At 45.6% G+C, this 71,859-nt stretch overlaps 1 protein-coding gene and 1 long non-coding RNA gene across 4 annotated transcripts; both read left to right on the top strand.

Moving 5' to 3' along the window:
* Positions 1 to 14,471: 14,471 nt before the first annotated feature.
* SOX3 (SRY-box transcription factor 3) lies at positions 14,472 to 16,859 on the top strand. Its single transcript, XM_067548089.1, has one exon. The coding sequence runs from the start codon at positions 14,561 to 14,563 to the stop codon at positions 15,542 to 15,544; it is 984 nt and encodes a 327-aa protein (XP_067404190.1). The 5' UTR covers positions 14,472 to 14,560; the 3' UTR covers positions 15,545 to 16,859.
* A 3,410-nt stretch (positions 16,860 to 20,269) lies between these two features.
* LOC137153887 (uncharacterized) lies at positions 20,270 to 53,741 on the top strand. 3 transcript variants are annotated; one of them, XR_010919923.1, is made up of 5 exons: positions 20,270 to 20,370; positions 33,651 to 33,712; positions 39,992 to 40,087; positions 44,579 to 44,670; positions 53,580 to 53,741. It is a non-coding gene; the product is annotated as an uncharacterized lncRNA (long non-coding RNA). The 3 variants fall into 3 exon arrangements; XR_010919924.1 differs by lacking the exons at positions 44,579 to 44,670; positions 53,580 to 53,741 and adding an exon at positions 40,633 to 41,092; XR_010919925.1 differs by lacking the exons at positions 20,270 to 20,370; positions 33,651 to 33,712 and adding an exon at positions 39,299 to 39,345.
* The last annotated feature ends 18,118 nt before the right edge of the window (positions 53,742 to 71,859 follow it).

Here is a 71,859-nt window from a genome sequence, read left to right as displayed (position 1 = left end):
ACTTTGCTCTCTTTGTTGCTCTAAGCTTTATAGTGCATATGTTAAAAAAAAAAAAATTCAACCTGTGTGGTTTTCTGAATCTGTAAATCATGCACATTCTGAAACTGCGATGGGCATGACACACAAAGAGTTAAACACCACTGGTGAAAGGAGCAGTCTGTGCAATCAGAGTCTGTATCTCACAGTTTTGTGACAAGGCTCTATAATTGTCTAATAACAATTAAGGCCTGTTGAAATGTGTAAGCTGTAATTATGATGTTAGTAAAACATTTTACTGTGCAAATATGCGAAACTTGGCCTGATGCACAGAAAGCAATACGAGGCAGGAGGGACAAAAAAAAACAAACCCTATTTTCACAGGATCATAGTTGGTATAAAGATATTCTTGCATTTCTTACCGTTAACCCTTTCAGTGCCATCCTAGACAGCAATTCCAAGGTCAGGCTTTGTTGTAATTTGCTTCTGAAGCAGTAGCTTTTGATGTTGTTTGGTTTTTACTGGTGACAGCATTTATTCATCCAAAGAGATGGGATGTATAGATAGAGAGCCTATAATGGGCAGCAATGTCAGTAGTTGATAAATGACTGTGAAAAGGGATCATTGCTTTTCAAATGTAAGAACAATTTTTCAGATTCGTGTCGTGACACAGGAACCACTGCTTTTTGTGTCCTTTATATATGTCTTGTGTGTAGACTGTGAGATGCTTGATTGACAGCGTTTCAAATTGAATACCTCTATTTATCCAGCAAATGGAACAGTATAAACTGTAGCAATCTGAACTTACCCTCCCTGTCCTGCCAACATGCCTCTATCTTGATTTGGCAGGGGGGCCTTCATATATAAGACTGCCATTCGGTCTTCATGGTCCATTCAGTCCTTGATGGCTCAGCTTTAACTCACAGTTGGTGGAGGTTTATGTCGAGGGCCCTACCAATTTCACGGCCGTGAAAAACACGTCACGGGCAGTGATGAAATTGGCCTTTCCCCGTGTAATCTGATTTCCTCTGCACCACTGGGAGCAACCCAACAGGGGCTCCTTAGCTGCTCGTCCTGGCCAGGCTGGGACATGCTCAGCAGCATGGGAGAGATCGGACCCACCTCCGGCAACATCCCCCGCTGCAGGAAGCTCATCCAGCCCCGGAGGTTCCTGCAGCTGGAGCAGGCTTCTGACCCCCACCATGAAATTTCAGATGAAAACATCTGAAACTGTGAAATTTTCAAATCCTATTGCCATTGCCTATTGCAATTGACTAGAATGGACCGTGAATTTGGTAGTGCCCTGTTTATGATGCAAAAGCCTGTTTATGGGAGGAGGATGGAGAATGTCCAATTGCCTTTAAAGTGGGCAGAGAATGTCCACCATCAGAGGGTAACAATGTTCATCCATAACCCACCTAGCCTGGATATGAACCAGTGATCTAGAGGTGAAAGGCTTTTTTGCCCATTTCATGTCCCAGGAGCCATCTAGTCTCCTTTGGAAAGATGCTTTAATGCATATCAGTTAACAGTGGTGATTTCATTTGCTGTAAATAGCAGATCAGTAACTGGATATGAGCCGCTCCTACAACTGTAGATTTAGAAACTCCCATTAATCCCATGTCAGCCTACAGAAACTACTAATGAGTAGGGTTTTCCCAGCACATTGCAGTAAACCCTAAGATTTTGTATGAGAGGCAGGATTAGGATCTTACTTGATTGACCCACAGTTGTGATGCAACAGTTTCCAATGGGGAGATGTTTAGCCAGAGTTGTTGCGTAATGTTTTAATTCTGACTGTGCATTTTCATTCTGTACAACATGCAATACAACTTGCTCTGCAAGTGTCACTTCCTCAGACAATTAGCTTAGGGTTGAGAAAACCAAAAGGAATAATGACACTCTAACTTTAAATATTTTCTTCCTATTACTAGTGATGAATTTTGAAATGGAAAGAAAATGAATGTTTCACTTAAATGACAATAATCGTATCCTATAACTATACATACTGTGGCTGGGCTTCAGATGCATCTTAACACTGTCAATAACACAGAGTGCCCTCTTCTGGAATTGCACAGTAATTTGTTATAGACACAAGGTGGATGAGGTAATATTTTGTTATTGGCCCGACATCTGTTGGTGACAGAGACCCAGCGTTAGGACTACACAGAGCTCTTCTTGTCTCTCTAATATCCTGGGACCAACATAGCTACAACAACACTGCATACAGCTGTTATTTATTGTTAACCAAGCAGCAGACAAACAATATGATCTTGAGCAAACTTCTTTAAGGAGGACAAGTTATGAATATTGTTCCTTGTTGCAGAGATTGACAACAGTGTGGGATCTTCATGTTTTCAGAGACGTTCTAGCTGTGAGCTTTCACAATCTGTTCTGTTTGTGTCTTAGTTTATGACTACACTATAGAGCTTGCAGCTGCGCCACTGTAGCGCTGCTAGTGCAGATGCTCTAAATCAATGGGAGAGAGCTCTCCAGTTGATTTAATTACTCCAGTCCCCGCAAGCTGCGGTAGCTATGTCGGCAGAAGAAGCTTTGCTGACAACATAGTGCTGTCCACACCCGTTCTTAGGTCAGTGTAATTTACGTTGCTCAGAGGCATGGCTTATTCCCAACCCTGAGCAACATAATTTATACTGACTTAAACTGTAGTGTGTTCGGTTTTTTGTGTAAAGATTGAGTAAAGATTCTGTCTTCTACATTTGCAAATCCTCGTTTTCTTCTTTTCTTGCACTAAATACTGCAATAGGATATTCCCCAGCCACTTAATTTTGTTCAAGCAGTTCTCCAAATCATTTCCAAAAGAAAATGCTGGTTCTACTCCTATTGAAAGAAATGACAGAACTTCCACTGAGACAGACAAGGTAGGTGAGGTAATATCTTTTAATTGAACCGACTTCTGCTGGCGGAAGATACAAGCTTTTGAGCTACACAAAGCTCTTCTTCAGGTCTGGGGAAGCTCTCTGTAACTCAAAATTTGTACCTTCCACTCACAGAAATTGATCCAATAAAAGCCATTACCTCACCTACCTTGTCTCTCTCATGTAACATTGCCAAAAACTTCCATTGACTTCAGCGGAAGCAGGATTGGGTCATGTCATGTGTTGTCTTGGTAAATTACAAGAATGTGTAATTACAGATGGGGCTGATCAGAACTTGTCTATGTTCTGCATTGTTCCATCCTAGGTTTTGGTTTGGGCCATTGCAGAGATAGCTGTGAAGAGTGCATCTTGATCTTAACTTCCCCACAGTCCTCCTTTACTTTTAACAGTTCTGGGTACGAAGGATGGTTTAGCAATGGATAAGGCTGTGGCCTGGAACTCAGGAGATCTGGTTGGAGCAGGGAGCATATTTTGTTCTGTGTTTGTACAGCACCAAGTACAATGGGGTCTTGATCCATGACTGGGTCTCCTAGGTGCTACAGTAATACAAATAATAATGTCTCATCCACAGACTTCCTGTGTCAATTTGGGCAAATCACTTAATCTGTCAGCACCTCAGCTGCACATCTGTGAAATGGGGATAATACCTCCCTCCTTCACAGGAGTGCCACTAAGGTTTGTTTGTTTCTTTCTTTGTTTTTAAGAATAACCCAGTGAGATCTTGGTGTATATTAGTAGCTTGGAAGGTGCCCATGGGCCAGTCCTAAAAATGAAACAAAAACCGAAGCAAACTTCACCTTCAATCTTGCCCCAACCCCTCCCACTCTAGCCCACCCCACATCACACTGGTCCCACTGTCGGAGGCCACGAACACAGGAGGAGTGGCTCTAGTCGGGCATTCATTTGTTACCTCTCTTAGCATGCGCAACACATCGGACTGTGATTTTGGGGAAATGCACATGTCCAGCATGCAGCCAGCAGGATGCTCTTGCAGTACTAGCACCCTTCCTTCACCAGCTTCCCTTCCTATAACAAACCCTCTCAGAAATATAGGCCTTGATTTGCAAATCCAGATGAGCTGCACTTGACATCCAAGGTGACCAAATCTGGGGACAGGTGGGGACTGGTATGGCTACCAGCATAGATTATAGCAGCCTTTGGGCCGCACTAGCTTCTGTTCAGCTGTTCACAACTCTAAGGTACCCTTCCAGCAGCTGGGAATCACCAGAGCATAGAGATGCCCACCCACGCTCCCTTTTCACCAGCCATACTCTCCAGGCTGCTTCTTGAGAGGGGATTGGCTTCGAGCCAGAAGGTCAGACTAAGAAGATGCATGTTCATGTTCTGCTTTTAAGTGTTTTCAACAACTTACTATTTGAAAACACTGCAAGGAATGATTAGAATCACTGAGCTCTCTGCTGCAAGGTGCCTCCATCTGGGAGTGGAGAGCATTCATCAGATCCTGGGAGACACCAGCAGCATCAAGCACTTCGCTTGGTCCACTGTAGAAAGGGGGGCTCAGGCTCAGCACTGAATGCTGCTCTGCATTCCAGTTCTGACCCCTTTTCCCCCACACACACAGTTCAAGGACATTTGGATCCAGTGATATGGTCTGGGCCCATCTCTAATCTCCTCTGGTCTTTAGAGGGTTCCTGTTCACAGTAAACTCTTTTAAAGGTTGGACAAAAAGTGGGTAAGTCAGCAATACAGATGCATCCTTCTAGGCAGTGCAGGGAATTAAGATTGAAGAAGCATTTCTATTCTAAAGGGATATATACAGCTACTTTGAATGTTTTCACTTTTTACCTTCCAGTATGAAATTTGACTAAGATTTGTTCCCCAGTGTCTAGTAACACAAGACAAGCACTGTAACTCATCAAGCCCACGTAGCTCACAAACACACTTTTTTGTTGTAGAAAATCGTATGTATTAGAATTTGTCCTATCATGAATTCCCATATTTGTTATTTCATACCTCTGTGTATTTGCTATCTGTGTATGACATTATCTAGGCTTTACTCTTAATTGTGGGCAATATGCTGCCCTCATCTACCAATGTAAGTGGATCTAGAACTGTGTTTTATGACAAAACTTTGCTGTCAGATTGGTACAGTGGATCTGGACTCCGATATTCCACTTTCCAACTCCTGTTGATCTTCCCAGTGCAGCAGATCTTGGCCCAAGTATTCTGCCATTCGTATCAGTGCAGAAGTCTTCCTGACATCCAGTGTGCTGATGTGAAATCAGAATATACCCTTATTAATGAATATACCAACCACCTGTCTGCCCGCTGGGATGGCTTTCCTACTGAGTGCTACTGCTAACTTTTCTCTGATATACTCATTTTGAAAGTGACACAGAGATTTGAGTTTTGTAAGATGTTACTTAAAACAGAAGTTTTTGCCCAGGTAAAAAGCAAAGCAGGCTTAATTATCTAAAACCTACACACCACTTGTATAAGCAGAATACACAAAAGAAAGGAGTATATTCTTAGAAATATTTTCACTCACTAAAGATGACTTTGCATGCGCTAACCAGTGGCTTCAATCTGTACCACCATTTGTCATTTCTGAGGTCCTCATTCCTGCCCCTGGAATTAGTTCTGATCCTACACTTCTGAATGTCAGGTTGCCCTAGATGGGGGACATTATTTTCATTTTATCCTCAAGAATTTTCTACATTAAAGACAAATGTTATTTTTATTCTGTGTATAGAAAGAAAATTATAGTTGAAAATTTGATCTGAGGAGGGAAAAATATAATAAACACCTTATCAGAGTAAAAATTATATAATCTCAATACAAAAATATTTGCTTGTCCAGTTGATTAGCTCTTCAGAGTTATTTCAAAATAGATAAATTGGTAAGCAATGTTCTACAGACAAAGAAAGAGAGATATTTTCAGCAATATGGATATACTTTTTGATGTGTAAGATCCAGCTCCAAAGCCCAATGAAGTCAATGGATAACAGAACTCATACTTATGTATGTATAAAATTTGGTGGCTATTAATGTGTTCATATCACCACAGCAAGGTTATATTAATCCATGTAAATTGCATGGACAACAACAAATCACCCTTTATATGCATCGTACTTAACCTAACAACTTTTAATATTCTTTTTTACAGTTTTGTTTTAGAGGGATAGCAAAACATTTATTTGCTTTGTCTGCAGGAGAAATAATTTACAGAAAGAAAAATGGGATTCTAAAAAAAACTATCTGAAACAAAATCAGACTAAAAATGCAAAAGCAATCGATTAATCAATTAATTAACATTTCAAAAGGAAACTAAAAGCATGGCTGTTAAATAACCAAAAGTTGTAAATATTTAAAAGCAAGTTAAAAGAATCCAGGAAACTGGATTTAAAAATAATCTCTCAGCCTCCTGCACGATGAAAGGACATTCATTTAAATTCTTACTAATCTCTGATTTAACTAAAATGTAACTGAATGCGACTCAATAATTCCCTTTCCTATTTTTCTTCACCTTTGTTTTGATTTCTCTGAGAAATACACATAAGAATGTGATACACTTTCAACATGATATTCTTTGATGTGTAATGGAAACATCCAACCACACAAGTTTAAGATTCTCTCTCATTGTTAGTTCTTTTACTGTATGTGATCCATCCTGAGAGCTTGATTGGTCCTGCAAAAGCTATGCTTAGAAATCACAGTCATTTAAAAATACATAATATTAGTTAATTGATAGTAATAAAAAACAAAAGGAAATGGGAAGGCTGCCTGCCTGCTCTATGCAAGGCTTTATGGTCCAACAGAGTTTACATTAGCCCTGTGTTTTTCCACTTTCCTTATATGAAATGAACAGCTGTAACTGAAAAGCAAGAAGCTCCATGGTTTATAGAAATAGGTGTTGTTAAGAGCCTTAGCCATCTAATTTTCTTCCTATTGCAGGGCAGGCTTCTATTGTCTGTTCTTTAGAGCTAATTTCTTTTCTGATCAAAAGGCCTACATCATTGAAAAGGTAGTAATGACTATTCATTTGGTTGAAACCTCCATTCTGCAGCCTGTAAAGCTTTATTTAGAAACTATTTCTTTCTAAAAAGGAAAAGCTCATTTATGTCCTCTATAATGTCAATTAAAGTAGAATATATTTTAATTATTTATCCTGTAGAGAAACCTTTCAGGATCTCAATTTGCCATGCCTCTGATATAGGCTCTAGTATACAACAATATGGGACTGCAGAATGATATCTCAGAGTGTCGGACTAACATGTGTTTTCATTTTTATTTACCACTAATGAATAGTTTATTTGCAACTAATTAGCAAGTTAGATCGGTACAATTAGTGTCTGATTTCTCTAATAATATAATTTAGAAAAAGGAGAGAGCTGTCATTACTAGCAAATCAGACGGGTTGTCCTGTAAAGAAAACATTCTACAATAGGTTCTTTTACATTTAAATGGGTAATACAGACATCCTTTGAATTGTTTACAAAAAATGAAAGCAGCCTTGTCTGTTATCATAATCAGGAGGCAAAACAATCATTAGTCCATATTGCAACAATCATAGTAAGTAAACATTACCCAATGGAAAGTCGTTTAAAAAGCAGTTTTCTAGGATGACAGGTTGCCTTGCATTATATTAATAACCTCGTACAAATTAAAGCAAACTGAGTCAGAAGTTGTGCAGGCTAAGTATGAAACATTTCCGGACGACAAAAGGAATGAAACAAACCAATGTAGAATGATCTAGTTTACCAGGACCATTTTCATTGACTTGGACATGTAGCGGTAAATCGTTTTTATCCTAAGGCGGGTGTTTAATGTGAACCTAGTTTTGTAAGTTATGACTTGTCTCCCTTCAGAAAGAACTGTGTGTGTCTTAATTACCTGCTGACCTCTACTTTATCTTGTATAGCTTTTCCTGGAGTTATCCACGTTCCCACTTACAAGTTGAGTGACAAAGGCATGGTTCTGAGCGATCCATACACATATACAAAAGTAGGACCTATCTGGGTCAGACACATAAATAGATAGATCTGTCAAGCAAGAAGGTTTTGTTATCACCTATGTTTTTTTTATCTATATAGCTGCGTTTCAAAGCTACGGGCTACTCTTCCGTGTAGTCAGGGTTGGGTTGAGTGAGTCGATTCAAATCAAAGGTGTATGTGCCAGGGATCATTGTCTGACTCCTGCACGGCTGCTTTCCTCCTTTTTGGCTCATGTATTTGTCCCATCGCCTTTCAAAGAGGTTGTTCACCTGAGCTCGCTAAACGTTAACGAAGAAATCCCGCCGGGGCCAGTTACACGTTTTGCAAGCTGCGTGGCAGGAGCCCCCGCTGCCTGTGCAGAGCATCTGACCCGGCCAGGGGCACTGGTGAACACAAACTGCCGTGTACCCGACGGGCAACTCCGTGTAACGCTCTGTGCCCGCAGTGCAAACCTGGCCACTTACTACCCCATCTCCTGGGACTCCGGAGCGTGAGACAGACCGGAGGGGTTCGCCCCCCCTTGGGAACAGGCGCTCGCTTTGTATGGGGCGGGGGGGGTAATCACAGGAGCTGCACACAATCAATGCATTGGCCAGCGTGTCTGCGGTGTTTGGAAAGGCGGCGGGCGAAGAGGCTACGCCGGGGACGGCGGAAAAGCCTGCAAACGTTATTTCAGCCTTACAATGGCTGGGGGCAGCCGCAGTGTGTTCGCCTCAGTTTCCCTCTTCAGACAAGTCCCAGCAGGCTGCATTTTCTCATGCCTCAGTGGCGGATTTTGCTCTGCTGGCTGAGTGTAGCGGCTGCTGCTAGAGCCACTCTCCGGGGAGGTGCGGGCTGCAAAGCGCCTCCCGTGCCTAGGATTCGCAGCGCTCGGCCCGGCGGCCCGGCCGCTGCTGGTGGTCCCGTTGCAACTCTGGTCATTAGTAACTTGGGGGCGAACCCTCCTTAGCCAGCCCCCAGCCCCCACCCCGCCCCTCCCGCCGAAGTCAGCCCCGCCATGGAGCGAGGAGCGGTTTGTCCAAGGCTAACACACTCATTCCTGGCGAGCACCTGAAGGGGCCAGGATCGGGAACAAGCCAATTAAGAAATGTGGCTACTGGCTGGCGGGGGGGGGGGGGGTTGTGACGGTGGAAACAAGCGGCTGCAGAAAAGGAGCTATTCAGCCCGCGCTCCGAGAGGTCTGTGTGCAGCCAGTCGTTGTTGTCAGAGGCGAAATAAAAGTTCAGCTGGGGGGGGGGGGTGATTTAAAAACGCCCCCCCCCCCCCCAGTGCCTCTCGGAATATACGATGCAGCGGGCATTTAATATCTTTGCAGCCAGACGATGCCCTTTTTTTATTTTCCCTGCAGCAATTTTTAAAGGGAAATGCAAGTTCCCAGACGGTTACTAAACTGACTATTGAGTTTCCTGGAAATCAGGGCAACCCCGTGGCAATATTAATGGCTAATAGAGCATCTGCATGCCGGTGCCACTAACAGAGCTGTGGGCAAGCCGGCAGAGTAAGGACGTTTACAGTGGTTTGTCGGAGTTAGTCACCTGGGGGTGCCAGAAAAGACCGGATCCGTTTTAAAGATAATCCGGAGTTGGTCTAACACGTCATATGGAAACCTGCAAACCTATTTATTTCATAGCTAAATATAGATGGCGGATAGTTTTGTTCATCGTCTAATGTATCTATAGATTGATATACGGGGGGGGGGGGGGGGGGAAGAGATCCATAGGATTTATAACAAAGAAAAACCATGCTGAGATTTTAATTTTCGAAAGCATGATGAATATTTCGCCTTCGAAACTTCTGGGGGAAGTAACAAATATCTTTGCTCTCCAAATACCACCCAGCGATAATTAGATTACTTTTAATACTGGGCGATCTTAACACCTTTCATGCTGCCCCATTGTTGTGTATCCGAAGATCACATCAAACTTCATTACTTTATAAGGTGAATGGAAGTTAAAATCGCATCAGGAAAGTGATCTCTGTGGGCCCGGCTTCTTCGGGACAGAGGCTCCGTTGATTTCAGCGGGGAGTTTGTGCTTCAAACCCGGGCGGGACTACGTGGGCAATGCTTTGTAACATTATTTCTTACAAAATAATAACAATCCTTCCTTGACCGTCCCAGGATTCGGCAAACCTCGGCTGGAGCTGTCATTTCAGGACGGCACGAATTACTGCTGGAGAGTGAAGGCGGGCGAGGTCATATCCGTGGACCGGATTCTCTGGGTGAGAGAGACACGTCTGGGGATTTCCAGAGCGAGTCTTCCAATGGTGTGCAAACGCCAAACCTCGTCTCTCTGGCCAGCAGAAGTTGCTCGGGTACAAGATATTCCCTCGCCCACCTTAGCTCGCTGACACAGCGACACCCACCCCGCATGTGCTGACTCTTGGCTGGGTGCTGACCGCGCTACACGGCGCTTTCCCCACATGGGGTGTGTGTTTCTCGTTAATAGTTCGGCTTGGAGATCCAGGAGTGATCCCTCCCCCGCTCCTGCAAGCACCGTGCGCCCTTCTGCTTTCTGACAATCGGGTTTACACGAGTCTGCTTCTGTTCCACTGGATCCGGTTCCCACATTGCACCATGTGGTCAATCAGCGCCATCCCTGCGGCAGCGCTGGCGAATTACAGGGCGCTCTGTTCAACGCCGTGTCTGGTCACAGGGCTGCCGGATCTCCCGAGTTCCCTGCTCAAATCGAAGTGGTTTTTTTTTTTAAATGGCTGAGAGCGATTCGGCTCAGCTCCCTCCCTCCTACACCCACTGGGCGATGCTCTCCATCGCTGTAATTTATATGCCTCTGTCTTGTTCAAGTACACAGAAACTTGGGGGGCAACTCGTGCCTAGGAGCCCTTCGTGCCCGAGCCCAGCTGGGGCACCAAGGAGCTGGTTGGATCCCAGGGCAAACCAAAGCGACGCGAGGAACAGGGAGAAGAGAAATAAAGCAGGCAAATAAACCGGTTGTGGAGTGCTGAGCAGTGGGGACTGAAGCCGGGCCAGAGCAGACTAGCTATGCGCAGGTCCCGGCGGGCTATCTTTTAGCGGAACGCCCCCTTTTCCTTTTCGGGGAGGGCAGGGTTTGGGGTCTTTTAAAGCGCTCCGAAGAACGATTTAAAAAGCAGCATCGATCCGGTTCTATAGTCCTTGTCACATTCTCCCCGCTCCCGCACCGATTCCTCTAGAAACGGCTCCAGTTTAAAGCCTTTTCTCTCTGTTGCTCTGGATTAGCCCCAGCAACGCCCCTCCCTCGCCCCCTGTGACACTGGCCAGGAGGCTGTTTCCAAACGCTAGTCCCGATCCCGCGAAGCCGTAAGCACGTGCTTCCACGCCTGGAGTCCCGCCGCAGGCTGTGGGACGTCTTTCAGAATCGGGGCCGTTCTGCGGATTCGGTTCTACCTGGAAAGATGAGCGGTGGAGGGAGGGGTCCTCTCCCCTTGTCTGAACTGAGGCGGGGTGGGGCTGGGGGAAGCGAAGTACCCAGCCTGTGTGGCCGGTTGAGGCCAATAAGGGGCGACACTGGGGGAGGGAGGGAGGGAGGCAGCCAGCTCCGTTTTCCCCTGGTACAGCGCAACTCCCAGCCGGGATCGGAGTACTCCGCTAATCTCACAGCGCATTGATCGGGTCGCCCGCCCAGCGCCAGCCCGAGAGGCCCAGCGCTCCCCCGCCACGGGCCATGCCGAGCTCTCTTTTCAAACCTGCAGCCGCTCTTCTGCAATGAACAACCCGGCAGATTGTAGAATCGCTTCCAAGAAACGTGTAGCAAAAGCTTTGCACCGGCAAATATGTCCAGGCAGCTGAGAAGAGGAAGGGGACAGATACTGTATTTACTTCTGATTGTGGGGCGAGCGGGGGGGAGTGATAGCGCCTGGAAAATATCGCCTGGCTTTGGAACAATCTGCAGAGTAAAATGCTGCGGCCAGGGTGTCTAGCTCTGGACAGGTTTAAATCAAACTGAGTTCAGTGCATCTGGCAAATTAAAATACAGGGCGAAGCTCACTCTGAAATGTGAAATTGTTTTAATCTCAGCTCGCTTCTGGGCATTCAAAGCAAAGAGCATTGTATTATGCTCCGATCAGTTCAGCTAGCTACTCGTTTTTCGTTGCATACATTCGGTCAAGGTAATGACAACGTACAATCGCTGGCAGGACTAACTAATGAACTAACCCGAGTTGATCTTAATTTGTTTAAACGATTATTCCAAGCAAGGAAGAGTAAAACACCAGAGAATCGTTCTGACACCGGAGCCTGCCGTATTTTAGATCTGTAGGGGCCTGATCGCAGTATTTGGAAGTGTTGATTTCAAATAAATGTGATTTAAAAACGGCCAAATCCGATGCAAAACGCATGTTTGGCGAAAAGTGCTTTCAATATCTTTAAATAGATACAACTTTTAGATCTGATCCGGTCCTGGAGGGTGGTTATTTCTGGAGTCGTGTTTTCTTTAAAAAAAAACCCCAAAACCAAGCCAATCTTGGCTCCCCCAGAGTTAGTTCTCTGTAAGGTTTGACTCCGGATCGATTTCCTGCCCTCCAAGAGATGATCATCTGGTGGAACAGAATAACTGCTCAACCCTTTCTCGGCTGACTACATACACACACAGGGTAGATCCCTCGACTGACTTTCCACGTAAAATCGCGACCCGGTTTGCCGGGATCCAAGTGCAGCTTTGATTGGTTAGTTCCGAAGTGGCAGCGTTTCGGTCCCCACCGCGGGGGACGCGGCGAGGGGGCCGGGGCCGGGGGGTGGCGGGGAGCTGGCCAAGTGTATTTGGCGGCCGTGGCTGAGAAGGCAGGTGAGGTTTTTTCCAGCGCTCCGTGCTCTGAAAGTGAGCTCGGGTTTGGTTCGCAGCGCGGAGCGGGTTGAGGATGTCATGGGCATGGATCCCAGTGCTCCCACGCGGACCGCGCCGCCCCGGGGAGCTCCCCTCTTCCTCGTGCATTAGCATCAATAGTCATCATCCTTAGGGGCTTGCTTTTCCAGCAAGAAACCGGCTGCCGCGTGCGTCTCCTCGGCGTGACAACTTCGCCTTAATTCCCAGTCATTTTTCATCTCCCCCCACACACACACTCCGGAGTCCGCTCGGAGTTTACACTGGTGTCAAGCCGCAGTGATTCCCCCCCCCCCCCACCGCTCCCCCCTCAGCACAGCTGAGCACAAACTCTCCAGCTTCTCACCCCAGCTCCCTGCCGCCCCTGGCTGTCTTCTTTCCACCGCCTGGCCCTGGGGGTTTTGTTTCGGATTCTGAGTTTGAGCAAAGCAATCGGCGGGATGCGGGGGCGGGGGGGGGGGGGGGGTGGATGCAGTCACACAAGGCAGGAGCAGCAGGGCTCGGCTTCCTTTCCCCCCCCCCCCCTTGTGCTGGTGGGCCGGGCGGGGCGGGACAGGCGGGTGCGGGAGCAGAGCTGTGCCTTTAAGAAGCTCCTGGCCCGGATTGTCCTCGCAGGTGTGGGGGGGGGGGGGGGGGGGCGGTGAAGAAGGAAGGGCCTTTGATTGACAGCCCCCGCCAGCCTCCCCGCACAGCGCTCTCTTTCACTGCAAGGGGACTTCGCTGTTGCCATGAAAACGGATTTTTGGGCAAGCGCCCGCCCCCCCCCCCGCCCCCCCCCCCCCCGGGGGCAGCCAACTGGAAAAACTCAAGTAGCAAAGAAGGAAAAGGGGAGTGGGGGGGAGGGGCTGTGCTGTGCTGTGCTGTGCATGCCAGCCCCCCCCCCCGGACACCCCCACTGCCAGGGAGTCCGCTCAGAGGCCAGACAACCGGCCCCCTCCCCACGCTGGGGGCTGTGTCCTTCTCCAACCTGCTGCAGCCCAACGTGCCGGCGGGACCGGGGGGGTGGGGGCCCGCGTTTGTGTCGTAAGGGGAATTGAAGCCCCGTTTGGTTGGACTCTTGGAGAGCCGGCTGCCCTGCCCGGGGGAGCGGGGGTCGTCCCTGCCCCCCCACTGCCCCAGCCAGCAATGGGGGGCGCTGCGGGGCCGTCTTTCCCCGTGCATGGGGCGGGCGGGCCGGGCTGGGGAAAGCAGCCGCAGCAGCAGCTCCCCGTCCTGCACGGCAGCAAGTCCCGGCCCCTTCTTTGTGCCCAGGTGGGGTGCCCCCAGCCCAGCCCCTTCGGCGCCCCCCCCCCACCGGGGCGGGGCGGTAAAGCCGGGGGCGGGGAGGGGGGGGGTTACACGATCTCTCCCCTCCCCCCTGCAGCGGGGCCCGGGGTAGCAGGATGCCCCCGCCTGGCCGGGGGGGCGGGTCTCAGACAAACCCAGCCCCCTCCCCCCCCCCCCCCAAAAAAAGTTGCCGGGCCAAGTTCCGACGGGAGCTGTCGGCTCCTTGTCCTGGCCCCGTGGGTGAGGAGGGGGGGGCCGGGCCGCAGCTCCCCTCCCCCCCCCCTCTAGTTTCTGGGGGAGGGGTGGGAACCGGGAGCCCCTAAACTGCAACTCTTCCCCCTCCCCCCCCCCAAAAAAAAACCAACCCACCCAGCTGGTCAATTACCATCCGTCAGGGCCTGTCGGGAGCCGCGCGCTGATTGGCTGCCGGCTGCTCATTTATAGGCCGTCAATCAACGCCGCCGCCGGCAGGGCAGCGGACAGCGGCAGCGGACAGCGCGAGCAGCAGCGGGTCCGGCCCGGGGTGCCCCGAGTTCTCCGCGGCGGTAGCAGCAGCAGCAGCAGCGTGTGCGCGCCCCCAGCCAGGCCCGGGCCGAGTCCCCCCCCATCCACCGCCGAGCTGGCGCACCTGCTGCCGGCGCCGGCCATGTACAGCCTGCTGGAGGGCGAGCTCAAGGGCCCCCAGCCTGCCCCCGGCGGGGCGGCGGGGGGCACCGGGACGGCGGCGGGCAAAGCCTCGGCGGCTGCCGGCGGCGTTGGTGGTGGTGGTGGTGGTGGTGGGACGGCGGGCGGCGGCGGCGGCTCGGACCAGGACCGGGTGAAGCGGCCCATGAACGCCTTCATGGTCTGGTCGCGGGGCCAGCGGCGGAAGATGGCCCAGGAGAACCCCAAGATGCACAACTCGGAGATCAGCAAGCGGCTGGGCGCCGACTGGAAGCTGCTGAGCGACGCCGAGAAGCGGCCCTTCATCGACGAGGCCAAGCGGCTGCGGGCCGTGCACATGAAGGAGTATCCGGATTACAAATACCGGCCCCGCCGGAAGACCAAGACCTTGCTGAAGAAGGACAAATACTCCCTGCCCGGCAACCTGCTGGCCCCCGGCGGGGCCGGCGCCGTCTCCAGCCCCGTCGGGGTGGGCCAGCGGCTGGACAGCTACGCCCACATGAACGGCTGGAGCAACGGCGCCTACTCGCTCATGCCCGAGCAGCTGGGCTACGGCCAGCACCCGGCCATGGGCAGCCCCCAGCTGCCGCAGATGCACCGCTACGACATGGGCGGCCTGCAGTACAGCCCCATGATGTCCAGCGCCCAGACCTACATGAACGCCGCCGCCTCCACCTACAGCATGTCCCCGGCCGCCTACGGCCAGCAGCCCGCCGCGGCCATGAGCCTGGCCTCCATGGGCTCCGGGGTGAAATCTGAGCCCAGCTCGCCGCCGCCGGCCATCACCTCCCACTCCCAGCGGGCCTGCCTGGGCGACCTGCGGGATATGATCAGCATGTATCTCCCGCCCGGCGGGGACGCCACAGACCCTTCGGCCCTGCAGGGCAGCCGGTTGCACAGCGTCCACCAGCACTACCAGAGTGCCGGGACTGGTGTAAACGGCACCGTACCGCTGACTCACATCTGAGCCTCGCCCTCTGTCCCCCCGCAGACCTCCCCTCCTGCCTCCCCCTCTGCACGGGGACGGGCGCCTGGCTCGCCGGAGCGGACTCGGCCTCGGCCTCGGCCTGCAGGCGGCTGACTTGGGCAAGCGGAGCCGGTCCCGAGGTCTCCTGTGTTTCTGTACCGGGCCGGGGGGGGGACGTGTCTGTGTGCGGGGTTGGTGGTGGACTGTTTTACTAGAGCACACGTGTCTCCCCGGAGCGCCTGTGGAGTTTTAAAACCGCAGCGAACTTCTTGCCTGGTTTCTCACGATAGCTTGGGTCTCTATTTTATTCTTTTTTTTAAAAAAAAACCACAATAATCCATTGCAAACAAACGCCGTGTTGAATTGTAGATTTCCGTGTGGGGGTAGAAGTGGAATGCAAACGGGGCGGGCTGTCTCCAAGCTCCGATGTTTACATTTTTGTTGTCGCTTTTTTTTTTAAACAAAAAGTTGTGTCCCTTCCACCCCCCCCCCCCCCCTTGTCCTGCTGGAGGGTTTAGCCCGAACTGTGTCGCTTTCACCACCTGTGAAGGAGAAGAGAGACATGGGGAACTGGGGGGGGGGGGGAAGCTGTGCGGGTCGCAAACGCCACGTCCTTTTTTAACTTATAGTAAGTTGTGTGTTGGGGTTTATTTTTTTTCTCTCTCTATTTCTTACGCTTGTAAAGTTCTGTACATCGGTTTGTGGATTTTACTGTGACGCTGTTTTGACATATCAGACCAAGAAGCAACCGCTTTAGTTTTGTCTATCGGGTTTCTTAAAAGACTTTATCCTTTTGAAACACTCCTTTTCTCCCCCCCCCCTCCCCCCCATCAGAGAGATCAATAAATTTTATAACGCCGGCTTCCGCAGTCTCTTGGCAATTTGTACGTAGGCCGGGGGGGGTGAAGCCCCAGCCCCCCCGCTTCAAAAACTCACTTCAGTGCCTCCCGTCTGCTACGTGTGAACGGGGCGGTTAGAAAACACAAGGTTTCGATCCGCGATTTTTTTTAAAAAAAAAGCAAACTCCGTATTGCGAGCAAGAGCGAAGTCTGCTTTGCCCCGTTCCCCGGTAGGTTAACCCTTCAAATGATGCTTTACAAACTAACCCGGCGTGTCAATCCGCTTTCGCGGTACCGGGCGCTCCGGTCCCAGGCGTGGTGCTGGGAAAACTGGCAGCACCTTGGATTTAATTTCTTTCTGGGCGGGGGTAAAAGGCGCTGGACGGGCTCAGAAAGGAGGGAGTCGGGCAGGGGGGGATTTATAGACCCTCTGCCTCGCAGATATATATATATTTATTTTTAATAAGTAAGTAGCCACTTGTTGCCTGCCGGAGCCGGTAGCGCGTTTCTCACTTTAGCCGGCTGGCGGGCCTCAGAAAGCGGGGCCCGGGGCGCCTTCTAAATCGCGTCCGAGGTGCAGCGTGGAAACGCGAGCCGATCTGAATTATTTACCCGCCTAACCCCAGGCGGGGGCCCCTTCCTTCGATTGTGTTAAATATCAGTGGCGATGGAGAGTCCCCCGCGGAAATAAATTTCATCTTCGAAGGGGGGGTTGACTGGTATTTTTAGTCTGCACCACTTTAACAAACAAAAATCCCTCCCCCGCCGGCAGCACCGCGAACACCTTCCAGCTTGATTCGACCTAAGAACCCAGCTGTGCTGTGCTCACCCGGCGCGGCTCCGACTTCACAACGAATCTCTGCGCCTCCAGCGCGTTCTCCAGCCAGCGCCTGTGCGTCTTTTGGGAAACCAGATTTAGTCACCCTGGGGCGCCCGGTCGCCCGTTCACCGCCGGCGGTTTGTCCAGTTTGTGTGTGATTTCTCTAACGTAACTGACTGTGGGGCAGCCGCTCCGTGTTTGGCACCTGTTACGCAGCGTTTCGGCGTGGAGTGGAGAAAACCAGATCCCTGCCTTGCCGGCCTGAGTTCGTGTTTGCGCCAGCCGGGCTGTGACGGCCTGCGGCTGCCGCCCGCTGTCAAGGCAGTGGTCCAAGCTCTTGGGGGTAAAAATAAAAAACACCCCCCAACATTGTGGCGTTGAGCCGAGGCTGCTTCGCTCCAGGTCGTGCTAAGCCTTTGAATGGGACTCGGCCCCTGCTCGAACGGGCTTTCCTAGGGGCGAGGAGGGTTTTGGAGAAGGGGATCGTGGGGGAAGCGCCCACCGCCCTGCTGAAGGGCCCTTTCTCGCTACATGCCCCAGGGGTAAGGCCAAAACCTTCCCTCCCCTGCCCCACAACCCGCCCCAGCCCGTGTGAATAACTTAGACGTCCCTCCTCGAAGGGGGTACATTTCCCGGCGGCTAGTTAATTTTTTCCCTCCCATGAACTCAGCGGCCAGGAGTTTGCGAGGCAAACCACCGCCCTTTTAAACCCTGCTTTGGTCTAATCCGGAGCCGCGCCAGGCGTGTGTTCGCGGGGGCACCAGGGTTTACACCAGGCTCTGCTCGACGGCGTTGGATTCGCGCCGCGTGGGGCTGGGTCCCCGGTAACTAGCTGTTTGGTTTTCCCGAGCTGTCGCCTTGCGGCCGGTTACCCAGGGAGGAGGTTGGGGCTTTTCGCTCCCCGAAACGCGCTCTCCCCGCCCGAGGAAAGGGAAGCAAACGCCGCCTCCTGTGAACCGGTTTAAGCAAAAGGGGTTGATTGGTTGATTGATTGATTAACCCTCCTGCGGGCCCAGGTTCCCCCCGGCAGCACCTCCGCCTCTGCCTCGCGTTTGTTGTGCGATAACCGCAGGCCAGGGGAAAGTCCACCAGACAAAACAGCGGAGGCGCCGCGCTGCCCCCAGCCTGGACCCTCTGCCCTCCAGCTGTCTGCAGAGGGACGATCTCCTCCCCCCTCCCATCCTCTTGCAGCCCCCGGCCTGCGGAGACTCAAACACTTTGCATTGCACACCCACTTGATGCTCAAATGTTTTGCACAGCATGGACGGCTCAGAAGGGGGGGGGGACGCTTTTCAGCTTGGAGTCGTGAAAACCAGAGATCCCCCCCCCCCCCCCCCCCCCCGGTCGTGTACCCTCTCTGCTTTCCTCTCCCTGCCCCATTCATTACACGGCTGCCTTGGAAATCGGGGCCCTGACGAGACGTGCAGTGCCCGGTATTATTTCCCCCAGCACCGGGGTGCAAGCGTTGCAAGGAGAGAGCAACCGTCCTCGGCTTTGTAACCAAGCCCTGGAGGTCCTGGGTCGGCGACAGGGGGACAGACAAGGCAAGGCGGGGTGGGATGCAGATCTCACGTCTCTGGTGGGAGCCACCACGCTGCGTTCAATCGCGGCCCCATCATGGTTTTACATAACCCGCCTGCGGCCCAGGAGAATCCCTGCGTGATGAAAGAGTGCGGAGTCCTCCCTCCAGAACAGCTGCCCTCTAAACCGGACCGCCCGGTGCACCGAGTCCCGGCCACACGGCAGGACGCTAGCCCCGAATTCAGACCCGCTGGGAGCAGGTGAAACGCCGCTGCCCCGTTATAAAGGGCAATTCCCGAGCAGCTGCGAAACACTGACATCCTTGGCTTTGCATGAGTAAGGAGCCGGCTACTCCCAGCCCTGCTCAGGCCAGGTACTGCTCTTCGTTTTTAAGCGGCGCTCCCCCTCGATTTAAATGGAGAGTGCTCTCTGGATTGTAACACGGATTGAACTCCCGGTCTGTGTCCCCGGAGTGCACTTTTCTTCCTCCTCCTCCTCCCCTTACTCGAAAGGAAGTCAGACAAAATATGACTTTCCCTCGCAGAAAATATGTTCCCGGTTACATGGCTTCCACTCCAAATGAGGCTGCCACCCCTCTAGTTATGGGGGTCGAAGGGAATCTTTCAGTAGGGAAACAGAGGCTGGTTTATGCAATGGGCCAGTGAGGGGAAAAAACCCAGGCTCCCTGCAGAAATATAAACCCCCACCTACGACTCCAACCCTGCTCCACTAGGGTGTTGCAGTTGCCCCCTTACCCTTTTCCCAAGCTGGGGGACTATCAAACTAGAAGAGAAAACTTGGAACTACAGCTTCATCTTTCCTGGAGGCTGCCATTTCTCATGCTCAGTCACAACCCAAAGGTTTCTCCCCCTCCTCCCCCCTTGCCACTCACACAAGAACCCACCCCGAACTTGGTAACACTGGTTGTGAGGCAAATGTTTCCCTTTTACACATTTAACACTTTTTTTTTTTTTTTTTTTTTTTGTGCTATGATTTTTTTAAACTTCAAACAGAGGCAAGAATTCTGCTCTCAGCCCAGCCAGCCAGCCAGCCAGCCTCTTGAGTTACTCCTTTGACTACTCCATATTCACACCGGTGTCAGGGGGGATCAGAACAGTCTCAGTGAGGGCTAGTGCTCTGGAAATGCCAGGAGAAATCTGAGTCACTAGTTAAACTGTAAACAGCAAATGACTGACAGTGTTGCTGTTTTAGGACCCACTAATGGGCCTAATCCTGCCAGGTGCTGAGACTCTTCTCTGCCCACAGCAGGCATATGGCCACTTACAGGATTGGGCCCTGTGTGAAATGTTTAATCTCTGTATATTCAAAATTATAAGCAGGTGTTTTCACAGTGAAAACCTGCAGCCTTATTCGCCTGTACCATTTCTTTCAAATCCAGTGCAGATGTACCCAGCATCCCTGCTAAATAGACCATCATCAGTGCAGTAGTTAATCATGTTAGCATTTAAAGTGTAGTAACAATACTTAGCCTTCTACATTAACAACCTGTTGAAAGGAAGAAGGGAAGCTCATGGATGGTGCTGCTCTGTCTGCAGATTGCAAAAAAGCACAGCATCTCAGGTTACATTGGGAAGACTATCTCCTCCACCAAAGGAGTGCAAAGTGCATTTGATTTAACAACAACAGTAAGTGAAACTACTTCTTAATTTAAAAATTATGTGGTGATGGGGGGGGAGGGGGGAATCATGAAAAACTAGCAGAGGGATCAATCATACAGGCACCAATAAAGAATGCCTGTATGATTTTTAGATGTCTTTTTTCACCTATATACTTCGTCTGTTACTAATTAATTAATTTGATTAAAGACATACATCTAAAGTATTCATAGGTCAGGGCATTCCTATATCAGAAGTGAAAGGAAGAATGTGTACTTCTTTAAGATCACTAAGCCTATATACTGGCTACAAAACACCACCATTCAAATGTTTTCTCTATCTATGTTAAATGGAAAAAACAAATTATTTAACAGGATCAAATAAAACTGCAGCAAGAAAGTAATATGAATGCTTAGGAGCTCTGTCCAACTTGTGTGCATTTTAGTACCAATTATTCTCTACCAGAGCCAGTATGAATGACGTGATCACTTTGACTGTCCCTGTCTGCCTATTTAAGGCCTAATCCTGTTTCCACTGGAGTCAATGGCATAACTTCCAATGATTTAAGTGGTTCAGAATCATTCCCTTTGTGTCTGGGATGCTGGAGGGACAAAACCAAAACCTTTAATTTCTTGCAATAGAGATTTTTGAAATTCTGATGCAGTCTCATTTTTTTTGACAAGTCTCCTGCAGGGAGGGAGGATGGTGTTTTGGTTAACAACTTGTCTACACGGGGAAATTGACCAGAATATCTACTTTGGAAAAGGCTATTCCACAATAGCTATTCTGGAATAGCTCCCAGTGTGACTTTTTATTATTACTGCTGAGTGCAGTAATTATTCTGGTATAAAGTGCCTTTTATTCCACAAGAGTGTCCACATGGGGAGCGATTCTGGAATTGTGGCCTGCTGGGCATATGTGCCTACCTCCTTGGAGGCTGTAAGTCACAAGGTATGTGACAAAAATAACCCCTGTGCCACTTTTAATTTTCTGCTGCACCCCACTCCTCCGATACCTTGTTGCTTTTTGCTACAAGCTCTTCAGGGACCAGACTTGTTTCTCTACATGCCTGTAAAGCACTAGGTACAGCTTTGATTTAATATACAGAATGAAAAATAACGGTATATCACCGCTTGTGCTCGTCTAATTCCATCCCAAAAGATTTGCAGCCCGTTGTGAAGGGTGGGAAAGAGAAAGGTGGCCCCAAAGCATGGGAGGCAGTGAAAGTGTCGACTCTGGCTCTAGACCAACTGAGATAATTTCTTTTCATAAGGCACTCATGTCCTGCGGTACTTAGAGATAGAAAGAGAAATACTGATTTAATTCTGTGCTTTTATGGTCTAAGCATAAACCTCAGTCGCTCCCTGTGTAGCAGGCACAAGGCGCATTAGTATAACGCGGTGACACATAGAACCAGAAGTTCTTTTCTGAGTCCATTTAACGAAGTTTGGGCTGGGTACTTAGACAAAAAAAAAAAGAGGGAGATGATGATAATGGTAGTGAAAGGGGAAGACCCAAAGATAATGCAGTGAAAGGAGTATATCTCCGTGAAATGGGTATGCTTCAGTGCCAAGGATGATATAGATCTGGTAGGGGAACAATAGGATTTCTGTGTATGTCATATGTTTCCTGTTTCAATAGATACAGCTCAACCAGACTCCAGCAAATCCTTTCCTTGAAGTAACAACACAACTGAAAAAAATCAGTTGTGGCTAATGAACATGGACAATAGAGATCTGTTGGTATTTCTCCCCAATCTCACTGTGTGGAGGGGAGGGCAAGGAAAGGCACTAACCAAAATCTGTTGAGTTTATGCAAGGGTTTCTCTTGTTTGCATCCTAGTCTCGTAGGATGCATTAGTATTTATTACATTGCCCCGAAGAGGGATGAGTGGCTGCCTCATAGTACAAATAACAAGCTATTGGGTTCAACAGTATTAATTTATGTAGTAAGGAAGAAAAACTCCATCCTTTATAGGAATCAGTGGATGAAATTCTATGACTTGTGCTATATCATAGGGGATCGGACTAGACTATCATAATGGTCTCTTCTTGCCTTAAAATCTTGAGTCTATAGCAAGACACATGGTTAAATCCTAGCCTCATTGAACTCAATGGAAAAACTCCCATAGACTTCAATGGGGCCAGGATTTCAGCTGCTGTCTCTGCTGTGAAGAGCTTGCCATCTAAAGTTTAGAAAAGATGCTGCATGTAACAGCAATAGACGATGGGGCAGGAATAGGGCCTGTACAAAAATACAGTACCACCATTACCTAGGTAGATAGTGCGTGCATACGTGTATAAACACACACATACGTATATATTTTTGTGTAAGCCAAAGCAGGGTGCTACAGAGAAATGACTGCTGCGCCAAATTTAACAGAGAACACACCCAATCTTAAAATTCTCTCCATCACCCTACAAACTATCTCTAAGGATTCTCACTCTATAGATGTTTGTTTGTTTATTTACTTTAACTATTGATTTAAGACGTTTTACCATGGCCATGTAAATATCAGAGACAAAACAATAATCGTTACAACAGCAAGCTTTTGTTTAGGGAACCATTATATTGTAACATAGTCATCAGATCTCTGTATTTAACAGGTTTTACCATATTACAGAATAAGCATTTTTTACTCCACCCATGAGCCACAGAGCAGTGATCTTATTACATCAAATGAGATCTCTGATTACGTATATTTAACAAACCAGGCATGTTTATCAAATATTAATATTTTTTTAAATGGACAGGTGTGCTGGTTTTTTGCAGGTGAATATATTTTGTCTAGGATTCTCACTGCATTCGTGGCATTGTTAGTATTCATTTTTGTTAATTTTTAAGTGACAGTGACAAAAACGCCTTGATAAAATATTTTCATGGACTATTTAAGAATTATTGTATTGAAAATAGCAGCTTCTCCCATGGAATGTCAATTTGGGCACATTAACCTTTCCTTGCATTGGATAAGTACATTAGCTGGATATTTGTTAGCAAGATCAACTGTGAAATGCCTGACAATGTTGGCATTTAAGGGACCATAAGCAGTCTTCAATGTTAACAGCCCATTGAGGTAACGAGGGGAGGGAAGGAAAGATAACACTTCTCTAATGCTATTCATTGTGAATGCAGAACCACTGGCCACTTTTGCATTCTCAAGGCTAGCTGCTCAGCCGAATGGGCTAGTGAGATATTTTTCATCATTAAAATGTAGCTGATGTAGAAATCTGCCTGCAGCCCCTCAGACCCTGATCCCCAAAGGCAGTCAGGCAACTGGGAGTTAAGCACCTAGTGACCTGTGGGGGGATCTGGGCCTACATGCTGGGGATTCATGGACTTTCCCATTTCTGCTGGTAGATTTCTAATCTCAGCTCATAAGGGAGGACAGCAAATGCCACACTGAAGTCATTGTTTGTTATTTACTACTGAGATAACCCTCAAAGATTATAACTAGGACTGGGGCCAAAGGGGGTTAGGCTCTTTTCAAATACATAGGAAGAGGCAGACCCTTCCCCACAGGGTTTACCGTCTAAGCAAACAAAAGCCAGAGAAGGGGCGGGCAATTGGGTTGTTTGTACAGTCCATCGTTATATGGCTCTCATGACACTGTGCCTGGAATACTGCATTGATTCCTAGGCACCACGCTACAAGGAAGATATATGCAGGGTGGAGTGGGTTCAAAGAACAGCAGCAAAAATGATGAGGAATTGATTTAGCGTGTTTGACTACGGCCTGGTCTGCGCTACAAAGCTAGGTGGACGTAAGCCGCCTTGCATCAACCTAGTCGTGCAGGTGTCCATGTTTAAATCTGTCTCCTGCCCGTCGAAACTCTGCATTACGCTGGCATAGTAATATCACCTCCCTGAGCAGCCTCCAGCCATGGTCGATGTGTGGAAGTCAGTGCAGCACGAATGTAGAAATTGTCTTACCTATGTCAACACGAGCAGTCCTCCGGCAACTGTCATGCAGTGGCCAACGTGGAGTGCTCGTCACAGTTGTGAACTCGCTGCCGGGGGAGGGGGGGGGATGAGAAGCCACCCCCTCTTTTAAAATCCTGCACATTTTTGAAATGCCTTTTCCTGCTTGTCTGGCTTGGCATGCACACCTAGCAGCTCTCAGTTGTCTTGCGCAACTGCCCAAGATGATCATGCCATCTGCATGCTCCAGATGCGCTCTGGCCCGGCGTAGGCCAGAGATATTGGATCCTCTGGGCATCTGGAGAAAAGAGGCTGTGCAGGCACAATGAAACATGGGCATCTGTGAGCAAATTGCACGGGGGAGGCAGGAGGAAGGGTCCGACAGGGACCAGCAGCAGTGCCACCTGAAAGCCAAAGGAGCTGTGGCCGGCATATCAGGAGGCCTACAGTCAATCTGGTGCCGAGCTGCAGATCTGCCACTTTCACAAAGAGCTGGATGCCGGACTCAGCGGAGTACCCGGGCCCCATTCTGCAGACCACCGTGGATATCTCCGAGCTGCCGAGTCACAGGCCCATAGCATGAGCAGCAAGGCCAAGGGGGAGGTGGAGGAGAATGTGGGTGCCGTGAGCCAGAGCCTTTTTGAGACTCCGCCACAGTCCAGTCAGTCGTCGACGTCAAGCTTGATGCAGGGGAAGGAACCTCGGGATGGGGGGTGCATATGTTTATTTCCCATTGCAACGATGGCGCTCCCAACTTCGCAGGATGAACGAGAGCAATGGGGCAACAAACCTGGATGGCTTCAAGACTGAGCTTGATAAGTTTATGGAGGAGATGGTCTGATGGGCCAGTCCCATTTGGCAATTAACTGGCCATTGACAACTAGCGGTAAATATGCCCAGTGGCCTGTGATGGGATGTTAAATGGGCTGGGTGCTGAGTTACTACAGCGAGTTCTTTCCAGGTGTCTGGCTGGTGGGTTTAGCTCATTGCCATTTTGGAGTCAGGAAGGAATTTTCCCCCAGGGCAGACTGGCAGAGACCCTGGGGTTTTTTCGCCTTCCTCTGCAGCGTGGGGCACGGCTCACTTGCTGCTGGATTCTCTGTACCTTGAAGTCTTTAAACCAGGATTTGAGGACTTCAGAAACTCAGTCAGAGGTTCGGGGTCTATTACAGGTGTGGCTGGGTGAAATTCTGTGGTCTGCGTTGCGGAGGAGGTCAGACTAGATGATCATAATGGTCTCTTCCGACCTTATAGTCTATGACCTATCAACTTTTCATTCATTTACTTGTACTAGAGGAGGTAGCTGCACAACCACAAGGAAAGGTCGTGTTATTACCTGCTTTCTATTCTGCTGTAGAGTTGGGGGGAGGGGGCATTAAGTATATAGGGATATCCCTCCAATCCTCCTGAGACATCTCAATGCAACGTCCATGGAGGTACTCGGCAATCCACTCCTGAAGGTTTCTAGGGATGGCAGCCTGATATCTTCCACCACAGGAATAGAGGCTTGTAGCCAGGCCAGTCAGCTATAACTACAGCAGACATCTTTGCAGTAAACGGACTAGCAGCACATGGGACCGGGTGGCTTCGGAATGCCAGCAGCAGCTGTGCTCTCGGGGCCTTTGTCACCCTCAGGAGGGAGATATCAGCTAAAATCACCACTGCCTGTGGAAAATGGTGCCAGGATTCACGGCCATTGCCCTGCACTTGTAGTTTCATGCAACTGAGCAATTCCCTCTTCGTTTTCCCTCACCCCGGGCAGGCCACACTTGCCATGGCCGGAGCTGTGAGTGGTCCCGTGCAGAAGCCTCAATAAGCCAGGGAAGGGAGTTCTGAGCCTTAACTTTCCCTTTCCGTGGTGAATGTTCTGACAATGGTGCCTCTGTGTTGCATCTGCTATTGCAGCCTCGAGGGGTGTCCCCCCCCCCCCTCCACTCCAGTGGAATGCCTGAGCCAGGTGGAAAGAAGAGGATTCAGGATGACATGTTCAGCGAGAGCAGACAGGAGAAAGTCCCAGCAGAAAAAAGAGAGGGAGCTGCACCAGGACGTAATGGAGCTTCTCCAGCAGCAAACACAGAGGTGGCAGGCTCCTTTGGACCTACGAGTTCAACAATCCCAGGCTTGCCTCCCTTGGCAGTCCATTGAGTACTCCAGAATTACATCTCCCTACACCCCCTTCAACATGCCGCATGGCATCAGGGGCCGCAATCCTACCCCTACCACGCCACCTCGGGGGACGGAAAGCAAAACTCGTTTCACGTACGCTGACCTGTGAGAGCCGCAGTTGATGTATGTGTAGCTAAATCAGGCATGGTTTTTTTTCCTTCTCCTTCTTTAATCTCCGTTCTATACGTTTATTAAGGGTTCAGTGTATTTGCTTGCACAGAATTTTTTTGGTCGTGTGTTTTGTTACTCAGTGAAAGTATTGTTTGGAAAATAAGTCCTCTATATTAATTCCCAACGTATGCTGCAGTAGTGAAAGCACCCACTTTCTTGTTGTACCCAACTCATTGGATCAGTGACAAACACGGAGTAATAATCATAAATATACAGCGAGCCCCACAAAATGAATAGGTGCGTTGTCAGTGTTATATTCCTTGATGTGCACCCAGCACCACACAGTTCCTAAGAGGCCCTCAGACAACAGGGCCAGGCAGAGCATGGTTCACCACAGCTTGCTGTTAAAGTGCTTTTCAAAGCCTTCCTGAGCTGTGTACCTCTGCGTTGAGCTCTTTTGATAGCCCTTTTGTGTGACTGTTCAGACTCCGCAGACAGCCACTCCACCTCCGCCCTCCACCCCTACAGAAACTTTTCCCCCTTTCCCCCTCACCTGTCAGTGCTCGTGTCTCAGGACCAGAAGCGGAACTCCACCATTCGCAGCTGCTCCATGAACACCACTCACAATCTTGAACTGGTTCTCACTGTGTTCCACAGAAATCTGACCACCAGGAAATCGTCATATTCCCCGAGACTCTTCTTACAGCTCTGCAAATACCGGCACAATAGGTAACAGATATTATGCAGGACACAGCAAGCAGCTATAACCATTGGGATATTTTTCTCCCTGAGATCCAATCTTGTGAGTAAATACGGCAAGCACCCCTTCCATCTACCCAAAAGCACATTCAAATATCATTCTATTCCTGCTCAGCTGGTAGCTGAATCTTTCTTTGTTACTGTCAAGGTGGCCAGTGGATAGTTTCTTGAGTAAGGGGTAGACTGGTCCCCCATGATCCCTGTTGGCATTTCATCATCACCAATGGTAATCTGCAGGTCAGGAAAGTTCCTGCTTCTAGCTTTCTGAACAGTCCAGCGTTCTGGAAGATGTGAGCATCATGCACCTTCCCTGTCCAGTCAACACAGGTGTCGGTGAAGCATCCCTGGTGATCCACCAGTGTTTGCATAACCATCAAAAATAGCCCTTTCCGTTGATTCACTTTGTGGCAAGGTGGGTTGGTGCCAAAATAGGGAGATGCATGCTGTCTGTTGCTGCAATTCCATCTAGTATGTCTTGCACATTGCTGAGCATCTGAGTAGCAGGAGACAACTAATGACCCTGCACACTTGCATGGCAATGGTCCCTGTAGTGGATTTTCCAACTCCAAAATGATTTCCCGCTAACCAGTAGCAATTCATTGTTGCTGGCTTCCACAGTACAATTGTCACTTCCTTCACCACTGTCAGTGCAGCGATCCTTCTGGCATCCCTGCAGCTGGAGGGCTGTGGCGAGCTCTGCATGGAGATCCAGGAATGTGGCCTTGTGCATCTGCAATTTCCACAGCCTTTGCTGGTCAGCCGAAGCCTGCATTACAACGTGACCTCACCTGTCAGTGCTCGTTTCTCAGGACCAGAAGCCAGAACTCCACCATTCGCAGCTGCTCCATGAACACCACTCACAATCTTGAACTGGTTCTCACTGTGTTCCACAGAAATCTGACCACCAGGAAATCGTCATATTCCCCGAGACTCTTCTTACAGCTCTGCAAATACCGGCGCGATAGTGCAGAGCTGTGCAGGCTCCATGCTTCTGTCAGAGATGGAGGACAGTGACGAGTCCTGCGTGGGTTTGTGGGATTTACAAAATAGGCCTGAAAATGATGGGCTAGAGATGGCATTATGGGGTGGAGAAAGTTGCAAGGGGTGGGGGGGCGGACTTGACCCTGCAGTCCCAGTCACCTCTGCACGACTTGTTCCTTTCCCACCATGCATTGCCAAAACGTCCCAAAAGACAGTGCACTGGATAATGGTGGGTTGCACCCTGGGATACCTACCCATGGAGCAGCATGCTGTGCATCGAAACAGACGCTCCTGGTGAGTACGGGCCGCACCAATGCCAGAAGCCAAGTATGCGATAACTGTGGCAGCTTTATTCCGCTGTGATGTGCATCAGCAAAAGTTTGTGGTGTAGACAGATCCAAAGTGATAACTAGTGAGGAAAGTGAAAGTCTGCAAAATAGCTGAAGGATGCGCTAAATGAGAGACAAATTGTTTTGGATGATGCATTGGGCAGTAACCAGGAGCAGTGGGATGGAATTGAGAAAGGGAATATCAGGTGAAGATCAGGAAAATAAAAATGAGAAGCCTTAAGCTATTCCAAGGATAATGTCCCCACATTTCAGCTGTTTAAAACAGGACTGGACAAAGCACTGGAATATGTCGGGAATATTCCTATATTGGCAGAGCGATATACTGGCACCTGATGGCTGTTTTCCACATCTAAGGGCTGTGAGTTCAGCTTGGACATTGAATATAGACTGTTCAGTTTCACTTTTGGTTCCAATAAGTTTTTCTTGTTGGTTCTCTTGCCCTGCCTCAGGCCTTGTCTGCACTACAGCTACACAATCATTTGTAAAAGAATTATTTTGCTTTGCTTAAAGCAGAACTGATTAAGAGTTTCTGCATTTTTCAGAGGAACATAGGCATTGCCATACTGGAGTAGATGAACTGTAGTGAATAATAATAATCATCTTGTGTAGTGCTTTCCATCCAGAGATCTCAAAACGCTTTACATAGGAGCTCAGTGTCATTAGCCTAATTTCAGAGGTGGGGAAACTGAGGCACAGAGGGCATGTGTGTCTTGCTCAAGGTCACTCAGCAGCCAGTGGCTGAGCTAGGAATAGAACGCAGGTCTCCTGAGGCCCACCGTGGTGCGCTAGCCACTATGCCACACTGCTCTGGAGAGAAATCAATCCATATAGTAACTAGTTTACTAAGGCCACCTGTATTTTTGCCTTAAAGCCACAATAAGCACAATGCTTGAATGATTAAGCCACAGAATCCTCTGGGCCGATATTCCAGCGGTCCCTGGTGCGTGCACAGTGGGAGATTTTTTATCCCCTTTGGGGACCTGTGGGTAGTGGAGGGACAAGCTGCCATCCTCTCTTCCATTGACGAGCTCTCGGCATTTGAGTTTGCAACTCTGCAGGGGATAGGCTGGTTTGTAACAGAAACTAACTTTTTATTGATTTCGTTTCTAATCCCAAAGGCGCTTCTATTCATGACAGTGCTTGTAATTTAAATACAAAACAAAACAAATCACTGAACTTAAATGTTGGGCTTAAACTCATTGAAAAAAGCCTCTCTTTTTAGCGTATATCCTTGAACAACATGCATTTCATTAAAACAAACGGAACATTTTCCTCTCTCTACCCTTGGCAACAGTGAAATGTAAAAATGAAGTGCTACTCTTCAAACAGAACAAAAGGAGAGACAATGCAATAAAATCACGGTCTGTATTTCATCAGCAAGACCTCTATGTTGTTTCTGCCCATTTGTTGGGAATGTATCTAACTTTTATTGCAGTTCTGTAGCGGAACAACTTGTAACTGGGTTTGTTGCTTCTGTGCTGCATCTGTTTGAATCCACGAGCAGCTGCAAAATTCCAGGAGCTCTGTCTTTTCATGATTCAGTGACCATGTAATTGGCCATGGGATTTATTCAGCCCTTTCATTCTATTTGACCCTACCATACAGCATATTCTTACAGAAGTGCACTGGTTACATTCTATAGATTTATGCTGTGCCTTATGAACAAACCTCCAACCATTCACAATCTGTCTGTCTCGCGTATACAGTTACACACAATATCATAGTAGCAGGTGCCTTTGTGCTTGCATCCAGCATAACTCTTAAGTGTTTAAAATGCACAGTGCGGGCTTAATGCATAAGAGACCTGGCCTTTTTAAATGAAGGGCACTAGATTTGTTTTCCACGTCTGTTCTGGCTAGCGCCTGAAGTCAGCTGATGTCGTACGGCTATTTGTGCAACACTACAGGCCAGTCACCACGTGGGCTAGCAAAAACCAACACAACGAGCCCATACAGAAAGATTTAGCAGCCAAAAGGGCTTTTCAGTGATGTCACAGTATCACTTAGCAACCCTGTCAGGCAGTTTAAAGCGTTAAGGCTCTGTCTCTTGGGCCTTCCACACCCAGTTGCTGGGCGTTCTGGGTGTGGAAGGAATGCTGGGCTGGGCGCTTATCTTGTTATCTTATCTAGTTGTGTTCTGAGTCCTGAGTGGTGATGTGATTGGGAAAGATTGACTGGGAGAGGTCAGCTACTGTGCTGCCGGAAAGCCAGGGTTGTCACTTGCTATGAGGCAAGGGGGGCAGTTGCCCTACCAAATCCTGGTTTGCTCCCCTAACCTGACTTTTCATAGGCCTGTATGCTCCATTCCCCACCCCCACCCAGCCCTGACTTGGCAAGATATAGCTCTGTATAATGCTCTGTATGCTGACACAACTGTTCTTCCTCCCTCACTCCCTGACTTTTTCTGAAACGCTGCCCCTGATGGAAAGTGGCAGGAAGGGAAGCAGAAAACGTGGGACTGATGATTTTAACAGGGTGGTCCAAATTCTACCTTTCGCTTGCATCCGTGCAATCCAGTTGAAGTGATATGCTTCTGGATGCAAAATGTGGCTTCAAATATAGAGACAGGCCAGAACTGGAAACTTGCTGATCTTCTGACCTAGCCACTGGCCAGTTGCAGCCAGCCGTTTAACGCTGGCGTTGGTACTTCCAGCAATACTGGACAAGATTCTGATCTCAGTCGCACTGTTCTGAGTGTGAGGTAACTCCGGTTTTTACAGAGGTGTGACTGAGGTCAGAATGTAGCACAGCATTTTTCCCACCACGCAGACACCGTTTCCCAAGCACCAGTATATGTGTTTTCCATAGTGGAATTGTTGAAAATAGTATCAGGATCATGGCAGCCTCTTACACCAGAGCTGTGCAAACCCACCAACGTCCGCTTTGCGCGTGCAAAGAGATGTTATTGCAAATTGATCCGGGCGGGGGGGGAACAAAAGAGACAATTTCAATAGCAAGAGCAGCATTGAACAAAACTGGCCCCAGCACCCAGGGGTCGGTGCTGGGGCTGGTGTTGTTCAACATCTTTATTAATGATCTGGAGGATGGGGTGGATTGCACCCTCAGCAAGTTTGCAGATGACACTAAACTGGGGGGAGTGGTAGATACGCTGGAGGGTAGGGACAGGATACAGAGTGACCTAGACAAATTAGAGGATTGGGCCAAAAGAAATTTGATGAGGTTCATCAAGGACAAGTGCAGAGTCCTGCACTTAGGACGGAAGAATCCCATGCACAGCTACAGATTGGGGACTGATTGGCTGGGCAGCAGTTCTGCAGAAAAGAACCCGGGGTTACAATGGACAAGAAGCTGGACATGAGTCAACAGTGTGCCCTTGTTGCCAAGAAGGCTAACGGCATATTGGGCTGCATTAGTAGGAGCATTGCCAGCAGATCGAGGGAAGTGATTATTCCCCTCTATTCAGCACTGGTGAGGCCTCATTTGGAGTATTGTGTCCCGTTTTAGGCCCCCCACTACAGAAAGAATGGGGACAAACTGGAAAGAGTCCAGCGGAGGGCAACAAAAATGATGAGGGGGCTGGAGCACAAGACTTATGAGGAGAGGCTGAGGGAACTAGGCTTGTTTAGTTTGCATAAGAGAAAAATGAGGGGGGATTTGATAGCAGCCTTTAACTACCTGAAATGGGGTTTCAGGGAGGATGAAGCTAGGCTGTTCTCAGTGGCGGTAGATGACAGAACAAGGAGCAATGGTCTCAAGTTGCAGTGGGGGAGGTCTAGGTTGGATGTTAGGAAAAACTTCTTCACCAAGACGGTGGTGAAGCACTGCAATGGGTTACCTAAGGAGGTGGTGGAATCTCCATCCTTAGAGGTTTTTAAGGCCCGGCTTGACAAAGCCCTGGCTGGGATGGTTTAGTTGGGGTTGGTCCTGCTTTGAGCAGGGGGGTTGGACTAGATGACCTCCTGAGGTCTCTCCCAACCCTCATCTTCTATGATTCTATGATTTTGTGGGGGGAAATTATGACTTTGGTCCAGGTAGATTTGTGAGGAGAAATTCCACCGTTTCTGCTGCAGAATGATGGTGCTGTGCACCACAAACAAACCTGATCAGTTTTTCTGAACACCAAGTCTGATCCTGCACCTCCAAGCCTGGAAGTTTTGTCACTGACTTCCTTAGGAGCAGGAGCAAGCCCAGTGTGATTTCCACCCCTCCCCCCCAGATCCCACCTGGCTGAAGGAGAAGCATGAATTGTGTCTCTGTGCCAGCTCTATACAAGACTGGTCTACGATCAGTGTTGGCAGCAATTTAACTAAAAAGATCACGTAAAACTGATTTAGTGACACCAGTGCAATCTTCTGAGTGAGCACAGTTAAAAGTGCTTATGCTGGTAAAATCAGTTTTTGGTACCTATGTAGTTAAATTGGTGCCAAAACTCCATGTAGACAAGCCCTGGGGCTATCAATCTGGCACCGACACTAGCACCAAATGCATTCACAAAGAACGTAGTTCTGGTGAAATAAAAACTGGGCAGTGAATTGCAGTTTGGGGGGGGGGGGGGGGGCTGGTTGTTTGCTGCTAATATTGAGACCAGCCCTTATAACAGGACTCTATTTTAACTGGTTCTGTTCTAGCCTAAGTGCTGCAGCCATGAACCAGCTGCCTTTGAATGCTGGCTCACACCATCAGACATTACCTCTGGAACCGAAATGTGCAGCGAACAGATCATAGACCCTCCTGCAAAGCGACAGAGTGCAGTTTTCAAAAGCACCCAGCACTGACCTAACGTTGCCCCTTTTGGGCCATGATGGGAGCTTTACTATTGACTTCAGTGGGAACAGAGTAAGCCCAATGCTGAGTTTAGCTCACCGGCACAGGTCAATTGTATGCACTTCCCCACTATGAGTTGACGGTCCCCCTAACGAAGGCCCTGTCTATGCAGGGGGTTTTGTACCCGTGCGAACTACCAGCGAGTACAGCCCATCTATCTTGGGGGTTTGTAAAAGGGCTTAAACTAACGGGAAGGTTTTTAAAAATAGTAAACACTGTCTTTCTCTAACATTTCTCTTTAGATTCCCCAAAGTCTCCTGGTCAGCTCAGTGACACAGAATGAAGCTGGCCCATAAAGGAAGTTGTAAGTACGGAATTTTTCCCCACACAAAATAGTTTTCAAAGTTTCCAAGTTTAAAAGAGAAAGTTTGTGCACTAATCACGGGCCAAGGATGTGCTAAGTGTAGGTGGCTTTGTAGATGGCTAAGTACCAGTGAGCTAACTCAGGGACATTAGAGTTCTGTCTCATTAGCAGTAAAGTAAAAAACCATTAGGAGACTAGTCGTTATGTACATCCGAAGAAGCATATAAGATAGCATCAGCAGTCATATCAATTCTTTGGACCACTATAATGCATTCCAACTGAAGATCTCCAAGCACTTTGCGGTCGTTAGTGAACTGAACTTCATGTGCTCGGATACTACGGTGATGGGAGGTCAGATTAGATAGACAGATTGTGCAACATCACTGCGAGGTACTGTAGATAAGTGTTATGATGCTCCTTTTACACACAAGAAAACTGAGACTCATAGAGGCTAAGGCCAAGATGGTCGAGCTTGGATGTATAAAGATAGGGCTTTTTATGCGCACAAGTCGCACCAATTTTAGCGAAATCAGTTTTATATCACACTTTAGTTGAACCAGTGCAGTTGTGTGTGTGTGTGTGTGTGGAGCAGGTGTTAGCCAAGGAAGCTTGTTTTTTGAGATGTGCAGAGCACACACAACTTCTCTCGCCTTCAGTGGCTGCTGAGCGTTCTCTGCACTTGTGAAGATTAGGCCACCGATTTAGGTGCCTGATTGTGGATTTGGGTGCCTAAGTTTACTCACGCAAGGTTTAAAATGTTGATATAAATGACTTGATCAAGGCTGAGCAGAAAGTCTGTGGCGAAGCTAGGAATAGAACCCAGCTCCCCTGTTCTGGAGCAACTAGGCCTCGCTTCCTCCTCTCCCTTCCCCCAAGATGCAGCATTCCGAAGGAAGAGGAATTTTAAAGTTATAGGAAATCCCCTGGACCTCTGGCCATCCACATGGATGGCCAGGTTCTCTGTGCTCTCCCTCAGGCCTCCCTTCCCCAGTAGTAGCAAATCCAGGCTCTCATAGGTTTCACACCTGCTCCTGCACCTCACCCATCCCTTCCATGGCATAAGGAAGATGCAACCTCTGCATCTTTTCCATGACTAGCCATTGACCAACGCGTCTGTCATCTTGCAGGATTTGGCTATGGAGCAGAATTTGGTTGAACTCTCCCAGGAATTTCCTTGCAAATTCATTGGGGGATGATAAGTCATCCACCCCTGTTCCTCTCTGCTTAACCATCCTTCCATAAACCCACAGAGCCCCTAGGGCCAAAGGGGCTCCTTGTAGCATGAGGGAAGGAGAGAGAAGTTATGTCAGGTTGGTTCCCCTTTCCCCAACATCGGGCTGGGTTTTTGTCATATTTTGCCAGACAGGATGGACTAATGGCTCATAGCCAAATCCTGCAAGATGATAGACACGCTGTCAGTCAGTGTTTAGTCACGGAAACGATGCGGAGCTTGGTCAGTGAATCCTTCATCCCACCTCCATACAGAAGCAGCTCGGGCAAAGCTGCCGAAGCAGAACACCAAGGATGTGAGCTGGGGCATTGTGCGTCTTCAACCCAGACGCTGGATCGAGTTTGCTAAATCGCCCCATAGACCCTGGGATTGCGTTTGAACCCATGCAGGTAGCCCTTGCACCAGTAAAGAGTCCCATTAACTTCAGTGTCTGTGCCGAAGAAGGATGGGAGACCTCAATTCTCTCCGTTGCTGCAGACTTCTGGGTGGCCATAGGCCAGGCACGTAAGATATTTAGGCAAGAAGCAGGGCAGAAGGGTCTAGGCCCAGATCCCCATAAGTAGTTAGGCCGCTAGGAGCTTTAGAAACCCTCCCCCCAGGTGCATATCTGCATCTTTAGGTACTTAAGCACTTTTAAAATTTGTCCCTTCACGTCTCTGTGCCTCAGTTTCCCATCTGTAAAATGGGGGCGATAACACGGCCCTGCCCCACAGGGGGCTTGTGGGGATAAATACATTAAAGATTTAGATGTACGTGGATTCCCTGATAATGGAGACCATGTAGGTACTTAAGAGAGACCTATCCGATTGCAGGATCAGGGCCTGTAGTTCGTTACACAACAAGCTACCACCTGGTTAACTCAAATGTAATTAAACACCAATCACACACACCCCATATTCCCAAGTGTTAGGGAAGGTATTGAGGAAGGATGCCGTTAGCTAAGTCAAACCCATTCTGCTTACAAAAACCTTTACATTCAGCCTCAGCTGCCTTCCCCCCCCCCCTAGTCTTTTGATCTGCTTCGAGCAATGACACCCCCATGAAAAGTGAGTTTGAAATCCTATAATGCAGACGTACCTGTCCATAATGAATAACACAAATGCATTATTATGCTGTGACAGTTTAAATGATGAATAATTGCAATTAATTTTACAAATATTAATTGTATGCAATGGCTCTTTGTGATGCGGAGTAATAAATCAAATTTAAAAGCCTTACCCGTATGCAATGAGCTCAGCTTTTGTCAGATGAGGTAAACACTTGGGGCCTGATCCTGCCCTCGGATATGCATGCATCCTTCCTGGGACTTCAGCAGGATTTGCAAAAGTATATCAGGGCACATCTACACATACAGCGCTGCAGCTGCACCACTGCAGAGTGTCTGGTGACGATGCTTTACGCCGACGGGAGAGAGCTATCCCATCGACGTAATAAAACCACCTCCGTGAGCTGGACTGATCACTAGCATACCGGCAGCATTGCTGTGCTGTGTTACTGGGTAATAATAGCTAACATTTACTTAACACTTTTCAGTGGCGTTTCCCCTACACAGAGAGATAAAATGACTTGCCTAGGGTCACCCAGCAGGCCAACAGCAGATCTTGCAACAGAACTTAGGTCTCCTAGTTCTATGGCCTAGTCACTGGGCCGCACTGCCCTTTTCAAGTCAATGTAATGACCATGGATGGTGCTGGGCTGGTAGCTGTGGAAACAAATCCTCAGCTTTATCAGATGACAGGTGCAACACTAATACTGGCTACTTGCCTGGGCTACTCGGTCCTTGGCCTATCTAATGCAAATGACAGATCTCTGAGAGGTGGATACTCATCTACTAAGGCCTCGTCTACACACAGAGTTGTACCACTTTAGCTATACCGGTATATTTCAAGCAGTGCAACCTTCTAGCGTGGACACAGTTATATTGGTGTAAACATGCGTATACCAGTGAAGTAAGCTATCCTGCTGTGAGGCACCTTTATACTTGTATAACTGCTGTACCAATGTAACTCTTCTGGTAAAACAGCCACGCCCCTAACTGAAATGTGGATGGAGACTACTATACTCATTTCAAATCAGTTAACAAAGAACCATCAGGTGGCAGCATGTTTCAGTCACTACCAACCTGGGGGCGTATTTGAACCTGTGACCTGGAGATGAAAAAGTGCTATCAACCTGTTACTAGGCCCCAAAAACCATCTTGTCTCCTAGGCTCAAGATTATGGGTGACTGACTTGATCTTAACAATTAGAACCCCTCGAAGGGTGGAAATAGATACACAACAGACTGGCTGCTGGGAGGGGGCTAAATTCCTTCTCTCCTTACATCCATGGGTGGGGTAGGAAGTAACCTATGTGATTTCTCCTACCCTGAGGATTAGGAGACAACATCCATTTAACTCCTCTGATCCAACCTCCTCCCTATTCCTGGGAGGGAGGCATTTCTCTTCCTATCCCCAGGCAGTGGTTGGTATTAATAATACCATCTGTTATATGAGAGAGACGAGGTGAGTGAGGGAAACTTTTATTGGATCAGCTTCTGTTGATAAAAGAGACAACCTTGCAAACTATACACAGAGCTCTTCATCAGGTACCATTTGGAAAAGGTACTCACAACATCCCAGGCTTGAAGAAGAGCCTTGAATAGCTCAAAATCTTGTCTCTCTCCCCAACAGAAGTTGGTCCAATTAAAGATATCATCTCCCCCACCTTGTCTCTCTGATAACCTGGGACCAGCACAGCTAAAAGAACACTGCAAATGGCTTTTACATGGTGCTTTTCATCCATAGATCTCCAAGCGCTTTACAAACAGAGGCCAGCATCATTATCTGTCAGATGGGGAAACTGAGGCAAGGGGCAGTGATCTGCCCAAGGTCACCCAGCAGGCCTGTGGCAGATCCAGGAATAGAACCCAGCTCATCTGAGTCCCGATATCATGGAACAAATTCGCAGGTGTGATTAGTTTGTGGATACTGCCTTTGCCTACGTCTCATCATGGGGCTGTTGCTATCTCTTTAAAAAAGCATAAGAGGTTGCAAATACCTCCACAAAAGGTCCTACAGCTGCCACAGACTTTGACTTTATCTACACTGGGCAAAGGCCAGATCCACAAAGGTATTTAGGCTCCTAACTTTGACTAAACCTAAATACCTTGAAATCTGAATGATAAAATTACACGAGTGCATCTAATCCAGTTAGAAATGGCTTCAACCAGCCGTTGTGTGAGTAATCTCTTCACAGAGATTCAGCTGTCCAGTCAGGGCCTAAATGTGAGCTGTCACAATTGTATGCATCTATATGATTCATATAAAAGGTGTAAACACTTGAGGAGGAAAAGGAAGGATTTAACATGGTACAAAGGAGGACATCGGTTAAATATCAGGAAAACTTCTGTGCTCATGGGCCCATCCACACGGATCCAGTTGCAAAATCAAAGTCTACACTGAGCAGGAGAAGAGATGGAAACCCCATCCTTGCAGACTTTTTTAAACCATTGGTTCTCCGTCAGGGGTACATGTACCCCTGGGAATACACAGAGGTCTTCCAGAGGGTACATCAACTCATCTAGATATTTGCCTAGTTTTACAACAGGCTACATGAAAAGCACTAGTGAAGTCAGTACAAACTAAAATTTCGTATAGACAGTGACTTGTTTATAACTGCTCTATATGCTATATCAGTGTTTCTCAACCTGGGGTGGAGAGGGGGGATATTTATTTTGTAATTATATGGTAATAATGAGAAAGTGAGCCATTTTTCAGTAATAGTGTGCTGTGACACTTTTGTATTTGTATGGCTGATTTTGTAAGCAAGTCATTTTTAAGTGAGGTGAAACTTGGGGAACGCAAGACAAATCAGCCGCCTGAAAGGGTCTGGAAAGGTTGAGAACCCCTGCTTTAAACTAGACAGACAGTGAAAAGGATTGGCAAATACACTGTGCACAATGAATATGAAATAGTCAGTGGCCTAATAGTGATAGGAAAAACCTTAGTCCTGTGATTCACACAGTAAACATTCAAGGATCAATCAAGTAACAGACAGCCTAAATCTGGAAAAACTGGGAGGGAAACCCAGAAACCTGAGTCAGACCCTCAGCAGGCATAAGCCATCATAACTCATTGACTTCAGTTCACAGCCGTTGAGGATCTAGCCCATTGTTTTTAGCAAGTACTTTGCCCCTATGTGGGTGTGCTTGCTGCTTAGACAGCTTAATAACATTAGCACTTTTAGCTCCCAATTAGATTTTGAATTTAACTCTTCATTAAGCTGATGGGCAGTGATAGGGACACATTTCATTGTAAGGAATAGGGTGAGGCATATAATTCACACCTCTGATAGCTGTGAATGTTTGCTTGGAGACAGTTTTCTGCAAGGCTGGGTATGGTAGGGGAGCAGACACTAGGAAGGTATATGCTCAATAGAGATGACTAGAGATATTTTTAAGCAAATAAAAAGTTTAGATTTTTTTAGAAAACAGTAAAAATATTTGTTAAGAAAAATATTCTAAGAGCTCAGGGTCTGTGATTCTTTTCAGTTGTTGGGTTTTTTTTGCTGGCTTTGTATATTATAGCTGTTTTAGGCTAGGAGTTTTAAAAAGTTGGTCTGTCTGAATATGGGTATTTGGGAAAGATTAAAACCCTGAAGGAAGATCTCACAGAAATAAAAGGCCAACTTCTGTCCCCAGCTAATACACATTGAGGTCTTGCTCCTGCAACTGGCTCGGTACAATGCATCCACCTGCATATATCTAGCTGCAGCACAAGAATAAGTTCTACTGAATCAGATGTAGCCTTGGCATTGGTAATTCAGCAAGTGCAGGTCATTGTTTCTCTGAGCAACAGCAGCTGTTTCCCAGGGCAAATCTAGCTCCTGATGGGTAAGAAGTGAAAGTCACCCAATAGATTTTTAAAAAGGCACTTAAATTTGAGGTGACTATGGTGTGTGTTGGGTGCTGTGAAGCAGAGTACCAGAAATGCGTGCTAACCTGCTGGCCGGGCACCCGAGTGCTCTGTTATTAATATAATTTGTATTGATTTGGTGTTTGTACTTCAGCGGTGCCTGGAGCCCTCCGGGATTGGGGTGCTGTTCTGGGATGGACAGAGTGAAAAGACAGTCCTGCCCCAATGCACTTGCATTCCAAGGAAGGAGGTAAAAGTCAGCTTCATGCCCTGGAATGGCTTTATTATAATGAGACTGTTTGTGTATTTTGGCCGGTTGTGTCAGGATAACCTGCAACGGGAATTATTTATGGCCTCTGCCATTTCCTACTGCCTTACGGGGCCAGTGCCATTGGGGTGACACCCGGCACTAACGTGAAGCAGGCACACTAGAGTTTGCAGAGTAGGGACGGTTTAAGAAGGTCCCTGCTTGAAGTATCTCCCAGTCTCAGGTTCATTCTGTGTTGCCAATCTCAAGAGCTCTACCATCATGAGATGTTTAAAATTCCTGCTCTCTTTAGCAAGTCTTTCTGGCTTCTGAGCATTTAGAGTGCACTCACTTTAGTCCCTACCTCCGAGCTTTTCTTTACAGCGCAGAGGGGGAGACGTGTCCTAGAACTCAAAGCTAGCGCTTGACCACCTGATCATCCAGTCTGCTGTCCTGCATATCCCAGACCACCTGCACACTAAACCCGGCAACTGCAATTAGACCAAAATATCACAGCACCCAGGAGTCTAGTGTGTTGTGTACCACAGGTTGAGAAGAGGAGGGACCAACGTGCACTCAGAAGCTGAGGCCTGAAATGATTGAGTGAGAGAGACCCCGGTTATCCTGGCACGTGACCTGCATCCATCTGCTGCAGAGGAAGGTGAAACCCCCCCAAGGTTCCTACCAATCTCAGCTGTGGGAAAACTTCCTTCTGATCTCACCTATGCTGATCAGTGAGACCTGGAGCAAGAACGAGCCCGCCAAGCCAAATGTACTTTAACAACAATCTGAGATTTGTAATCCGTTGACGCTAGGACCTGCTGCTTTAATGAAAAATAAAAGTACCCTTAAGCGCTAGACTCATGAATAAAATTCTGAGAGGCCGAGATACCAGGTACCTGGCCTCCAATTGTTTCCATGCCAGCAGATTCCACCACATGGTTCTTCTACACTCAGGCTGCCCCCTGTTTGCGGTGGCAGGAAGCTGTTAATGCAGATGTGCAAGTTTGCTCCTTGGGGGATCTAGCTAATGACTGCATGGCCTGCTGCTCCTGGGGGGGGGGGTGGGGAGTCAAGTGGGTGCTGACTGCTGAGCAATGCATGCGTCAGAGAGGACAAGAGGTGAGTTAGCCAAGCAGTGAGTGAGGCTGTGCGATGGTGCTATTCGGGCTTTGTCACTCCCAGGGTTTCCTTGGCTGGTTTCTAGCCTGACGTGCTTCCTGTCTTGAAAGGCTCTCTCCCACCCACTGTAAAGCTCTTCTCTTTGCTGTCTCTCCCCTTACAGCCCCTTTACAGCTCTCCGTTTCCCCGCCCTGAAGTCTCTGAAGCCAAGTTCCTCCCACCCCAATTTTCTCCTTGTCTCTCCCAGCCACACTTTGCCCCCCATTCAGATTGGGCTCTCCCCTCCCCGCTCCACAACCGCTCTGAGATCCTCACGAGGCTGCAGGCAGTGATGACGTTCAAGAGTGACTTGGACACTGGCGTTGTGTGGCTGTGTCGCTTTCCCTCTTCCTTCCCCGGGGAGGTCCCTGTTTCCATGGCTCCTCTTCTCTGAGCACGCTTCATTCCCACTGGTTGCCTATCCGGGGAAGGAAAGTGAAAGGGGGCCTATAGTTTAAACCTGCTGTTTCCATTGTGGGTTTGTTTTTTTTAAAAATCATGACCTGGTTTCTGTGGGTCTCAAGGATTGTGGAAGGTTGCCTGAAGCTTACAGCTCTTTGCAACAGAGCCGGGACTTGAACCTGGGTCTTCCCTGTCCTCTGAGAGGGCTCTAGTGACCAGGCTATTCTGAGGCAGCTGGCTGTATCTTCCTTGTTTTCTGCAAAAAACAAACAAACCCCAAAACATTTTGACAGGTCTCTGGTTCGTCCCAATGCCCGACAGTGAAAATTAATTTAATCTTGAAAATTTTTGAAGAACAGGAAAAATGTTTCCTGCCCAGCCCTAACAGCTAGTGTTGTGATAGCAGTCAGAGACCCCAGGTAGGCCCCATTGTGCAGGGTGCTGCACATACACATAATCAGTCCTGGCCTCTAAAGGCCAGATTTTTTTAGGCACCTGGACACTTTTGAAAATCCCACCAGCTGCCTATCTGCATTTTTTGGTGCTTATATGTCTTTAAAAATCTGGCATCTAGCGTTTACAAATATATATGTTGAGTCTGTGTCTCTGCCTATGAAACCTCTGCTGAATTCTGGATCAGGTCTCAATACATACAACTCTTAATGAATACATTAATAGCTTATCAGCAGAAGGGAGGTTAGTATGATGGAGTGGTTGACACAGATGTCGCTTAATAAAGAATTAGAGAGTAATGCAATGAGGCCAATCAGCATAGGTTTATGGAAAATAGATTCTGTCAAAGTAACTTGATAACTTTTTTGATGAGATTACAAGTTCGGTTGATAAAGGTAATAGTGTGGACGTAATATTCTTAGACTTCAGTAAGGCATTTGACTTGGTACTGCATGACATTGTGATTAACAAACTAAAACGACATAAAATTAATCTGTCATGCATTAAATGGGTTTAAAAACTGTCTCACTGATAGGTCTCAAAATGTGTCTGTAAATAGGGAATTATCATCGAGTGGATGTTTCCAGTGGGGTCCCGCAGGCATCGGTTCTTGGCCTTATGCTGTTTAACATTTTTATCAATGACCTGGAAGAAAACATAAAATCATCACTGATAAAGTTTGCAGATGACATACAAATTGGGGGAGTGATAAATAACGAAGAGGACAGGTCACTGAGACAAAACGATCTGGATCCCTTGGTGAACTGGGTGCAAGCACACAACGTAAGTTTTTCGTATGGCTAAATGTAAATAGATAGGTTTAGGAACAAAGAACGGAGGGATTCCATCCTGGGAAGCAGTGACTGAAAAAGATCTTGGGGTCATGAAAGATAGTCAGCTAAACGTGATCTCCTGTGTGACACTGGCCAAAAGAGCTAATGTGATTGGAATGCATCAACAGGGTAATCTCAAATAGGAGTAGAGAGGTTATTTTACCCCTATATTTGGCACTGGTGGGACCACTGCTGCAATCATTTGTCTATTCTGGTGCCCACAATTCAAGAAGGCTGTTGATAAATTGGACAGGGTTCAGAAAAGAGCCATAAGAATGATTAAAGAATTAGACAACCTGCCTTATAGTGATAGACTCAAGGAGCTCGGTCTATTTAGCTTAGCACAGAAAATGAAGGGGTGACTTGATTACAATCTATCAGTATCTATATAGGGAACAAATATTTAATAAAGGGCTCTTCTATCTAGCAGAGAAAGGTCTAATATGATCCAATGGCTGGAAGTTGAAACTAGACTAATTCAGACTGGAAATAAAGTATAAATTTATGAGTGTGGTAATTAACCACTGGCACAATTTACCAGTTGTTGGTAAATGATGGATGGATTCTCCATCACTGGCGATTTTTGAATTAAGATCAGATGTTTTTTTTTTCCTAAAGGCTATTATCTAGGAATTAATTGGAGGAAGCTGTATGACCTGTGTTGTGCAGGAGATCAGACCTGATGATCACAATGGTCCCTTCTGACCCTGGAATCTATGAAAAGCCTCAATGCTGAGATTTTCAGTCATAGAAGATTAGGGTTGGAAGGGACCTCAGGAGGCCATCTAGTCCAACCCCCGGCTCAAAGCAGGACCAACCCAAATTTACCTGCTTACATGTCTGAACAAACTGTGTGTTGCTTTGCTAGAAATTCCTCCCCTGCCTCTGAAGCTGGGTCCTTACTCCCCTTTCCTCACACTTGTGTAAGACAGGGGGCTCTGTAGTCACAAAGCAAAGTGTCAATGCCAGCACGAGGCTGGCTGGCATTCAGGAAAAAATGGTGCTCTCTACTTTGCCAAGTAAATCCACCAAAGGATCTTACAAAAATAGAAATAAAAAATTATGCATAGCACTTCAACAAACTCGCGTCAAGCCTCTAATCAGTGCAGATGGAATTCATGGCGCTCCATGGACAATTTCGCCAGCAAGAGAATTCTTGGTTCCAAACCCTACCAAAAGTTACCAGCTAAGAAAGCACTATTAAGGCTCAAGGCGTAGAGACCATCATCTTTCCATACAGGCTATTCTTTACAGGGGGGGCAGTGTATTTTTGTCATATCTGCACCGCCATTCTGAGTGGGTACAGTGGAGTGGTGTGACTGGTTGCATGATAGCCCCTGAGAGTAAATTGACGCTGCAGCTATACCCTCTTAAACTAGAATGGAGCTGGGGACACGAAGAAAACTTGATTTGAACAAGCGAGGCTTGCAAAAAGAGTTTTCAATGTGATTGATGCACCTCAGAGGGCCTGAACCAAGTTCAGATTAACAGGGATGGAGAAGAATCACACAAGGAGGGTTCTGCCTTTGTATAATGCACCATGTGTGAAACAAACGGAATTTTACAGCCTCCAAACAGCCAGACCTGGAGAAGCAGGTAGCAGGAGACCGATTTTAAATGACCCTTTCAACAATCTTTTTTCCAGATCCCTCCCAAGTTTTGCTCTCCGGCTCATAATAGCTGCGACAGTCAAGAATGCATTCTTTGATGGAACCGCTACCTCGTGGAAGTGACTGAGTAAGTCAATCTTTAAAAGTGCATTTCATAGTTTTAAAAATGCTCTATTATCTTCTGCCTGCTGTGCATGCTTACATCAGTATACTGTATGCTTTCAGGAGGCTATTTGCATTCCTTGCAAACTACGTTTAACTTTTTCTTTGGTCTGGTTTAGGGCCCAATTCTACAAGCTGCTGAAAACCCTCTGAGAGCTGGGGGTGCTCAGTGCTTGGCAGATTAGCCCATTAGTTAAGTATGTGTTACTCAGTATGGACTATGGACATGCCAAATTTGCTGTCTTTCAATCCAGATTGCCGCTGAATTATCAGAATATAGGGGCAGGGCAGTGAACGGGGAAAGCTGTGGAACAATTTCTTAGCTTGCAATTCCCATCGTTTTTTCAACCTCTGAGAGTTTCAAAATGGCAGAACAGGTTTTCTTCAGACTTGAAAAATGAAATCAAATTCACTTTTGCACAAACCACAAACGTGAGAATTTTCAGCTCGAAAATAGGAGTAAGAGTGAAAGTAAATTGCTTTGTACTGAACAATATCATTATCCTAACACTTTAATATAGCAAAAATCTGAAATGAAGGTGAATTTATTTGAAGGCAGACTAGTTAAGTGTGGAAATACCGCAAGTGTTCTTTTCAATATGATATTTTTTGTAATTTGTTGGTGTTAACTTAGTGAAAACAACACCAAACCAAAAAATCCCCTGCCATTATCTATGGTAGTTTTGATAGTATTATATGTGGTAATTTTATCTGAAGAACATTGCATTGCATTAATCTGATAGCAACCACTTATCATTGTCTACTTATTAAAAGCTGTTAGGTATGAGAAATTAAATTCTTAAAATATAAAGTAACTGATTATTTTTAGAGTTATAATCTATATGATTCCAGACAGGCTTATATCTGCAGTGGGGGGAGGGAATATATATCCGTGGAAATAAATGGTACTGTGACCTGCAAATGTTTAACTCTACTAATTTATTTGGATGAAACCGGAAAAATGTGAGGTTACATTATCAGGTTCATGGGTTCCATAGTGTGTCACTTATTGATTAGTTGCCATTGTTAATTTGTCATTTTTTTCATAATTTTGTCCTAAAGCGTCACCGTTGGCCAAATGGGTCGACTGGAATCATGTGACCAGACATGCTGTCAGTTCAGACTTTTAGAAACTGATTTGATGCATGGAATAAAGGTGCAATATTTGTCAGAATCCAACATTGTGCTTTTTCCATAGAAGGAAAAACTCCAGAAAAAGACATTGTTGTCTAGGATCCGTCTTTGTCTTTGAAAGGTTTTAAAAACCATGCTTTAAAAAAAAAAATAATTGTTTTTGTATAGAAAGTCTTTACAGGTCCTAGCAAATAATATATACTTGGGAGACAAGATAAGTTGTTGTTTCCAAAGTAACTGAAACCTTTTGATTTTTTTACATTTCATAACTTTGAAACAAATAGCCACAAGAATTTGCTGACAAAATTGCTGCTTGTGTTCTTAGTTCAAGTAGGTATGTAGGGCTTTATCATGTAACTTTACTCATGTGAGTAAATGTTACTCATACGAGTAGTTCCCAGATGGGATCTTTGGGTGGTATTGTAATGTAAATATTTACTACTGCTCATAAATCTTTTTTTTTTTTTTTTGATTGGACCCTTATTTTCCTTAGTAATCTGCTCTTCGTGGTCAGTCTTTACTGATATATAAGGAAGAGACTTCCAGTTTTATTTTAAGAAATTTCCCATCCGCCACTTCAGTTCTTTGTCATCTGTGCATGTCCACAAAAGCTATTTTCTATTAGAGTAATGCCCGTTAAATAATTTGTAATACCCCTATTTGTGCTGGGTAACTTGTAAATACGGCCTGACCGACTGGGAGTCTGCACGCTGCACATTTGAGCTTTGTGTTCTACTTCATGGTGGTGATGGTTGCTGATTTTTTTTTAAGGAAATAAAGTAATTGCTTTGAACCTCAGATTGGCGTCCCAGACTGCTGCTAGTCTTGTGTAAACGCAAACAAGTAACCCTGCTGCCATCTAGACATTACTAAGTAGAACCATGCTTTTTGCATTTTCTCTGTAGAATACCTCTAAACAGTTTTTTTTCCCCCCCAATCTAGATTATTCAAATGTCATTTTCATGCCTATTTATCCTTCACACTTCAACACAGCAAGTGTAAACTGTCTCAGAAAAAGAGGCAGTGAACCCCCACCCTGGCTAGTTACCCCTAAATGTTTCTGATCATGATGTCAAAGGCTCTGGCCTGTATTGCTTTGACACCCCAAACTCCCGTTGCCTGCAAGGGATAGCATGAGGTTCCAGAAGCAGCCTTGCATTTAATTGTTAAAGAACGTAAGTGATGAAAACACAGCCAAATTATTGTTTGCATAGCATCCAACAGAGCCTTCCCTTTTATACATTTGTCAAGTCCTTCATTCCCAAATGATGACGTGTTTATAAATAATAGGCAAAATCAATTGCATCAATGCAAAAGAGCAGAAACTATCTCCCCTTCACCGGCTTCTAATTTTTTTTTAAAATACATTTTGTTGAATGATCTTAGTGGTGGAAAAAGTTGATTTGAGTAACTAACTCCTATCAGAATTCCGGGGTTCTCAAACTGGGGGTTGGGACACCTCAAGGGGTCGTGATGTTATGGGGGGGGGGTCGTGAGCTATCAGCCCATGCCAGGGCTGTGGCGGTCAGTCCCATGCACGGCTGACAGCCAGAGCCCTTCAGAGCTGGGTGGCCAGAGAACAGCGGCGTCTGGCCAGGTGCTCCGAAAGCAGTGCCACTCCCAGCAGCAGTGCAGAAGTAAGGGTGGCATGATATGAGGGGGGAGGGGGGCATGGCATGGGATCATTACTTTTTGGGACGGTCGGTCATCACATCCTGAAATATTTTCAAAGGGGGTCACAGCCAAAAAAAGCGTGAGAACCCCTCTGCTTTCAAAGAAGAATGAGTGTAAAATTATTTGGTGCCAAAAGAGACCGGGTAAAGGTCTAAGGCCACGTCTACACTGCAGCATTGCTCCCCCTGATGTACATCCCCCACTATGCCAACCTAATGACTCCCCCTCCAGGAGAGGCACAGCACTTGGGTCAACGTAGATAGGGCTACACAGTGTCTGTGTAGACGCTGCATTACTTACTTGGCCTGCCAGCTCCGCCCAGAGCGCACAGCAATGAGCCCTGCTGCCAGGTGTAAAAGGTGTACGTTTCCTAAGGCCCTGGCTTCAGATTCTGCTAGGGACAACGTGTCAGACAGTTTACTCTGTGCAGGGTTTGGGGTGCTATGGTAAAGGGTGGGAAAACTGAGTCTGCGCCCTGTGATTTTTTTCATTCTTATGTCATGCAGGATGCCAGAAAAGTCCCTTGTTTTTTCTTTTGAAAAAGAGGTTTTTCTTTCTGCTTCTTTTTAACCTTAGAAATATTAATTCGTGGCTCCCCTGTTGTGCTGGAGGACTGGAGTTATGACATTCCAACAGACTGAAACCTGAGCAATTGAAAAGGGAACCGATCTTTAGTTGGAGTACTTACATTTCTTTTTTAAACACCTGCTTAATTTACCCACTGGTCGAACATGTGGGAGAAAAATTATCTTTGGTAAAGATTTGTATATCTACCTCTTCAAAGGAGGGCTGAGAGAACTCCTACTCAGAGTCCTCTAGTCCTCCATAGAGTCATTTGCAGAAGAGAGGGATTAGAAATTCAATCAGTAAACAGAACCAAGCCATTTCAGGCTCTTTAAATGAAGTGAAAAGGTCCCAATTCAATTTTCCCTCCCTCTTCCCCCTTTTTCCAGGTCACCTTTAAAAATCAAGGCCCTATCTCACAGGTGTGGACTTTACATGCAGGTCTTTACATGCTGGTTTTTGATGCAAGATTAGGGGACTGCATCTTGGCCGAATTTTTCCCTCTTCTCTCTTTTGCATGGTGCTGGTTGCCATTCCTTACTGCAGGGGTAGCTGCTTAGCAGAGTGTCTGTCTCTCTTTGTAGGGTTTTGTACTGACTCCCATTGCTGTAGTATCTGAACTGAGTGCGATGCTCATCTATTAATCTGGGATGTGAAGTCCCTAGCGAACTTCATGGAGTCTCTGGCTCTCTTACCCCTGCAGAAGTTCCTGAAACGAGTGAGATTTAGGCGGCTTGGGAGATCAGCAGCTGTTGCAAATGGCTTTCTGGTTATGGAAGGAAAGCTTTACCCAAGCAGTGGTCAGACTCTGGCTTACTCTGATCTTTGAAAGGATCCCCTTGACTGAGAATGGATTATCTCCGGCTCTCAGGTGCTTCGTCCTGGGCTTTGCAATCTGCATCATTTCAGAGGCGTACGGCTGCCTGGGCAACTCACAGGCAGAGACGAGCTCTCTAACAATGCTGGACATCTACATTTTTATTAGAGTGGAAGCCTGATCTTTCAAAATCCATAAGTAACATGGATTGTCTCGGAGCAAAAGGCTCTTAAGACATTGTTCCCATTCTGCAGACCCAGACTTATGCAGAGAGTTGCTTAGATTTAGTGTCCAACATGTAAAGACAGCAGCTTATAAAATCAGAGCTGAGGCTTTTTCCCTTGCTGTGAAGATCTGCTGGCAGCCTACGTGTTCTTCCTGCTTGGGAGTTTGCCTTGAATTATGTCAAGCCCATTTAGCTAGAGATCACAGGTGCCAAACGACGGGAGCTTCTGTCAGGAGACTGGCGTCATTTTGCAAGTGCCATCTTTATGGTAAGAATTGAGACAGCAATGTCGAATGGCTGCCACCTGCCTCTTTACACTTGATGACACCTGTGGACACTCATGTACACTGACAGCTCAACTAATACCTTCTGGCTCCCTCCTTTCTCAGTCTCACTGCTGAGCATGCTGCACGGGGAAGGCATTTAGAAAGCCGCACACAGCCCTTGAAAGGCTCCGTCATTGACTTGCATAACAGACGGCTGCGTCGCACAAGCACCACGGTTATTTGCCACGTTGATCTTGGATGAACGGCTGTATCCCTTACAGGGACTGACACCGGAGACGGGTAACGCTATACCCTCTGTACCTCCTCAGCATGTCCCCAGAGAAACGGCTTGAGCATCACGTCCTGACGTACAGCCCAAGGAGAAGGGCACATAAAGTTCTCATCCAAGCAAGAGAGCATAAGCACAGCTATGTGGGTGAAAGGCAGTGTGGCCTACTGGATAGAGCACTGTGCTGGGACTCTGGAGAGCTGCATTCTATTCCCGGCTCTGCCACAGGCCTGCTGTCACATCGCCTCTCCATGCCTCAGTTTCCCCATCTCCAAAATGGGGATAATGATACTGACTGACTTTGAGATCTACTGCTGAAAAGGGCTATATAAGAACTAGGCAGAGTTGCTGTTATAAAAAACATGGAATTTCCCAAGAAAGCCTCATCATACCTCACCTTTGACAAAATTGACACAGCCCTCGTGTGAATATTTCTGCAGCAAATTTCCCCCTCTGGTGACACAGCCTTCCTTCTCTGAGATCACAGAAATGGCTTGGACCACTTCGATACACTTATCTTCTTTCAGACTGAGTGCGATGAAGGCTAGACAAACACAGGACCAGGGAATTGGTGCATTTCAAGAGTAGAATATAAAACAGGGTCAGGCCAGTTTGTTAATTTCTCTTCTTCTTTTGTAACTTCCACAACTGAAATAATGCCTGTCAGCTCTTCTGGATTTCGTAGTGGTTTTGATTTTTGCCAAGTTCTGTGCCCAAAAAAAGAGGAAACCAATCTATGGGGAAAGGGGGTGGTGAGGGGAGAGAAGTTAGATTCGTCTGTGCTGTGTAAAAGCTTTGGCAGATCCTGGCAGTAAAGCAGGAGTGCCTGGGCAAAAAAAGAACACCCCAGTGTGGGAAATCTCTGGTGGCATGGAGCTGGTATAGTGGGTTGTATGGGCCATGCCTGGGACCTCCCTCAGCTGTGGTCTGAGCCCCATGACCACTGTTATGATTTGTATCGCTGTAGTGTCTACAAGGATCAGTCACGGGCCAGGACCCCTCGTGCTAGGCATGGTAAATACAAACCAGCTGTTCCTGCCCCATACAGTTAGGCGCTTTCAGTATAATCCGCTATTCTCAAATGCTTGTAACTCTTTCAAAGTTCTCCTTCGGGGGGCTGAAATTTTCCACACTTGGTTTCAGCCAGCAGGTAAATTTGTTTAGAAAGTTTTGAGGAAAAGTCCCATCAGCCATTTCTGAATGAAGAGAGTGGGTGGCTGAGAACAGCAGGTGGAATACCTTCTTCTCTCCCCCCCCGGCCGTATTTTAAGACCTTATTTTTCTCACCCATTAACTCAAAAATGACTGGAAACAACGCTCCGAACATTGCATATCAATAAATCATCCTTCGTCTGAAGCCAACCTCTGGCTAAGCATCCACCTCATCCACCTTTTTCGGGTGACACTTGAGAATAATCTTCTGGGTGCTTTCACCATATCTGCCCTGGCTTGTTTCCAGAAATCAAAATCCAGAAACCAAAGGACGTAGCAGCCCGCCATGATGAAAGGTCTCTATGAAACCAGAGCTGTGATCTGGGTATAATGGCATCTGTGTAAAAAAATCCCATAATCCTCACCAGAAAAGGGTAGAGTAATGATAAAACACCAGCAGAGCTCAGAGCGTGGGCAACTGCTCCGGAGGGCTGTGAGATAGCTGTCCTGAATGCACTCCCCAAAACAGTGCTAGGTGTGGATGCAAAAACCACAGCTGTGGTGGCAGAAAATGTGCTGTGTGATTTCCCAGCCAAGCTACAGAAAGTTTGGCTACAGTGGAAATTGATCAGAATAACTATTCCAGAATAAATCCCCATGTGGTCACTTTTATTCCATAATAGGCGTGTCCACGTGGACAGCTATTCCAGAATAGCCATAATACTTTAAATCCACATCCTACCTTGTTTGGAAATAACTTCCCCATATCAACAAGCCCTTGCTGGCCAAGATGACCGTTTCCGAATTGGCTACAAAAATGCAGTTCTAGCCAGGGGCTTGAAGGGGTCTTAGATTTTTTGTCTATACAAGGACATGTAGCAGCTGCTACAAAAACTGGAGTTTGCAAGTAGTTCATTGCTAACTACTATAGCTCCAGTTTGCAACAACCAGCAATCTCTGGATTTTTGCTATTATAAGCAATGCTTAGTAGTTTTATTATTAGGGAAAACGACCAAGTAATAGTTTCTATGCCTGGAAATCTATCCTCCCCTGTTGATTTTTTTTCCTCCCCATCATGCGGGAGAGGGGAAGAGCCTTAATTTAAATCACCATAATATAACCCAACCTGTGTGGTTTGGTTTTGTTTTGGTCTTTTTGTTTTTGTTTTTAATGAGGAGGGTTTTTGATTATCCATTTGTGCCACAATGCTATCATCTAAGCCAAATTCAAGTTATTTAGTAAATTGCAAGGAAGAAAACCCTGAGTGAAGAAAACTTTTAAATAAATACACTGGGAAGATGTGGAATGTAATGCAAGGCAGCGAATAGTCAACAGTAATAAAGGTTATGTAAGGGCTATTAAATCTTAATTTATCATTTGTACAACCCCACAGGCAAACACAATTTCCTTTGGTCTCTAATTGGACAGTATTCCATGACTCTGGGGGGAAAATAATAGATGATCCAAACTCATACCTATTCTGATAAATGGAGATATCATTAGCAACATGAAGTAGGTGATCACGACTTCTCTCTTTTTCATAAATTACACTAAATAACCATAATGCTGCAATTTAGCGGTCCAAAGTTCATCCTATTCAGCAGGCCATCCATAGTCAACAGTTTAAAGAAAGGGGGCCTGCTGAGAAAATGGTGGTCTAATCAGATGCCATAAAATCTGGCTGATCAGATGAGTCCCATTTTCTTTTTTTGTAAGGAGATCCTAATGAAGCAGTGCACTGAGGGGATTCAGAACTTTTGTTCCTACGGTTGATTATTCAGGCTGGCTGCACCAAATTTTAAACCAAGCGAGTGGAGTCTAATCCTCTGGGCTGTTTGCATACATGCTGTGTTTTACAGGAGACTTATTAAACCCCACTTTAACAGCTCCCAAATTGTGTGCATCTTTCCTCGGCCCAAATGATCAAAACACTAAAGATGCATCGACTCAAACCTCGGAGATTCGCATTTGATGACTATTATTGTCTGCTCCCGGTTCACTGGTTAATTTACCAAGCATGGTATAGTCTGAGAGTACTTCTCCCAACGTGTTGCATTAATATATACAATGCTGCAATGCAGATCGCATGCTTAGCAAATGTTAAACTTGCAAATCGCTGGGATGTGTTTTAAATTCTAATAAAACCTGTCACATCATTTAATACAACGTGGGCAATGCTGGTTTGATTTACTTTAATATTAGCTACTATGATTGCTCTTGTTACGGAGTAATATTTAAAGGTGATGCAAAGAGACTGGAGGACACGTGTTTGTAGCCTTATCTCCTTTTCTAATGTACACAGAGGGCCTGAGAGCATGTTGTTTCCCCTCCGTGTCTTCTTTCTTTCATTAAACTGTCCACGCTGGAAGACTCTCTGAGCCACTAGACAACTATTGAGGAGTGTAATATCACAGCCCCAAGAAAGTGAAACGAGAGTGATAGGGGAAGAGATTTTATTTAGCATATTTTAAAACTTTCTATTAGCTTTTGTTAACCTCTGTTTAACTCTCTAGCCTTAGTTGTGTGGGGAGTGGAGGGGGAAGAAGAAGTCTCTGTTTGAAGATTCAAAATCCCCACACCGTCAGCTATATCTGGAGAATACTCCCAGCCCCCATCTGAAACTTTTTAACAATTTCTACAGGAAGGCCACATGTGACGCATTGGATACTTCTAAGGTGTTTAGAATCCCCCGTCCTCACCAAAAAATCCCATAGACCCCCAAAGGACATATTATTTTTTTTCCCCTTTGCAGATCACTGAAAGTAAACGATTGTTACCCATCAATGTGATACCAACAAGTGCCCTTCGCATTTCTTCCCGTTTCCATGTTTCACAGCACATCATTTCAAGCCATTGTATGTTGATTTTAATAAACGGTCCCGTTGCGCAATAGTGCGTGATGGTGAGGGCAGCACATGGAGATGTGAATGTGATGCAGTAAGTGGATGATGTTAAATGGAGCTGCTGACACCAGGTGCGCATGTGATCTGATGTCTTGTGTCAGCTCTCAGGGGATGCCTACGCAGCCACAAGATGCCCATGGCTGTCTCCTGCCAGCCAACTCAGGCTCCTGGGGCTCGGGTCACGGGGCTGTTTCATGGCTGCGTAGATTTCCGGGCTTGGGATGGAGCCCACGCTCTGGGACCTTCCCACCTCGCAGGGTCCTAGTACCTGGGGTCTCCGGTAATATGCTAATATGCTGGGCCTGGTTCTGCCAAGTGATGGAACTCCTAACCTCCTGTGCTAGCTAATGGGAATTGAGTGCACGCAGTACCTGGCAAGATGGGACCCTACGTCTCTGAAGTTGTTAATCTGCCAACTTGATAATTCTCCCTAGAAACTTGGTTTCTCACCCCACGTCTCAGGAAAGATTTAACAGCTGAGATGTCCTCACTGTAATGTTACAAACTATGCTGCTGGACATTTCAGGAGCATTCTGGGAGGCATTGGTATAAACGTTGGGGGGAGGGAGGAGGGAAATGACCGTAAAAATATAACCATGAACATCAAAGGTCACTTTGTGCTGCGTTGCCCTTATTTAGTTTTAGCAGGTTGCTTCGCTTATGCTCTAATTTTCAAAACTCCTTGGGCCGCCCGCCGTCAGTGTGCATGAGTGAGATTCTGCTGTCTAATCGAAATGCTGAGGGAACCTTAACTATACTGATGCTACAAGACAACACCTTAAAAACAGAACATCCCCCCCACCCCCCGGCTCCCTGCCCAAAATACAGCCGTTCACTGAAGGTATTTGCCTAATCGAACTGGAAGGCTGTTCTATTTACACACACACCCCCAATCACGTGCTTTGGTGTTTGATTTTTGTCATCAAACAAACTTCATTCCAGCTGGGACCGCCAAATCCCGCTAAAATGCTAACTTTTTAAAGTCTCCTTGAAGAGTGAGCTTCTCCATTGCCCTTTGCCACCTCCTGGTACCAGCTATATTCAGAAGAAAAGGAGACAGGAGAGCAAAGGAGTTCATAGTCTGAACTGGCACATACATGGGTCAATTAGGTGCATAGATAGATAGATGGTTTTGCATTAAAAAACACAAGCTACGAAGAAGGTGAACAACAGAAGTCCCTATTGGCCATCTTCCTAGACAGGAAGTAAGAGGGCAGTTTCCATCATGTCGGCGCCACCCTGGGAGAAGGGGGTGTGAGGAAGGTAGACAGGGAGGGGGCTTTACAGATTAGCTCAGGGTTGGTGTTCCATGCACAAGAATGGCATGGAAGAAGGTGCAAAAGACACTTGTGGAAGAAGTAGGCACAGTAAGCAAGGGAGGCTAGCATGGGGGTGGGGACTGGAGGCACAATAAGGTACAAAAGCGGATAATAAGGGAGGGGCTAAACTGTGAAGGGTCATAAAATTCAAAAGCTTGAATTTAAAGTGGGGGGGTGGGGTGGCGAGTGAGATGGCAGCCGAGCGACTCAAAGGAAAACGACATGGTCTGAACAATGGACCCGGAAGACAGTCATAGCAGCAGCATTTTGACTTTCTAATAACCAATAGCACAGAAAATCAAGACAACTCTTCTTGCCCCTACTGTATTAATTAAATGGAAGCCGAACTAGAAAATTGTGCAGCAAAATCATTTTAATGAAAGCGCCTTCATCAGAAGAGTGTTTCAGTGATCTGTGTGTAAATGCTCTTTCCTTGTCTCACAGCTTGTCTACATGAGGAAATGTACCAGCATACAGCTGGCATGTATAGCTACACCAGTATAAGTCTCTGGAGGGAGACTTTTGTTCTGGTGTCGTTCTGCCGGTAAATTTCCTTGTGTAGACAAGCCCTTCATTAGAACGCAAGGTCTTTGGGACAGAGACTTTTTTACTCTTTGCACAACAGCTAATACATTGCTTCTGACAAGAGATTTCTAGGTGCTGCTGTAATGCAAACAAATTATTAATAATTATATTTAGTAGAGTTGTGCAAGATGCAAATGAGACTGAAAGAGCCTCCTGCAGTAAATATACTGAAAATAACAAGCTTCAGGATGCTGGTGAGTGGAGGAGGGAGAAACCGACTGTTTTAAATAAGGCAAGCATATAAGTCAAATAGTTCCAGCCAGGAGGCGCAAGGGGAGTGGGCGATAGCTGTATTTGAAAAGTTAAAGGATACATTTTTTTTAATACAAAATTCATTTTTTTTAAATGTAGACAAATACACCCAATGCTTCTCATTTAACTCCCCTACGCCCATACTGCTGAAACAAGGGCAAAGCAAACTCTTTACATTTAAAAGGAGGACTTTTACAAATTTGGCCTGATGGGAGTTTCCCGTTAACTTCAGCAGCTGCAGAGTTGCACTGAGGCTGAGTGCTTTGGTTAAATCCCACCCCTCGTGTTTTGCTGTTTAACGATCACAGGAGGAGCTATTTACAGGCAAATCAGTTGCTGCTGTGTCTCTGGCTGTTTATAACCACAATCATGATACTACAGCTCTGGCTTAATTTCAATCTTTTTCTCAGCAATCGTCCTAACCTCTGAAGTATTATTTAGTAGGACGATAATGTAGCTTCTTGTTTTATTACCTGTTAAGGGCTGCTCAGGGTGTAGAAATGGGAATGTGATTTGTTCAATCTGTTTCAGTTAACAGGAGCTATGTTATGCATGCAATTAAAAAATTCTTCTTAAACGTCGCTGATTTTTAGACTGTGCACTCTGTGGGGAAGGTGCCATATTTTCCTGTGTTTGCAGAGCCCTGAGCATCCTTAATAAATCCTAACATTTTTCCAGTGCCACATGAATCACTACTTAATAATTTGCAGCTCCGAGCAATCAGGTAGAGTGTTGCTCTCCCAGTCTGCTCCCATTTACTTCTGCTTTACACCAGTGTAACTGCACTGCAGTAAACTGAATTATCTTAGTGTAAAGCCAGCCAGAATAGAATCAGAGTGCCGGTCTGTAGAGTTGGCCAACTGGAAATAAAGTTGAAGGCACACCTAATTTGAGGGTGGTTCAAGATCTTAGCTGTCAGTACCACACATTCCCCTGGGTTTGTTGTTTTTCACTTGTACAGGGATTAATGCTTTTTAAAAGTAGAATCTGAGCTGACAGGCAATTGTCTGTCTGGGGTACAGTATCGGTGCTAGCCCAGCCTTAAACAGGAGTATTTCCCCCCACCCACACACACCCATGCAACACATACTAATAAATGGGGGTGGGGGGTGGAGTGCTTGGCAGGCCTAAGCAATCATTTAGTCTGCTTATGTCTAGCTCGAGTTCTGCTGGAATTCACTGTAACCTAATCATTAGGTGGGATTTTTGAGACAAGGAAGGTATTACTGGTCACACTATGTGAACATCGAAACATAAACCGTGAAGTGTGTTGTCATTTATTAGTAGCAACTGAAAAGTCTTGAAATAGCAACTGAGGCATTAACAACAATCAGCTTATTTTCAGTGTACGGTGTTTTCTCTCTCAATGTCCACAGGTCCCCCGGCTCCCCCTCTTCCCCCATCTTCAAAAATGTTGTTAAGTTCGCAGGCCCCTGTAGATTAGGCTGGCGTGATACTCTTGAAATAACACTTTCTGGAGTTTTGGGATTCCCTAATTTCCAAGGAAGAAAAGCTGCTTATCTTCTGAGGCAGCCTCCTAGGGAAGAGCCGGCCCCCGCCAACCTTCCGCTCTGGATTGGATCAATGCAGAGAAGTGCTCTTTGATGGACTTTCAGGCCCTGTGATCTCCCAGCCCTAGGGGTTTAAAGGATGAGCATATCAATTCAGGACCACTGAACTGCATTTCCATTGCATAGGGGCTCCTCCTCCCGGCTTTGTCCTTACAAAGTCGGCTCCTCCTACTTTTGTCACTATTCTTTCATGCTTTGTTTAGCAAACACAAAAACTGCTTTGTTTGTTGCTGGGTCTTTTTTCCAGCTTTGCATAAAACAGTTTAAAGTGTGGTTATGCTGGTGTACCTGAGATCACCTTCAGGGTCAAAATCAGTTTACAACAGATTAACCTATGTAATTTCCCCTCCTGTTTTATAATTTGTACTAATATAGATTATGCTTCTGGTGGACATACTCCTTTTATTTCATGCTGCTGTTGTACTGACTTTGGCTAGAATCCTTAACTACTTGGGATCTTCCAGGGGTTGCATAGTGTGTGCTTATCTTTTTCTGCATTTCTTCACTGTTCTTGCCCTTCTGTGTTTCACCAGGCCAACTGCAAAATTAAACTGCTCAAATACAATTGGTAGAAGTATAAATAACATTGGTTCTGCTACCCCTCTTGCCCCGGGATTCATGACTTAAAAACTAGACATGGTTCGGTTGGGGTTTTAATGAGGCCTGTAACATTGATTAAAGCAGCTGAAATACTAAAGCAAAAGATGCTTGTTCAGCACAGGACCAAAACAAAACTGTCCAGTGTGGTCACTCTTTAGTCAACTCTCTGTCTCATTGGAGTCACAGTTGAATCGGAATATGTAAGTCCTGAGACTGGGCAAATTTGAACTAGAAATGGGACACAAGTTTTTAACAATGAGGGTAATTAATCATGGGACTAATTTACCTAAGGAGGTAGTGGATTCTCTGTCATATGCAGTTATTAAAGCAAGCCTGGATATCTTTTATTAAAAAGGACAAGCTATGGCTCAAACAGAAGTTATGGGCTTGATGGAGGAGTTACTGAGTGAGGTTCTGTGGCCTATGTTTTGGGATAATACAAACTAGATGATGACTAGATGGCTAGATGGACTTCAAAATCTATGAATCAAGTGGGCCAAAATTACCCAACAAAACTTTTTCTCGTAAGTACACTTTGTCTCAATCTATTTTTTCTTTTTTCTCCTGTACACACAGGAGCATAGGGCATCTACCAGTTTCCACCATTTATTTCAGTCTCGTGCTGATTTGCTCGGGCTTGCAGGTGTCATGTTGATGGATTTAGCTTCTCTCTCTATTGTCCTACATAACCTTTCCTTAGATAGCCCTCTTTTTCTCTTTCCGGCTGGTGTCCATGTCATCACTTGATGTAGGAGTTGTGTTGGTGGCATCCTTACAGGGTGTCCTAAATATGTCCATGGTGTTATAACGGAACAAACATGGCAATGATAGTCTATGATTAAGTTGGTGTGCATTCCTCAGACTTTCTGATGTTGTAATAAACTCTTTCCATTGGACTCGGAAAATCTTCTATGGGCAGTTATTTCAGAATGAGTTGATTTTCTTATCGTTTGCTCTTATTATGTATTTCCATGACTCTGCTCCATAGTGGAGGAGAGACCTAATGTCGATGTTAAATGTTCATATTTCCGTATTAGTGCTCATCATGCTATTTTTCCAAACCTTTTCAAGTTTATGGAAGTTGTTTGCTGCTTTTGATATTCCTTGCTTAACGTCAAGCCTGGTGTCACCATCGTTACACATCTTGCTCCCCAGGGAAGTAAAATGACTTAAATCTTCTGCTGTTTCTCCATTTACTCTGTTGGCTGCTTTGGAACGTGGATAGCCCTATATTATCTTCCCTTTGTCAACGAACAAACCAACTTGTTTTGCCAACCTAATTTTCCTCTTTTGACAGGGTTACTAGCTTAGTCAATAGATCACCTCTGCTGTTACTCTCCTATCTTGATTTTAGTATGGCTTTTGACACAGTCCCGCATAATGTTCCCATAAGCAAACTAGGGAAATGCAGTCCAGATTAATTTACTATGGAGTGAGCACACAAATGGTTGAAAGACTGCATTCAAAACCACTCAGTGGTTCACTGTCACATTGGGAGGGCATATCTAGTAAGATCCCACAGGGGCCAATCCTGGGTCCAGTATAGTCAATATTTTTACTAACTTGGGTAATGGAGGGGAGAATATGCTTATAAAATTTGCAGAGGAAATCAAGATGGGAGGGATTGCAAGCACTTTGAAGGACAAGACAGAATTTAAAACAACCTTGAGGAATTGGTCTGAATTCATCAAGATGAAATTCAGTAAAGACAAGTGAAAAGTACTTCATTTAGGAAGGAAAAAATCATATGTATAGCTACAGAACTGGGACTAACTGGCGGGCTGGTCGTACTGCTGAAAATGAGTTGGGTTTTGTAGTGGCTCACAAACTGAATATGAATCAACAGTGTGGTGCAGCTGCAAAAAGGCCAATATCATTCCAGGGTGTATTAACAGGAGTGTTGTATGTAAGACTCGAGGGATAACTGTCCGGCTCTACTCAGCACTGATGAGGCTTCAATTGGAATATCTAGGCACCACACTTTAGGAGAGATGTGGACAAATGAGGGAGAGTCCCGAGGAAAGCAAAAAAAAAAGAAAAGATAAAAGGTTTAGAAAACCGGACCTATGCGGTTAAAAAAGATTTTAAAAAGGGGCATGTTTTGTTTTGAGAAAGGGCCCTGATAACAGTCCTCATATGTTGAGAGCTGTTGTACAGAGGACTGTGATCAACTGTTTTCCATGCCCACTGAAAGCAGGACAAGAAGTGATGGGCTTAATCTGAAGCAAGGGAGATTTAGGTTAGATATTTAGGAAACCTTTCAAACTCCAAGGGTAGTTAATCTCTGGAATAGGCTTCTAAGGCAGGTTGTGGAATTCCCATCATTGTCCAACTTGTTCTTAAAAACCTCCAAACACCTGTCAGCGATGGTCTAGGTCCCGCCTCTGCTCTGGGGGCTGGACTTGATGATTTCTCAAGGTCCATTCCAGCCCTACATTTCTATGATTCTATACCTCTCAGCCCTAGGTGTTCTCTTAAAAATATTCTTGCTGTCTAAAACAGAAACCTTATATTATATATTTATTTATCATTCTTTCTGATTTTACTACCAAGTTCTTGAAAACTGAGGTGTCACTGTTCCCACTTCCATTCTAGTGCTACCAAAATATCTACAACGGTCATCGCATGTATCTTCAGAGATCAAAGGCTTGTCATTTGAATATCCTGAGCCCAATCTATAATTGCAATCCAACTTGTAGTTGAGGAACTATAGTGATATGTTCATCTTTTTGGAAGACTTTGGAAATAAGATAAAAGCTAAACAGATAAGGATCCTATAGGTCCAGGAGTTCATACATAGGGAGAAATAATACAACACTAATAGTAAATTAGGCTGCTTGGTGTCAGATTTAAAAAAAAAAAAAAAGGCTGCCTATCTTTACCTGTTTGAACATAGTTGGCTGGAATAGAAGAGGACATTTATGAACATTCTAACATTACTGAAGAATATCAGATGACCATTACAGACACCAGCAATTACCAGTTGATAGTAAGGGAGCAAGGCAATTAAGATCTCACCTTTCTTTCGTAGATATTGGATTTGAATGGCTCATTCCAATTGCAACAGATATCTTTTGCCAGTAGGTCAGTGGTTTTTTAACTCTTCTCGGTGTGGGGAGTAAGAGGAGGAAAGATTAGAAAATTACAGCGCTTGAGTTCTTACAATGGAGTCAAGCATAGTAAGTTGGTTTACATGTTGCTCTCTCATGCTATTAATTCAATGGAATTACTCCAGATTTTACGCCAGTGTTAATGGGAGTGGAATCTGACCCATAATGCTTCATTATATACAGAATGCAAAGTAAAATCAGTGCATACTCACGTAGGTAGTTTTTCAGCATTTTTCTCTCCATGACATATACACAGTCCTTTGGGCATAAAGAAATACATTGTTTAGAACAATCACTGACCTTGGAGAAGCCTTCAATATTTGAGTTCACTATCTCTTATGTCTCGCTTCAAAATAGCATTAATTTTATTTTTAACCATTAATAAATTATGTGGCATAAAGAATGCAAATCGGTGAAGCAGAATTGTGTAGGTCTCATGTAGCCTATTTCTCTAAGAAATTGATAGTACTATAAAAGCAACGCATGCATGAGCGCAAGAATTGTATTGGGTGTTTTTTAAATCCATAATAAATGGCTCACTGTTCAAAATAATGTAATCATGTTGGTTTGGTATTGTAACAATTCTGCAAATCATCATCTCTTGCCCTGAATTGTTTGTGATGGCTCATTTTAAATAACAATTGGCAATTTCCTTAAATATCTGTCAAATACTGACAATTGTCAGGACCACATGGACGATTCAAAATATAGGTTAGGGAAGAGACCAGCCTGAAGGATGTTAAGATCAGATATCTGGAGTAATTAAAGAATTTTGCCTGAATGACAAAAGCCAGAGTGCTGCTTTTAGCATTTCAAGTTAACAATTCCTATTATCTTTTACTTCTTTAGGATATATACACACATGGCAGTTCATCTTGGTGCATGCAAATTCATTCTTCCTGGCTAACTTTCATTGGTTCCAATAATTATAAAAATGTATAGATTCTCTCGTTAAATTGTCAGAGAACACACGCCCAACTTAGCTTTCTATGTGTTCTTTCGCCTTCTTCCTACCCCCCCGTCCCCGTCCCCCGTGGGTTAAATTTTCAGTAGGCTGTGTATGTTCAGATTGTTTTCCCTTTTGTACCCTGACATTGGTCTTTTCTTTTGCAGGCTTATGGTTTGAAATACAAGTTTCCATGGGGATTTTATTTAAATGGATGCTGATCCTATTTAGCTTATAAATCAGAAACTTATAAACCATGCTTTTTTAGTGCACAAGGACATTTTTTGAAGAAGGATGTAGCTCATTAGCTTGTCAATCAAATGTGTATTTGCAAACACTGAGCTCGGGTCTGACAAAGCAGGGACTTGTGGGTTGAACAGACTTGCTGTGTTCCTTAAACACTGGGAAGAAAAGGCGACTGATGAGACCAGACCAGACAAAAATTAGTTTGAGCAATTTCAAGGCAAATATAGGTAGCACTTTCCCCCAAGCTTTTTCTGTGGCTATTTTGTATGGTATATTATGATTAAATAATAACCTGTTATTTTTCTAAACTAAAATAAAAAAGCCAAATAAGAGTGAGATTATAAAAAAAACCAAACAGGTGTTTGTCATACAAAAATAACTCTAGACGTGTTCACTTGTGCGTAGTTCTTATTGTAAAGAGAGTTCGCTATTTCTAATTAATGGAGAAGAGCAAGCGAGGGGCATATGTTCGTTCAATAATCTAGTGATGGAACGTGTTTAATAAACTCCTGACCTCTGGCCTTATCCTGCTCCCAGTGAAGTCCATTAGTTTTATTTTTTCACTGAAAAATATTTAGCTCTTATATAGCACATTTCTTCCATAGATCTTTACAAAGGAGGAAGTATTGCTATCCTTATGTGTAAAAATGGGGGGAAACTGAGGCAGGGAGGTCACGTGACTTGCCCAAGGTCCAGTGGCAGACCTGGGAATAGAAACTACCTTTCATGGCTCCTCCTATAATCCGTTGTTCACTGGGTTTTCCAGTACTAACAGCGAGCTAAAACACTGAGCATGTCCATCGGTGAGGTTTGCTACTAACTTCCATGAAAGCAGGATTAGGCCCATGTATGAGAGGGCAGAAAGCTGTATAAACAAAATGTTAGGAGCATTTTCTTGCATTTCAATATAGTGGAAGAAGGTCTTGCGGTGATATTTCATCTAAATGCCCTAAAGCCCAAAGAGAGAGGGAGGAGGAAAAGGGTGAGGAGTAGCTGTTAAAAATGAACCCTCCTCATTTTGATACTCCCCATTCATACTTCACTGTAATTTAAATAACAAAAGTTACTTAAATCATTGAGACTGTCAGTTCTTTGGGGTAGTGATGTTTTCTTGCCCTGCGTCTGTAGAGTGCCTAGTACAATGGGGTCCTACTCCAGGCGTGGGGCTCCAGAGAACTACAGCAACACAAATAATAACAAAAGCCATCATTAGGACAGCTACCATGCATCAAATGAGTTGCCCTGATATACATCTGAAAACTGGAATTAATCAAGGGCAGAGTTTGGCCTGATGCATTTCAATTGGATCCGTTTTTCTTTGTGGAAAAATGTGATGCATTCCTAATACTCATTTGCAGGCTATGTGTCTGAGTAACCCAGATGGAGAGAATTCCTCTCCTGTGACGGCCCGTTTCTGATAGCTTTCTCCTGAAAAGCAACTGAAAGTTCACCGTGATATTTGTTTAGTTTCATTAGACCTATTGTGACTTCCTCTGTGACTCAACTACAGTGAGTTCAAGCGCAGGCTTAATTGCTTCCTCGGAAACAAAACAGTTGGCCCAGCCCCTCCCGAAAGCTAACTGTTCTCATCTTCTAAGAACAGGGTGACTCACCTGTGCAAACAAAACAGGTAAAGGAGAAGAATGTTAAAATACTCCCAGCTCTTTGGCATGCTTTCCCAGTGTCTTTTAGCAAGACGTGGGGCCAAATTCAGAGGTGATGTACATCGAAGAGAGTGTGCAAGTCAGGAGCAAAAGGGGTGGGGTTGTATCAGGTAGGGCAAGCAAGCGGATGGCATAATATCAAGTGGGGAACAACAGCACGCCTGGTTGCATGGCATATCTGAGAGCTCCTCCAGGCCACCTCTTGGTGGTCAAGCTGGGCCTGAGCCGCAGACCATTAAAGACAATGACATTCTGAACTGGTAGCTTCTCAGGGGTCCAGAGTGAGAATGAAAAGAGAGGGCAGCTATTGTCAGTTTGTAATCACCGTAGTAACCTCACATCTTTATAGCACTCCTTGATCCAAATTAACCCAGGGCCTTACTGACTGTATACTCGGGAATCATTTTATCCACCACGGAAAATGCAGCTACCTCTTCAGCAGTGTACCCAGACGCCTGTACCCCTTTCAGGAGTCTGATTTGTCTTGCGTACCCCCAAGTTTCAACTCACTGAAAAACGACTTGCTTGTAAAATCAGACATAGAAATACACGTGTCACAGAACACTTACTGAACAAAATTGTGTTCTTTCTCTTTTTTCCCCTGTAATGATAAAATAAATCAATTTCAATATCAATACTGTACTTGCATTTCAGTGTATAGTACATAGAGCAGTATAAACAAGTCGTATGAAATTTTAGTTTGTACTGACTTGGCTAGTGCTTTTTCTGTAGCTTGTTGTAAAACTAGTCAAATATCTAGATGAGTTGATGTACCCCCTGGAAGACCTCTGCATTCCCTCAGGAGTTCGTGTACCCCTGGTTGAGAACCACTGTTCTAGAGAATGTAGGAACAAAGGACGTGCCATACTTGATCTGACCATCAGTCCTTCACGTCTGCTATTCTTCCTTTTGGCAGGTCTTTAGAGAGTGGAGAAAAAATATCCTTAAGGAACACCTCTACTCCTACCTCTAGGACAGGGCTCGACAAATCCCGGGCGCCAGGTCGTCATGGCGCCTAGAAATTTAAGTCTGGCTTTAATTTAAGCGCTGCGGCTGCCACGCTCCAGCCAGAGCGCCCTGCTGCTGGGCCCATGTTGTGGCAGAGGGGTAGAGCCTGGAGGGAAGAGCGGCTGCTGCGCTCCGGCCAGGGCGCCCTGCCGCTGAGCCCACGTTGTCCTTAATTTTTGGGCTGGCTCCTAGCTCCAAAACAAATTTGTCGAGCCCTGCTCTAGGACAATTCTGTACAGACTGGAAAAACAGATTCTTGATCCGGGCCACCTAATTGGGCCCATCTTTAATCTTTGCCCAGATCCTCAAGTAATACCATGTCCTCCCTGGATGTGATGTGAAATAAAATCCAGTGTTACAAATTCTTCTGTTCTTCAGGTGGGAAGCGAGGAAAAGCAATAAACTGCATTTCTGTTGCATGGAGAGATTATTCTAAGGAGCTGTCTTCTGGGGCGGGTGGGAAATGCCAGCTCATTGCAGTCATTTGCTCCATCAGTTGAACAGTGGTCCCAAATGATGGCTAATCAGAGATAAAGCAGGCACTAACAGTGCAGTTTCAGTATTGCAGCTCCAGAAAATTTGCAAGGGAAATTCAAGCCGACAGGTGGTCCCTACCTTTGGCAGAAGGTAAAAAGAACATGACAACTTTATCTCCCTGTTTTATCTTTCCAAGGTGGAAGGAATTGAGGAAATCAACGTTAGTTTTTAATATTAATAAATGATAGGTATATGTACAGAAAATATATAAATATGCAGAGGTATATAAACAGACTCTTGTGTTTTTATGCCACTAAGAAGGCAAGCACTGTTACATGCTCTGAACTTATTATTCCAAAGCACTGCTATGAAACTGATTATTTATGACTAACAAACTTCTGGTATTTTCAGTGTTTCTTGGCATCTTCGCTCGTGAAGGGGAAAAAATGTTACTTTAGTAGATATTCATCTTATGTAGCTTTTTTCCCCTTCTTCGCATCAAATCCGCAGCCTGAGTTTTGCAGTTAACCTGTTGCAGCAGTGCTACAGGAGTGATGTTGCCGGTTAAGGCTGAATTAGTCATAAGCAGATACAGTCTTCTTTGCCCCGAGGTCCTTAGACTGCAAGATTCAGATTTCTGGCATTCCAAAGTGAGGGGGGCGGGGGTTCAGATCCAGCGCTTTGGTCCAGCCCATTAAAAAGGCAGGGGCTATTGACAAAATCCTGATCTGGATCTGAACCCCCCCTTATTCCCCCCCCCCCCAACCCTGCAATTTTTCATAGGGCCCATCTTTCATAATGTTAGTGCTCCTCGCAACTTCAAAATGTCCTCTTCTGCAAACCTGGGGAAACTAAGCTTGTAGCAAAGGTCTTGGCCTTTCAGACAGGGTGTTTCCTGCACTGCTAGGCCCTGTCTGCACTGAGGAATTTCCAAGATTCTGCCATTGTTGATCCAGCATCAGTGCTTGTAGTGGGAGAGGCCTAGTGTAGATTGGCAACTGGTGTCCTCTGGGTTCCTTATGGATCAGACACTTTCCTGAGTGCGTTACTGATGGATTCAAAGTTCCCCATCTCTCTTGCCTTTCATCTGGGGTGACGAATAGATAACAACAGAAAGGAAGCAATAGAATGACACATTCTGCAATGTAACAAGACTCTTAAAATTGTTCTTTGTATATTCTTTAGAAAAAATTAATTTAAAAGAAAATAAATTAGAACATTTCGTGGTGATGCTTCTTCATTCTTTGCTGCAAAAATACAATTTTCCTTCAATTGGTTAAGTAACAGAATAGATCAAAATTGCCAACACTCCCCACACCTCAAAAAAACCCACCTCTGTAGTTTGGCTTATTCATTGCCAGTGATAACAAGAAAGCCCTTTTTTGTATTAGAAGCAAAGACTTTTAATTTAAAAAACGAGTGTTCAGGAAAAAAACCAGAGTCAAAACAGCTGTTCCTTTAAAATCAAAAGGATTCCACAGAGTAAGGGAGGACAGAATTTGTCCTCCCAGTGGTGCATGGAGAAATAAATATTAGAACTAATTTTATTGTCTTACAAATGAAAATACTTGTGATGATTCTCAACTTACCCCATGTGCAAATCAAGAGTTAGCATAGTATTAGCTACAGAGTAACCACACCTAGCTCTTATCTAGCACTTTTGTGAAGCGCTTTGAGAGCCGCTGATGAAAGGAGGTCAGTGTCATTAGCCCCATTTTACAGATGGGGAAACTGAGGTACAGAGAGGCGATGTGACTTGCCCAATGTCACCCAGCAGGTCAGTGGCAGAGCTGGGAATAGATCTTTGCACTGTCTAACAGATAATGCTGCCTCCACAGACTCATAGGGTCATCCTGCTTTGTTATGCTGGTGTAAATCCAGATGAAATGAGACCGGAACTTGGCCCTTGGAAGCTAGAGAAGGCAAAGATCTTTTGGATCGTATGCACTGCTGAGATGTTAAGAGCTCTCAACGGCCTCCAAATCCATCTCCCTGCCAGGGCAGAATTGTTCCCTACAATATGATACATTAGTACTTAGAACAGTCGAGTTTGACATTTTTCAAGCAAAGGGATTATTGCCATTTCTCTTGAATAAGCTGAGATCACCTGGGTTAAAATGTTCTTCATGAAAGAGAGCAGTAAAGGCTTCAAACTGCTGTTTTAAAGTCAGTGAAAAGCTTCTCTGTGAGTTTTAAGAACTGATCGAGGGCACAATTCTGCACTCAGACAAAAATCCCATAATTCTGCGTCAGGACTTCAAGGATGGGCTCCGAGGATAGAAGATATGTTTAAGCTCCGTGTCTTGGTTTAACGAGTGAGAGAGGAGCTGGGAACTTGGAGCCAGTGTCTCGGTTTAGGATGGGAAACATAATCAAGGTAATTAGCATTTCGCAATCAGTTTTCTGGATCTTGACAGTCCTGCAATGTGGTTTCTGTCACTGCTCTGGGAAAGTAAGACGAAGGAGGAAAGGGGAGCTATCATGTCATGTGAGTGAGTAGCCGGCTTAGACAGACCTTCCTTTGTAGAAAGGCTTGACACACCGCTGCCGTTTTATTACAGCCTGTGGCTACCTCAATAAAAGCAGGTGCAGATGAGAAATAAAGGAAATTAGGAATTTTACAAAAAAAAAAAGGTCTATTTTTACATTTTAACATCAGAAACATTAGTTAAGAAGCCTGACTAAAAAAAGCTTTGGAATTTCTTGCAACCATTCACGTCTCAGTACAAAATAACGGGGTAGATTTTCTTTTACAGCGTTTGCTTTCTATATCAGAAATATTTGCGTGAAGTGTATTTTTAAGAGCATCACTGCTAAGCAGTTATACTATTCTTAATCACACATGTCCGCATCTCCAGCAATTACCAGCATTTGTAAACCTGCTTTACCTAGATATCTGGATGCTCTCAACTGAAGCTTGGATTTTAGACTCAGAAAGCCATAAGGATCTCCTTTATGCCTCGTGCTGTGACTGAGTACACCAGAGAATCTGGGCCCAGGAGCTGGATGTATTTCTGCCATGTCTTATGTCAGTGACAAACGTAACTCGGTTTCTTGCTGCTGAAGGGGGGGCGTGACAAAGAATTAAGCTATTTATATGTGCAGGGAGACCTTTTATTGCCAAAGTAATCATTGATTTGGGGTGCCCAAATTAGTTTGAATAAATTGGTTTATTTTCAGAGGTATGGAACACCCGCAAATCTGCTTGAAACAGCAGGAGCTGTGAGCACTGCTCAGCACCTCTGAAAATGAAGCCTGAGTTGTTTCAAGTTGGGCACCAAAATCAGTGTGGCCATGTTTGAAAAAGTAGCTGTTAATCTCAGTGTGTCAGTTTTTCCATCTGTAAAATGGGGATAAATAACCCTCCTCTACACCTCTGGAATGTTTGTACCTTGCTTTGAAAATGTTGAGTGTTTAGCAGGAGCAGTAGAAGCTCTTTCCTTCAGTTGAGCCTCCTTCTCTGTGAGGATGTCAGATGTCATCATCTGGTGACATAACCAGAGAACAAAGCCATAGGCAGGATATTTCGTTCTGAGATTCCTGCATCAAAAAAGCAGAGTTGTATCTAAACGTGAGCTGTCCCAATTGACTAAGCATATGTATCATGAAAAGTTTTCTATTTGTCTTAGCACAGCATAGTACGGTACCAGAAATGGGCTGTCTCTAGTCTTTGACATAAAATCCTCTAACAATGCCTTATGTCAGGATATTTTGCTGAGAAGGGAAGGACATCTTTGAAATCACTGTACTGAGAGTAACCAAAACCCCTAAGGTCTTTAGAAAATATAAAGCTTAAAAAGAAAATTGTATTGACTGGCGGGGAGGGTAGGAGCAGATTCAGTCTTGATTTATACCTTATGCAACTCTATTAACTTCAGTGGCGTTGCAATAAGTTTGTCAAGGCAACATTTGCCACCTCCTTTGAGTATAACATTTCTGAAAGGTCATAAAATGTACTAACTAACCTGTATGTATTAATAATAATTTATATTCAAATCAATTCAACATCCCAGACGATCCTTCCTGGATAATCTGCATACTTTTAAATTTTACATTTAAATATGTTTTTTCATGACTATCAAAACCATTTCAGCCAAAAAATTTGGACTTCGGGTGTTCAGAGTTCCTGAAATCTCAGGCTAAAAGGATGCACAATTAAGGAAAAGGAAAATCAAACTAACCATTTTTTACTCAATGCTGAAAAACAACATCTTTTAAAAGATCATCTTCAGCTTCTTTGATTAGCGTAGAAATTAAAAGTATTTGATTAATGGGTCAATCATCAATTCCTCAAACGTAGAAAAGATTATTGCTTTTATTTTTAAAAATACCTTCCATCCTATTTTGGGAATCACCACGGCATGTCAATTACGTATTGAATAGGAAGAGTTTTAAAACACATCCAACGGGTATCATTGGAAAATCCGCCTGTCAAATTTGTCATAGTTTTATTTCATTACAAATATGAAGAAGCAACGACCTAGTAGCTTTTCACAGTCTCTCTCTCCCTCCCTCCCTAGGGCAGATGGGTATTAAAGCCAATTCAGTCTGTCTCCTGATTGCTTCAAGCTACAGAAAATTGTTCCCCAGGGAAGAGAAGTAAATCAGTTATGATCTTTAGTCTCTCGGAGAGAGATTAGAGACACAGCACTGGTGAAGCAGCAGTAGGCTGCCCCTCTGTAACTGATTTCACCTTTAATCCTACCACTGACTGAATATTGCTAAGAACACTGCCATGCATTTTAAGGTTTAATGCCCCAGGAAAAGGAAGATTTTTACACAAAAAGGTAAAGGCGATGAACCTTTAGTTTGACTATTCCCAAAAGGCAATACAACACCTATTTTCTTTTTAACTCCAACTTCAGCTGTCTACCTACCCATTTATCTCTCTCTCAGAGTTTTGGTGACTGCCTATCACCATTGTATCTGGGTGTCTTTTGTGAAAAGTCAATAGTAATAGCAAAGTCCCTAGTGGACTTCATGGAATCTCTGGCACGTCTCCCCTTTTGAGGTTAAAAACTCTTCTTGGGGTAGGGATTTTTAGATTTCATTAATTTCCTTTTTTTTTTTTTAAGGGGTTTATTGGATAGAGGAAGGTGTCGGAGTTTGAGATTCTCATTCTGATGGCAGGGTTTTTTAAAGAAGGCAATAAGGCTTTTTCAAAGCTGTGCCCGTAGCTGCTGAATACATCAGCTTATTAATATTATTATAAACTTCCTTCTGCAAAGTTGCAAGAACGGAAGAATGGGTATAGTGGGTCAGACCATAGCCCAACAGTGGCTGCTGCCAGATGCTTCAGACGGCGCGAGCAGGTCCAAAACTTAACTTGCAACATGGTTTATTTTTCTTACATCTGTATGCAGAATTCATGTAATTCTTTGTGATTAGGGAATCAATAGTCTCTTTCATACAACCTTTCACCAGCAGCCCTAAAATAACATTGTCAGAATTAAAAGGTGACCCGGAGAAAGGTTGCAATAGGCGTTTTTCTCCAGAGAGCGTGGAATGTGTGTGTGATTGGGTTTGCACGAGGGGTTTCTCCTGCGTTTCTATGTAATTGGTAGACATTTTTCTGGAGGTTTTAGTCCAGGATCTGACAATGGGAGCACCTTGTAACGTGTTCAGTGACAAACTGAGATAGTTACAGAACTGACGCCTTCTTGCCATTTTATAAATGAAGCCTATGTTTCTGCTGGCTAGGGGGGGTATGTGATGAGCCTGTAACATTTATTGGATAATGAACAAGCTGTTAAAACATCCCACTAACCTTAGTATGTTTCACAACGGGAAATGCCATGTATGTCCCAACCTTTTAAAATAGCTACAGGGAAGAGCTGGAAGGCAAATGCACTTTGTTTACTCAAAGCAGTTGTGATTTCTGCTCTTACACCATGTGAGTTCTGCTAGTCAAGATCTTCATCTACCTATTAATCTGATTCAGTTTTCAACACCTTTTAGCTGCAGATACCATACACGAGAGACTCTGAATAGACTCTAGGAAAGTTAGACTTAGTTTTTCTGCCTTAGTGTTTATACAAGAGATGTATAGCCATTTGTTTGACATGTTACAAGACACTTGATGCCATTTGAAAACACTTACCTTAATCTGCTGATAACCTTTAAAGGCTAGTTGGCAGACATACAGTTAGCTGTTTTTTCCCTTACTCTTTAGCGATTTCATGGTGCAAGCTTTTCCATGGTGGGTTGTTAGTTTTTTCCAGAACTTGAAATGTGTCTCTTCAGTTTTCTAATACGAGTTATATTGCTGTTGGGGGTTTGATACATTGATAAAGGTCTCATGAATGGGGCATTGCATTAGAGTCATCTCCTGGCTCTGGCACTCATCTGCTG

This window comes from Emydura macquarii, unplaced genomic scaffold (genome assembly GCF_026122565.2).
Source record: "Emydura macquarii macquarii isolate MOO-44397 ecotype Brisbane River unplaced genomic scaffold, CSIRO-AGI_Emac_v2 contig_1253, whole genome shotgun sequence".
In the NCBI taxonomy this organism is placed as follows: Eukaryota; Metazoa; Chordata; order Testudines; family Chelidae; genus Emydura; species Emydura macquarii.
This window is presented reverse-complemented; position numbering and strand designations above follow the sequence as displayed.

Coding starts and splice junctions, on each gene's coding strand:
- SOX3 (XM_067548089.1), top strand. CDS start 14,561: ATGTACAGCCTGCTGGAGGGCGAGCTCAAGGGCCCCCAGCCTGCCCCC.